This window comes from Camelus bactrianus, chromosome 4 (assembly GCF_048773025.1).
Source record: "Camelus bactrianus isolate YW-2024 breed Bactrian camel chromosome 4, ASM4877302v1, whole genome shotgun sequence".
In the NCBI taxonomy this organism is placed as follows: Eukaryota; Metazoa; Chordata; class Mammalia; order Artiodactyla; family Camelidae; genus Camelus; species Camelus bactrianus.
In genome coordinates this window covers 85,084,662-85,147,245 of record NC_133542.1, presented here as the reverse complement: position 1 = coordinate 85,147,245, position 62,584 = coordinate 85,084,662, and the positions used below count along the sequence as shown (strand labels likewise).

The 62,584-nt window shown below is 37.5% G+C and overlaps 1 protein-coding gene across 1 annotated transcript; it reads right to left on the bottom strand.

Moving 5' to 3' along the window:
* Positions 1 to 1,853: 1,853 nt before the first annotated feature.
* On the bottom strand, positions 1,854 to 39,043 carry ZNF782 (zinc finger protein 782). Its single transcript, XM_045504670.2, has 6 exons — positions 38,515 to 39,043; positions 37,623 to 37,797; positions 36,683 to 36,733; positions 33,922 to 34,048; positions 8,644 to 8,739; positions 1,854 to 6,550 (listed from the first exon to the last, which is right to left on the bottom strand). Exons 3-6 carry the CDS (start codon positions 36,695 to 36,697, stop codon positions 4,677 to 4,679), a joined length of 2,112 nt encoding a protein of 703 aa, XP_045360626.1. The 5' UTR covers positions 36,698 to 36,733; positions 37,623 to 37,797; positions 38,515 to 39,043; the 3' UTR covers positions 1,854 to 4,676.
* Between the last annotated feature and the right edge of the window lie 23,541 nt (positions 39,044 to 62,584).

The window sequence follows — 62,584 nt, the reverse complement described above, 5'->3', positions numbered from 1 at the left end:
TCTGTCTTGGCTACTGTCAATAGTACTGCTATGAACATTGGAGAGCATGTGACTTTTTAAATTAGAGGTTTTTTCAGATATATGGCCAGGGGTGGGATTGCTGGATCATAGGTAAGTCTATTTTTAGTTTTTTAAGGAATCTCCAACTATCCTCCATAGTGGCTCAGGCTGGAATCTGTGAACAGATGCTGCAGGCTGTGCCCCACTGTTGACCAGCTGCTGGCTGGGCTCCTTCATCTGGCGGGGCTTTCAACTGTACCCTGCAGGTAGGTGGGGTTGGGACTGTGCTCCACAGTTGGGAAGGGTTGCTACTTGGGCTTTCTGGTCAGGAGGGGGCCACAGGCTATGGTCTGCGATTTTGTGGGGTCACTGGCTGAGCAAGGTTGCAGACATTATGGGTCACATCTGAAATCACCTCCAGTATAGCGGGGAAACAGAAATAAGAAAAACAGTGGCCATTAAAGGATGTGTGTATGTGTGTGTGTGTGTGTGTGTACACTACCTTGAAGTGTGGCTGCTGTCTAGAATATTTATGTAACTGGTGTGTAACTTCTACCCAGGATGGAAGAACCTACAACAGAGAACTCAAGTGACAATACTCCAGCTTAGTTCAGACTTCAAAAAGCTTCTCTCAGAGAGAAGCTCTAGGGGGAGGAAGGGGAGGGAAAGTCATGGCAGGTGCTTTCCCTGCCTTTGTGGAAAAACGATTTCCTGGTAACTGGACACTTAAAAATGTTTTGGGCTGAGGCATGTCAACCAGTTCACACGCCTGAAGCTTTCGAAGTTTCAGAAATGGTATAATCAGATAGAGAAAAGTTAAAAGCCCCCAGAGTGTGGGGAACTCCCACCTACCCATCACATCAAGGCTGAATCTCCTCTAGGCCTACATTATTATGTTGTTTTAGTATCAGCTATAATCTTGCTTCAAGCTCTTTTAAGGAACACAGATCTTTTTCCTGATTTTTAACAGTAGTGAAACTGATAACGGTTAGTTATTACTTACTGCTCATTGACTCCACGCCAGGCAGTTTTAAGTGACAGACATAGATTAACTCAGAAAATGCCTCCAAAAAGAATTGTAGGTAACTATCAACATTCTGCACCTCTCACAAATGAGGAAACTGTGGGACATAAAGGAGAACTGACTTGCCCAAGGTCACACCGCCATACGGGAGGGGGAAAGGAATAAATACCCAAGAGGTAAAGCCAATGAGCCACTTGGCAAATTCAGAATGTGGGTCTCATAATATACGGGGGATCCAAAATTTACTTTTATAATTATTAAAATCAATTGTATCGAAGTGTTATTTATATAAATATATGCATTTTTGGTACATTTTGATGAGTTTTGAAAATTTATACATTTTTGTAAACACCACAATCTACGTAGAACACTAAAACGTTAGAGTCATACAGCTCTACTTTGTTGTGCCTGGCTTCTTTTGCATAGCCTAACCTTATTATTAATGTTATTCCATGCATTAGTAGTTCCTTCCTTTTCATTACTGAGTGATATTCCATTGTCAGGCAACATTATTCTTTATACATTTATCTGTTGATGGACATTTTGGTTCTTTCTAACTTGGGGCTATTATGAATAAAGATTCTATGAACATTTTTATACAATTCTCTTTTAAAACTTTCATTTATTTTTGATTTTTGTTTTTGTACAATTCTTTACATTTTCCTGGGGATAAATACCTAGAGCTGAAATTGTTGGTTTTAGGTAAAGTAAAGTACAAGAAACCATCAAATGGACTTGTAATGATCCCACATTAGAGTTTTAATTTGCACTTCCCTGATGACTAAATCTTTGGACATGTTTTCTAGTACTTACTGGCTATCCATATATCTTCTTTTGTGAAATGCCTGTTTTATTCTTTTCCTTTTTTTTTTCCTAATTTTAACTGTATTGTTTGTATTCTTATTGCATTATGAACATTCTTTACATATCATGGATGCAAGTCTTTTGACAGATACATCTATTAGAGACATTTTCTCCCAATGCGTGTGTTTTTCTTCTTTGCTTTCATAATAAAATTTTGAAAAGCAGACACTTTAACTTTTAATAAACTCAAATTTATCTTTTTTTATGTCTCACACTTTTTTGTAATATATCTCAAAAATCTCTGTGTGCTTCACAGTACAACTAGTTTGTTTCCTAACAGAAATTTTGTACTTTGCTATTTTGCTTAGGTTTATTATTTATTTTTAATAAATCTTTAATTACGGTATGAAAATCAAGGTGTATTAAAAATATACATATCTGGTTATTTTATCACCATTTTTGAAAAAGTCATCTTTTTCCCATCAAATTACCCTGGAACATATGTCAAAAATCAACCGGCAACTTTCAGTTACAGTTCAGATCATTAGCAAGCAGGAAAAAGCATTGCTCCTATTCTTAAAACAAGAAAACAGCTGGGAAGACTTTCCTGAATATGTAAGCTATCTGACATTGCAGGGCAAAAAACTAGCCCAAAAAATGAGCCCCAAGTCTGGAAAGCTTGGTGACTGCAAGGAGAAATAAGAACCTAAGCAGTGGCTTAACTGAGACAGAGAATGCCAAATGCCATATAAAATAATTGTAATGGAAAAGGTAAACAACATGCAAGATCAGATAGGTTATTTTAGCAGAGAGATGGAAACTATAATACAATTTAAATGCTATTAATAAAAAAAAAACACATACAATAAATGAAGAATGTCTTCAAAGGGCTCATCAGCGTACTTAAAACCACTGAGGAAAGAATCAGTGGCGTTGAAGAGATAGATAGAACACACACACACACACACACACACACATTTGTATGTGTGTATGCCTCAATACAATATTTGTGTTAGTGACCCTGAGATGATACAAAAGTATCCAGAAAACACTGTTTGGTTTCTTTGAAAAAAGACAGCTTAGTAACAATGGCCTTTCCTATAAGTACGTGTCAGGAGGCAGAAAGAGAAAGGGAATGTGTTATGGGATTCTGAATTTTCAGATTCTTCCTATGAAAAGTTTATTTGTTATTAATATACATGTGGCAACTCATAGTTGATATCAGAATAGTTACTAAGTATGGGGTACATAATTCTATTACGATGCAGCTGAGTTCCAATACACATATAAAACAAACACCTAAGTGGCACACATACAAATTCACAGACAAACAACAGCAAACTCAGAACACATTCACAGACATCCAACACTGTGCATTTTATGCAATTTATTTCTTGTTTTTTAGTTTCTCATTCTAATGACTGTGCATGAATCAATATTTTTATATTTCATCAACTGTTTTAACATGTAATATTAAATTAAATCAAATATGTAAAACTATGTATGAAAAAATAGTTTTGATATAACATAAAGGCTATTATTTACCTCTCAAACGGATAAATTTCCCTTTATAACAAACTCTGAAGGATATTAAAGTTTGATGACTTGTTGAAAGCTTTCACACATTCACAACTCAATTATCAGATACTTAACGAGATATCATTTTGAGGGGTAAAGGATTACCTATATATGTTGAAATGTTAGGTATCTTCCCCTGATATTTACCTAAAGAAGAGTTGTGGATAAAAACTGGTCATTCAGCTTGTTGTCAGTGGTTTCTCCTGTGTGATGTTTCTGATATACACTGAGTTCACATGTTCACAGAAATCATATTCATAGACTTTGATAACTGAGGGTTCGTGAGTATATGCCAGCATTAAGTATACCCAAACCTACAGAAGTTCAGTAGAGCACAAATTTATTCATCATGGCAAAGAGTCTGTGAACATCAGGAGAAGATTCCATTCAACAGTCACTCTTTGGCCCTGTTTCCTTCTATCTCGTACCCTCTCATCTTCCGTGCAAGAGCCCCGTGGATTTGCTGGGGGCAACCGCCACTCCATTCTGACAAAGGACAGGAGAAAACATTAAGAATTTGAGAAATGTACTTAATAAGACCTCTCATTGAACCCCCTATATTTCACTATCCAGAGGTTAATAATATGATCTCATTTGGATGACAGAGCAGTTGAGAAATTCAGACTAGGTGTGGCATGAAGAGAAGAGAAAATGGTTATTGGCGAACAATTAATAGTCACTATATGTCATATAGTTGTTACCCTTGTGTAAGTCAAATTGAGGGTTGACTTATAGTAGAAAGACTCCCCATATCCATTACCTTGATTTCTTGTCTGTTCTGAATACGAGGTCTCCACTCTATGTATTTTCTGCTTTACTGAGAAAGCTGGCTTTTGGCTAAAGGTTGTCATACATTCATTAAATTCTCAGTTTTCTGACTGTTTAATTTCTCTGATGATGAATGAATTGTGATGGCCGGCACAAAGTTTTCACATTTTCAGTACATTCCCAGAGTTGCTCCGCAGTGAGTTTTCTGAGGATTGAGGGCACAGAGTATTTCTAGCACTGATTATCTTTGTAGAGCTTCTTTGCTGCGTGAGTTCTCTGATCTACAATGAGGACCAGGCTCAGGATGAGACTGTCCATATAAAATATAGCCCAAGAATTTCTCTCCCGTGTGCATTCTCTGATGTTTAGTGCAAGCCAGGATCTTGCAGAGAAGCTTCCAAGTGTTCATTATATCATAGGGGTTTTCTCCAATAGCTTTATTTTGTATTGTGAGACTTGATTTCCAGCTCAGAGATTTTCTACATTCATTACACTTACACGTTTAATTCCCTGTGCGGGCTTTCTGATGTTCTCTAAGGCTGGATTTCTGGCTAAAAGTTTTCCCACATTTATCACATTTATAGGGTTTCTCCCCAGTGTGAGTTCTCTGATGTACTCTGAGGTTTGATTTCTGGCTGAAAGCTTCTCCACAGTGATTACAATTATAGGGTTTCTCTCCTGTGTGAGTTCTCTCGTGTTTTCTTAGGACTGACTTCTCACTGAAAGCTTTGCCACATTCGTTACATTCATAGGGTTTCTCCCCAGTGTGAGTTCTCTGATGTCCTCTGAGATTTGATTTCTGCCTGAATGTTTTGCCACACTCTTCACATTTATAGGGCTTCTCCCCAGTGTGAGTTCTGTGATGTACTCTGAGGTTTGATTTCTGGCTAAAAGCTTCCCCACAATGATTACACTGGTAGGGTTTCTCCCCTGTGTGAATTCTATGATGTCCTCTGAGTTGTGACTTCTGACCGAAAGCTTTCCCACATTGGTTACATTTATAGGGCTTTTCCCCTGTATGAGTCCTATGATGTTTTCTTAGACCTGACTTCAGTTTGAAAGCTTTCCCACATTCATCACACATATATGGCCTTTCTCCTGTGTGAGTTCTCCGATGATTCCTCAGGCCTGACATATGGCTAAAAGATTTCCCACATTCGTTACATTCAAAGGGTTTCTCCCCTGTATGAGTTCTCTGATGCACTATGAGAATTGATTTATAGTTGAAAGCTTTCCCACATTCATTACATTCAAAGGGTTTCTCTCCTGTGTGAGTTCTCTGATGTATTCTTAGGCCTGACTTTGCACTGAAAGCTTTCCCACATTCATTACATTCAAAGGGTTTCTCTCCTGTGTGAGTTCTCTGATGTTTTCTTAGGCGTGACTTCTCACTGAAAGCTTTCCCACATTCATGACATTCATAGGGTTTCTTCTCTGTGTGACTCTTCTGAGGCTGAGTCAGGCATGAAGTCATACTGCAGGATTTTCCACACTTGTTACACTCACAGGGTTTCACTGCAATTTGAGATCTCTGATGTACGCTGAAAGCTGACTGGTAATCCAATGTCTCTGTATATGTGCCATTGTCGGAGGATTGCTCTAGTGCGTGAATCCTCTGATGCACTGGGAGGGCTGAATTATGGCCGAAATTCCTTCCATATTCAAAGGTTTTCATTCCTGTATGAGCTTTTTGCTGTTCTCTACAGCGTAATTTTTGGCTGAAAGAGTTCCCTTCTGTGTCAGGTCTTTGAGTCATCCGACTGAAATTACTGTCATCTTTAGTACATTTGCATTTATCAAACTCATACTGACTCTTCTCCGCTGGATGACTGTTCTGGGAGACTATCAAGGTTGACTTATCACATTGGCTTTCTCCACATTTAATGAATTTATAAGATTTCACTTTTGGCTGGGTACTCTGAGATGTAACAAGGGTAGTCTTCTCAAGAAGATCTTTTCTACGTTCATTACATTCAAAATCTTGCTGCAAAGTCTGAATTGTCTGATGCTGAATTACTTTGTCTTTATGTCCAAAGGCGTTCATACGTCTCCTATAAACAAAAGATTTCTCTCCAGTATTGGTTCTACTATCCTTAATACTGAGGAGCCATTTCTCACATACATTAAGGTCATGAGTCTTCTTTCTTGAATACTGACAGTGCGGGGCCAATGAGCTGAGAAGCAAGTAACTAGATCCTGCAGTGTTAAATTTACAGGGCACTGTTTTTGCAGGAAGAATGTTTATGTCCAGATTATATGGTTTTCTTGGAATTTCTTGCTTTGTAGTCAATGATTTGTGGGTGAATAAAACTTGCCTCAAATGTTTGCCTTGGTTTTCCAGGCTCTCCTCTAAGACTTTATCAGGCTGGGGTTCTTCTAAAAATAAGAAAATTAAAAATAGTTTATGATATTTAACATACTTATTATGGAATCTGATTTATATACATATACCCTATTACGTATTTGACTCCTTGGTTTCTGGCTCAGTTTCCCCAAAATAAAGTGATTTCAAGTGTATAGTTTCTCTTTTTTTGTTGTGAAAAACACTTTTTGTAGTGGAAAAAGATAGAGGAATCTAGAAATGAAAATACATATACACTTGGTATGTTAAAGTATAATTTTCAAAACTGGGTAGAAAAGAGGATATAAAGGAAAGGAACAATTAAGAGAAAAGAATATATTTAAGAGAACTGGATCCTGGGAAAAGAAAACAGCAGAGATCAGAATGAATTCAACGAGGATTTTGCACTAAGTAGATAACAAAAAGTATCAATGGAGAATGGCTTTCAGTGGATTTACCTGAGACAGAGTTTTCATTAAGGGAAGAACACTGGAGTCTACATTCATAGTCAAATATAGATTACAATAAGATAACCATTAGTCTATATGACTCCAATTGGAGCTCCAGTTTTTCCAATACACACGTCAATACTAAAATAAATTTATAATGGCACCAACTTTCCCATGTTGAAAGAAACAATCAGAGACAGAAACATAAATGTACTGGTGGAAGTGAAAAAAACTGATGAGAGTTAAAGCAATTTCCCACCTATATTGCAGTCACCTCTCTTTCCTGGTTCTGGTGCCCTGGTATTGTATTAGGGCTGTACAATTGTGAATCCCTCTTAATCATCAGATTGTAACTTTTCTCTTTTCAATTTGCTCACTCATTTCCCCCAAACCAGTCTTGCCCCTGCCTACTCTTTAATTCTATTTTCCACCTATTTTTCCACATATCTAGTTTTTATTCTCTGCAAGAACCCTAAGGATCATATGTTTCAAACTGGCCCTAGAAATTTTACAAGTAGCCTTTATATTTATCATAAATTTCTTGTGCATATTTGACTGCAACCCCTACACCACGCAAAAATATCAGGCCCATGCTAAAAATATTTGCAGGTTTTGGATCTATTGCCTTAGGTACCAACAGATGAAAGATAAAACTGAAATAATTCAGGAAAAGGAAGTTTTACACTAACTATATGCTCATTATGTGTTCTAGCCACCAATCCATTAGTACAGAGTATTCTCTGCTCTAATCTTGACAGGGTATCAGTCCTTATTAAATGGTTCATTTCCAACAATAACTTTATACTCATATTATTCCCCTAAATTATCCTCCATTCTAGCCTTCAAACTATTTAGAATCCAAATGTCCTTCAGGCAGGGCAAAATTATTTCCCCAAAGCTTAACAATAGAAAACTTTTCCACCAATTTCAAGATGCGTCCTGATTTTGGTGATGGTAATTTACTTTAAAAATTGTGAGTCACAGATACGGGTGCTCTCCATGTAGCCTTGTTAAAATGAATGATACAGGCAGTAACTTCTTCCAGATTTTAACATAAATGTTGCTTAAATTTGTGAGAGAATATTACAAACTGAGTCCTCCAGGTGAATTAATGAATCTGATGGTGATCATGGGAAACCTTGATAGAGTTTTTTAAGAAACTTTCCTAGTAACAGATCTGTTTTCTTTGCCTGTGAAATGTACTTAACTTTTAACAATTAGGAAGGTTGCAGTTTACTCCAGTCGTCTTTCCTAACTACATTATATAATTCATTAATCATCTATTCATTTAAATTCTATCTAATTTATTACACAATGACAAGGTTAATGGTTTATTTCTCTCTTCTCATCTGTTTACTCCCAATTTTAGTTGTTTTATTAACTTTTCTTAGCTTTTATCTTTTTATTGTTAAACATACATCCATTATTTAATTTTTCAGCTTCGAAGGGTTTTCCTTACTCCCATCTTTTAGTGATGTGAGAATATCAACTTGCTTACATTTCATTTCTTTTGTTAGTTGTCCCTCGTCCACATTTTATTATATCTATTATTTCTAAAATTTCGAATGTAAAGGCCTCTCAAAGGAGAAGGCTGAAAAGCATTTCAAACTGCTCACTTCTAGCTGATCATTTTGGATCTAATTTTCTTGGAAGCCTTCTGCTGGTATTCAGTAACTCACCTGGGGAACTTCCGCTTACAAATTCTTTCTCTAACAACCATGGATCTTCTCCTTGTTCCAACATGAAGATCAGTTCTGGTTTTGTAAAGCAGTACCCTGCAAACAGGAAATACTTTAGCACTTGACTTACCTGTGTAGGTTTTGTTGTTTCCAAATGTGAAGAAAGGTATGGCTTCAGAATTAGCACACTGAGGGTGCTTGCTAGAATTTTTTTTGGGGGGGGAGGGAAATGATAACAAGAAACATTTTCTTACACTCCTAACGGATTAACCTTCTTAAATCCTAGAATCACAATCCTAGATAACATTAAATTCTAAAATGGTCAGTGCCTGTGTTTCAAACAAGATTTCTTAAGGACAGATTTGAAATCTGGCCATAATGGAGTAAAAGGAACTGATTTATCCTTCCATATCAGACATCTAAAAAACCGTATAGATTATATGAAATGAGTTTTAGACTTTAATCAACAGGAGTGCAGACAGGGACACTTGAGAACAGAGAAACAAATGAGGTGAGCCCTGTGATTATTACAGTTTACTGCTGAGAGAGCTTCCAACCCACAGCACAAAAGGAGACCACCAAAACAGAGCCTGGCTAACTCAGTAAATTAAGGCAACAGAACTGGATTTTAAGAAAGCCATGACAACTAGGATTTGTAAGGTAAAATACCAGAGAAGAAAGAGCTATGCTGATACACAGCCTTGGAGATCTGCAAAAGGGTCTCTTGAATACTAACTTTTGAAAGCATGTAAGGAAAACACTTGAGGTTGGGGAAAGACCAGGAGAAAGTGTAGGCTGAAGTACCACCATAGCACACAGAGAGGTAGAAAGCTTCTGCTTCTACTAGCCAGGGTAGAAACACTTCCTAATTCAAGGCCAGTTAGTAGAATAACCAGAAGGGCATTTATTGCCTTAGTAGAGGAGCCAAACCAGTCCTAGACTAAAGTGAGCTCTGAGTCCAATATAACAAAGCTTAAAGCAAACTTTGAAAGGATCAAATTAATTCCAAGTAATTTAACTACAAACCAGAAAAGATCCCAAAAGATTTAAAATAATACAACAAAATTAGCATCTAACAATATAAAATTTGTAACATCTAGCCCCTAATAAAAAATTACCAGGTATGAGTAAAAGGGATATATGACTCTTATTCAAGGAGAAAAAAATCAATCAGTAACCACAGAGCAAGAAATGGCAAAAATAAAACTAATAGAGTCATTAAAACAGTAAATATACTCCACACACTCAAAAAATGAACATGAATATGATGAGAAGAGACAGGGAGTTTATTAAAAATTTCCAAATTGAAATTCTAAATATGAAAAATGTCTGAAATGAGAAAATCAACCAACCAAACAACAAACAAAAAAACTCCACTGGATAAGATTAATAATAACACAGATACCACATAAGGAAAGATAAATGACATAAGGGAGATAGATAACTTTAAGGTATAACAATGAAAACTATGAAATAAGAAACAATAAATAAAGACTGGAAGATAATAAACAGCATTATCTGTGACCAGTGGGATAATATAAACTTATCTAACATGTGAAATTAGCATTTCAGAAGGGGAAAAGGAGGATGGAAAAAATGAGCAAAGGGTGAAATTTTAAAGCAGTGTATAAAACTGTGGATCCAAGAAGCTAAATGAGTATCAAAGAGAAGAAGAAAATCACACCAGGGTACATTATAATTAAATTCTTAAAAACCACTGATAATGAGAAAATGTTGCATAGACAGAGAAAGACATAATTTATACAGAGAAACAAAAATAAGAAGGAATGTCTACTTGTCAGAATTTATACAAGCCAGAAGACTAGATGAAGTGACAATTTTAAAGTACTGAAAGAAAAAAAAGCCAACCTAGGATTTTATACTTGGCAAATATACGACATTTTCAAGCAAAAACTGAAAGAATTTATCACCAACTGACAATTACAGGAAAGTTAAAAGAAATTTTTCACACAGAAGAAAAATGCTATCAGGGGAAATTTATATTTATACATAGAAATAAACAGCACCATAATCTGGAAACATGAGGATAAAAATAAAACTTTTCTCATTTTCGGAACTCTTTTAAAAAATAGTAAATTGTCTTTTAAAACAACGACAATGTACTGTGACAATATGATGACAATAACACCACAAAAGATAGAAGGCAAAAAAATGGAAAATTGTTGTAAGATTTTAAAAATATATTCAGTACAATAAATTACTACTTGAAGGAAGACTGTGATAAGTTAAAGATTTATGCTGTAACTGCTAAAGGAACCTCATACCCTCAGAAAATAGCATGTCTAATAAATCATAATGTAGATGTAATGGAATCATTAAATATACAGTTAATCTGAAAAAAGCAGCAAAGTAGAAAAAAAGAACATTGGAAAAACAGTTTGCAAATAACAATATAGTACATTTAAACCCAACCATATTAATAATAACATTAAACATAAATGGTCTAATCTTTGCAATTAAGAGGCAAAGATCAACAGATTGGATATAAAAACAAGCCTCTAATATATTACGTCTGCAAGAAATTCAGTTTAGCTATAGAGACACAGGTAAGTTATAAGTAAAAAAAACCAAAAAAGATACCATGCAAACATAATAGAAAGAAAGTCACAGTGACTATATTAATATCAAAGCAAAATTCAAAAGAAAGGAATATTATCTGGGATAAAGAGAAATGCTCCACGATGATAAAGGAAATAATTCATCAGGAGAACAAAACTTTTTTCTAACTTTATGACATTTGTTTTTCTATCTTTATAACATTTCTTCAGTATATACAGAGCAAATCAGTCTTGATAAAACTGAAAGAGTAACCAAATCCACAATTATAGCTGGACTGTAATACCTTCTCAATAATTGATAGAACAAATAGATGAAAAAGAAATGAGGATACACAAGACCTGAACAATAATATTAACCAATATGACCTAATTTCCATCTATAGATCACTGATCCATGGTTTAAAATGACCCAAGTATATTATGTCTATAATCAAACTCACTCCATAAATATATTCAGATTGGTTTTCTCTTACAAGTAAGGTATTGTTTTCCTCTTGTTGCTTTTAACATTTTTCTTCAGTTTCCAGATGTTTGAAAGTCATGGAGTTCATGGCATGGATTCCTTTGGGTTTATCTTATATGGAGGTTGCCCAGCTTCTTGAATCTGTAGGCTTATGTCTGGCAAATTTGGGAAATTTTGGCCATTGCTTCTTTGTATTTTTTTTAAAGCCTTTCTTTCTGAGACTCCAAAGACATGAATGAGAGAGATTTTGTTGTAGACCCATAGTCCCCGATGTTTTGTTCAGTTTTATTCTATTTTTTCCTTTGCAATGATTGAGCCATTTCTGTTGTTTTGTCATAAAATTCAGTGATCTTTTCCCTCTATCCTCTCCAGTATGCTTGTGCATATCCATTGAGTTTTTTTTAAAATGTTTTTAGAATAGCTTTAAATTCACAGAAAAGGTGCAGAGAGAAAAGAGAAGTCCTGTATAACCTGCATCCAATTTAGCCTACTGTTAACATCTTATATTACTAGCAGATTTGTCATGCCTATTAATATAATATTGGTATATTATTATTAAATAGAATCTATACTTTATTCCGATTTCCTTTTTTGAACGTAAACATTTTTTCCTTTGTTCCACAACTGCATCCAGGATACCACATTACACTTAGTTACCATGTCTCTTTAGCCTCTTTTAGCCTGTAAGTGATAACCTTTTTTGATAATCCTGACAGTTTAGAGGACATTGCAAAAAGGTTCTTCAGTTTGGGCTTCTTTTTCAATTGTTAAAAATGGGGCTGTATTTTTGGGGAGAAAGACCACAGGGGTAAAATGATTGCCATTCTTACCCCATCTTATCAAGGGTACATGCTATCAATACGACTTATCACTGATGATTACCTGGCTGAGGTGGTGTGTGCCAGGGTTCTCTACAGTAAAGTTACTCCCCAGCCCTCACCCCATGCACAGTGTACCCTTTAGAGAGAAGTCACTAGGCACAGCCTAGGAAAGAAGTGGGGAATTATGCTCCTCTTCCTTGAAGGTGGAGTAACTACATAAATTATTAGTAATTCTTCTGTGTCAGAGATTTTACTGTTCTCTTCCATTTATTTAGTTACTATATTATAGCAGTATGGACTCATAAGTAATTTACACTTTGGGTTATACACCAACACTATATTAATTTATTGCTCAAATTGTCGCAGCTTTGGCTATAGGGAGCTCTTTTAGTTTCGCTCCTCTGTTCTTTGACACACCCCCATTATTCTGGGGTTTTTTTTTTTTTTTGAGTATTTCTTTATGTTCCTCCACACTTATCTTGTATGTTCCATGCCTCAGCCCTAGAACCAGCCACTTCTCCAAGGAACTTTGCTCCTTTTATTGGAGAATTGTACTAGAAACTACTTATAGATCTTTTTAGATTTTTCTATTTTTTAATAATTTTGTTTTGGTGGAGAATGGGTTTCTAGAAATTTGACCATTTCACCTAGGTTGTCCAATCAGTTGGCATACAGTTACTTATAGTATTCTCATAATTCTTTTATTTCTTTGGAATTAGTAGTACTGCCTCACTTTCATTTCTGATTTTAGTAATTTGAGTCTCCTCTTTTTTATTTGATTTAGCTAAGGTTTATAAATTTTGTTATTTTGTCAATAACCAACTTTTGGTTTCATTAATTTTCTCTATTTTTTATTTATTCTCTATTTTTCATCTCTTTTCTAATCTCTGTTATCTCCTTCCTTCCATTAGCTTTAGGTTTAGTTTGCTCTTCTCTCTCTAGTTCCTTAAGGAGTAATGTTAGGTTATGGATTTGAGATCTTTTTTCTTGTTCAATATGATTACAGCTACAAATTCCCATCTTAGTTTTACTTCCACCACATCCCGTAAGTTTGGCGTATTGTGTTAATATTTTCACTCTCTCAAGGTATTTTCCAATTTCCCTTGTGATTTCTTCTTTGAACCAATCACGTTGGTTGTTTAAGAGCATTTTATTTTCTGTATATTCATGACACTTCATTTTCCTTCTCTTATTGATTTCTAGTTTCATTGTGATTGGAACAGATACTACATATGATTTCAGACATTTAAAATGTATTAAAACTTGTTTTGTGTTCTATTCTGAAGAATAATCCATGTGCACATAAGAAAAAAATGTGTAGTCTGCCAAACTTAGGCAGAGTCTTCTATGTCTGTTAGGTCCAATTGGTTTATGGTATTGTTCAAATCCTCGGTTTTATTTTTGTTTGGTTGTTTATTCCATTATTGACAGTGGAATACTGAAGGTTTTTTTTTTTTTTTATTGTAGAACCGTATGCTTCTCCCTTCAATTCTGTCAATGTTTGCTTCATATATAGTCTGTTATTTGGTTCATGTATGCTTATGCACCCTTTTTGGTGAATTGACCCTTTTATCAATTATGATGTCCTTTTTTGTCTCTTGAAACAGTTTCAGATTTATTTATGGCTATTGTAGTCCTTTGATTTTCCACATAAATCTTAGAATCAGTTTGCTGATAAAAACTTCCTGGGCTCATGATTGAGACTGCTTGAATCTATACATAAAGTTTGGGAAAACTGACATCTTAAGTTGTCCAATTCATAAAAACAAAACATCTCTCTATTATTTAGATGTTCTTTGTTTTCTTTTGTCAGTGTTTTGTAGCTTTCTGAAAACACATCTTATATTTTATAGATTTATCCTTAAGTACTTCCTTTTTTTTGTGCAATTGTTACTGGGCTGAAAAAAAACCCTTAAGTTCCAATTGTTCATTTCTGATATACAGGAAAGCAGTAACTTTTGCAAATTGACCTTGGATCCTGCAGAGTTAGTATATTCCCTTATTATTTCCAGGAATGTTTTGGAACATTTTGGGGAAGATTCTATATAGAAAATGTTACCTGTTAATATATAGAGATTTATTTCTTCCTCTTCAATCTGTATGCCTTCCCCCCCTTTTCTTACCTTACTGTATTAGTTAGGAGTTCCAGTAAGACACTGAGTAAAAGTGATGAGAAGTTAATCCTATTCCCTAACTTAGAGGGAAAGTGTTTTGTCTCCCACAATAGATAGGACATTAGTGTTAGATCTTTCATATATACATTTTATTAGGTTGTATCCTCATACTGCTAATTTTTTGAGAGTGGCTTTTTCTTCCCACGAAAGGTGTCTTAGTATGATCAGGCTGCTATAACAAAAACACAATAGACTGAGTGGCTTACAAACAACAAGCATTTATTTCTCATAGTTCTGGAGGCCAGGAAGCCCAAGGGTGCCAGCAGGTCCCCTGTGATGAGTGCCCAATTTCTGGTTCATAGGTGGCTGTCTTCTGGAGGTGTGCTCACATAGGGGAAGGGTGAATGAGTTCTCTGGGGTCTCTTTTATAAGACCACTAACCCCATAACCTCCTAGAGGCTCTACCTTCAAATTCCATCATATTGGAGGATAGGATGTAACATGGATTTTGGGGGGACACAGACATTCAGTCTATAGCAAATGCATTGTAAATTTACTGAAATGCTTTTCATTTTCCCACTGATACAATCATACGGTATTTCTTACTGTCTGTTACCATGATTTACATTTATTGACTTATAAATGTAGAAACAGGCTTGCATTTCTGAAATGAAACCCATTTGGATATATCAACCTTTTATATATTGCTGGATTTGGTTTCCTAATATTTAGAAAGATTTTTAGATCTAACTTCACGAGAAATGTTAGTCTGTAGTTTTCTTTTAAGTTTTCTCATTGCATATTAGAATTAATACTGGACTCATGAAATGGTGGGGAATTGTTCCCTCCTCTTTACTTTCTTCAAAGAGTTTGTATAGAATTGATATTATTTCTATTTGTTTGGTAGACTTCACTGGTGAGATCATCTGGATCTGTGTTTTTTTGGGGGGGGGGCGGTTTTAAACACTAAATTTAAAAAGTTCTTGAGGTTACAAAAGTTAAGTGAGGATTTATTAAGGGACAGACAGGACACTCTAAAGGGGAGTGCAGGCAGGCTCAGGTGAGCAGCTGCACTAAATTAACTTTCTTTTACAGATACAGAACTACTCAGGTTAGATATTTCATTAGGAGTACATTTGGAAGTTTGTGTTGCAAGAAATAGGTCTATTTCAGCCAAATAATCAATTCTATGGGCACAGAAGTGCGTGTAGTGTTCTCTTACTATACATTTAGTGTGTAAGGGATCACTAGTGCTGACTGCTCTTTCATAACTGACCCTGGTAACTTGTGTCTTCTTTCTCTCTGTTAGCCTAGCTAGCGATTAATCAATTTATTAATCTTTTCAAAGAACGTATCTTATTTTTCTTCGTTCTTTCCTATTTTCAATTTCACTAATTTCTGCTCTAATTTTTAAATTATTTTCTTTTTCTGCTTCCTTTAGGTTTAATTTCCCTTTTTCTAGTTCCCTAGAGTGGATACTTTTGGTTACTGATTTTAGATCTTCTTTCCTATTATGTGCACTTAAGAGTTATAAACTAACCTCTGACCATTGCTTTAGTTTTTAATTTTTAAAAACAGGTTAAGCACGTTATTTAGCACAGTGCCTGGCATATCACAGTGGCTGTTACAATCACATCACCTTATATTTAGCACATTTCTGGAGCTTCCTATTTGATAGCATGACTCAAGAACCCTACTTCAATGGGTCAATTTTTCCACTGCTGCCATATTAACTTACTAAAGCAATACTATGACTGTGGTACCCCCTTGTGCAAAAACCGTCAGTAGCTGGCTCTTATCAATCCAGTAAATTGAAAATGTAAAGTCACCCACAATCCAGCCTCAACCTAACTTTTCAGCCTCAGCTCCCAGTTAAGAGATAGACTGGGATTTCAAAATTGTAGGATAAACAAGATTATACTGTATAGCACAGGGAAATATATACAAGATCTTATGGTAGCTCACAGAGAAAGGAATGTGACAGTGAATATATATACGTTCATGTATAATTGAAAAATTGTGCTCTACACTGGAATTTGGCACAACACTGTAAATGATTATAAATCAATAAAAAAAAATGTTAAAAAAAAAAACCCACTGGGACACTCTATAGTCTGCACCTGATGTGTTGTAGTGAGCTACCCTTTCACATGACCACTGCTTTAGTTCCATCTCACAAATATTTTTCATTTATAAAAAAATTCTCAAAATCTCTCTCATGATTTCTTAGTTGACCCTTGCATTATTCAGATGTGTGTTAGTTAATTTCCAAATATTTAGGAGCACTCCAGCTATCTTTCTGTACTTGCTTTCTTATTTACTTCTGGTATGGTCTCAGAAAATCTTTTTAAATTCTACACATTTAAATTTGTTAAAGTGTGCTTTATGGAGTAGAATGTGTTCTGTTTTGGTTGTACGTTTCCTGTATACTTGCAAATAATGTGTATTTCCTTGTTGTTGAAATAGTGTCTCTCTCTCTCTCTCTTCACACACACTCACACATACCAGTAGATCCAAACTGGTTGACAGTGCTCTTCAGATCATCAATACCTATACCCTTACTAATTTTTTGCCTTCTTGATCTACCAGTGCAGACAGAGCAGAGTTTAAGGCTCCAACACTTATAGTGGATTTGTCTACTTCTCTTTCCAGTTCTGTTTTTAACCTGTGTATTTTGAAGTTCTGTTGTTAGGTGCATAGACATTTAGGATTGTTATGTCTTCTTAGAGAGCTGACCTCTTTATTGGTATGCAATGTTTCTCTGTCCTTGGTAATCTTCCATGTTTTGAAGTATAGTAAAATTAATACATTTAGTTCAGTATTCTTTTGGTTAGTGTTAGCATGGCATATTTTTCTATCTCTCCTTACTCTTAAGCTACCTGAGTCTTTGTGTTTATGGCACATTCTTGTAGCCATTTATTTTATATGAACCCATTTTATTTCTTCCCTTAGCGCGTCATTTATACTTCTTTTAAACTCTTTTTAGTGGTTGCCTAGTGTTTATAACAGACATTTTAAAGTAATCTATGTCTACCTTAAAATAACATAATAACAGTATCACTTCACATGTGGTAAAGGCACCTTATAACAGGGTATTCCCTGTAGTCTTTGCCATCCCTTGTGGTACTGCAGTCATTAATTTATCCATATGCTATAATAACATTATACCTTCTTACTGTTACTATTTTCAATTGCATCCTGAACATTCTAAGCATTATATGACTCTGGATCTTCTTTATGTTCTGTCACAGTAGGCTTCCTCTGACCTTGTGGCAGCTGAAGAGAGAAATACTGTTTCTTACTGCCAGTTGAGGTTTGAAGTCCAGGTTCTCCATTTGGCCTCTATGGACACCACAGGGTAGGGACTGGGACCACTTTTTGCAGCTAGTCAGTGCTGAACATCTTGGCTCTCCATTAGGCCTTCACCCTAATGGAAAGGTGGAGTGGTTCTTTGCTACTGTTTCTCTCCACTGTCCAAAGTCTTATGATTGTTTTCTACGTAATGTCTAGGGTTTTAGCTGTATTTAAGGGGAGGAACAGGGTGAAGTATGTCTAATTAATTTTATATGAAAACGTCAGTCTCCAAAATTTTTACTAAAACTGCTTTAAAATTTTTGTGTAACTTTTAAATATGTAAAATATTTATGTAGTTCAAAAATCCATATTGTATAAAAAGGTATATTCAAAGTTTCACTTCCATTCCTGTCCCCTCCACTCATTCTCCTCCTTCCCATTTTTATTACTTTCTGATTTTCTTCCAGTATTTCATTTTTGCAACTATAAGCAATGATATATATTCTTGTGTCTCTTCCTTTCTTACTCAAAAGGTAACTTTCTATACACACTGTTCTGCTTCTTTTTGATTTAATATATACTGAATATTACCCTTTATCTGTGTATAAACTCTTCCTATAGTTGCATCGTATTCATTTGTGGGTAGATGTAACCCAAATTGAAGTCAATTTATCAGTGATGAACATTTGGGTTAATGATATTTTACTGCTATTATCAACTATGCTATGACGAATGACCTTGTGCACGTATCATATTGTATTGTGCAGGTACAGCTTTAAGATATATTCCTAGAAATGTGACTGCTGGGTAAAATCTAATACATCTGGATTTTTTTTTTAGTACCGAAAATGTACATTTATTAAAGGCAGATCTGATTGTGTTACTACTTTACTTAAAACCGTTAATGGCTAGCCATTGCTTAAAAACTTCAGAATAGGGCCTCAGTATAGTCTCTTGGTCCATATGTCTTCTGGCTTTCCTTGTTCCAGCCTTATTAATCTATTTTTTAAGACCCTGTGCTCCCTATCTTCTCTTCTACCAAGAATCTTGGTACTTGTTCTTTTCTCTGCTCGGGATGCTTATATTTCCTTATTTCCTTTCTTCCTACACTTTCTTTAGAGTTTTGCTCAAGTATCACTTTATCTTAACATTTCTTCCTGAGTTTGAAAAACTTCATAAAATAGTAAATAGGCAAGTGAACCCCTCCTCTGAGGTATCCTTTACTAAGTATCAACAAATATCACACATTGTTTATGGAGAGATTTCATTGTACTCCCTAAAGTCAAGTAGTGCTATTAGAGAAACTGTATTGCACACTTTTGCTTTCTGATGCTTATCAAATTTAGTTACTTTTTAATGTAATTTAATTAAGTCCCCCCCCAAAAAAAACTTCAGCTCCCTGAAAGCAGAGATGGTCTGTATTTTTTTCATAATTACTTTTCCAGTACTTAGTCCAATGCTTGAATTGGGTATTCAAAGCGCCCTATGAAAACTGAGGCTGTGCTATTATATATCATCAAGACTGTTGTACAGGGGTCTACCAAGTAGTAGGTGTTGGGTAAATAGTTGTGAGATTTTAATTGCATTTCTTAAAGATCACATACTTGGTAAGTCATGGTTATTTTTCAGATTTGTTTCATTACAGGTTATTTTGTAATAATATAGAATATAGTTCCTTGTGCTATACAGCAGGTCATGGTGGTTTATCTATTTCATATATAGTAGTGTGTATCTGTTAATCCCAAACTTCTAATTTATCCCTGTCCCTGCTTTCCCTTTGGTAACCGTAAGTTTGTTTTCTATGTCTGTGAGGCTGCTTCTGTTCTGTAAATAAGTTCATTGGTTTCCCCCTTTTTTAAGATTCCACACATAAGTGATATCACATGATATTTGTCTTTCTCTGAATTACTTATATAATCTCTAGGTCCATCCATGTTGCTGCCAAAGGCATTATTTCATTCTTTTTTATGGTTGAGTAATATTCCACTGTGTGTGTATATATATAATATATACACACATACATATACACATACACACACCACATCTTTATCCATTCATCTTTTGATGGACATTTAGGTTGCTTCCATGTCCTGGCTATTATAAATAGTCCTGCTATGAACATTAAGGTGCATGTATCTTTTCAAATTGGAGTTTTCTCCAGATACATGCCCAGGAGTGGGATTGCTGGATCATATGGTAAGCCTATTTTTAGTTTTTTTAAGGAGCCTCCATACTGTTCTCCACAGTGACTGCACTGATTTACATTCCCAACAGTGTAGGAGGATTTCTTTTTCTCCATACTCTCTCTCTAGCATTTATTATTTGTAGACTTTTAAATGATGACCATTGTGACTGGTGTGAAGGGATACCTCACTGTAGTTTTGATTTGCATTTCTCTAATAATTAGTGATAGTGAGCATCTTTTCATGAGCCTGTTGCCCATCTGTATGTCTTCTTTGGAGAAATGTCTATTTAGGTCTTCTGGCCATTTTTTGACTGGGTTGTTTATTTTTTTTTTAATATTAAGCTGTATGAGCTGTTTGTATATTTTGACATTATTTTTTCTGTATTTTTTTTTCCTTTTGTGGTATCTTTGTCTAGTTTTGTATCAGAGTGATGTGGCTTCATACAATGAGTTCTGAAGTGTTCCTTCCTCTGCAATTAACCGGAATAGTTTCAGAAGGGTAGGTGTTAACTCTTCCCTAAATGTTTGGTAGAATTCACCTGTGAAGCCATCTGGTCTTGAAATTTGGGGGGGGAGGGGTTAAAACTACTTATTCAATTTCAGTACTAGGAATTAGTCTGTTCATATTTTCTAGAAATTAAGCTTTTATCAGCTGCATCATCTGCAAATATTTCCTCCCATTCCACAGGTTGTCTTTTCATTTTGTTTATAGTTCCCTTTGTTGTGCAAAAGCTTGTAAATTTAATGAGGTCCCATTTGTTTATTCTTGCTTTTTATTTCTATTGCCTTGGCAGACTGCCCTAGGAGAATATTACTATGATTTACATCAGAGAATGCTTTGTCTATCTTCTTTTCTAGGAGGTTTATGGTGTCTTGTCTTATGTTTAAATCTTTATGTCATTTTGAGTTTATTTTTGTGTCTGATGTGATACAGTGTTCTAACTTCATTAATCTACATGTGGCTGTCCAGCTTTCCTGACACCACTTGTAGAAGGGATAGTCTTTTCTCTATCATATGTTCTTGCCTCCTTTGTTGAACATTAATTGACAGTGGGTGTGTGGGTTTATTTCTGTGCTCTCAATTCTGTTCCATTGGTTCGTATGTTTGTTTTTGTGCCAATACCATGCTGTTTTGTTTACTGTAGCTCTGTAGTATTGTCTGAAGTCTGGGAGGGTCATGCCTTCAAATTTGTTCTTTTCTTCAGTATTGTTTCGGCAATTCTGGGTCTTTTGATTTCATATAAATTTTAGTATTATTTGTTCTAGTTCTGTGAAAAATGTCCTGGGTAATTTGATAGGGACTGCATTAAATATGTAGATTGCTTTTGGTAGTATGGCCATTTTAACAATGTTAATTCTTCTAATCCAAGAGCATGCGTATATTTCCATTTCCTTAAATCACCTTTGATTTCTTTAATCACCTTTAATTTCTTTAATCAATATTTTATAGTTCTCCATGTATAAGTCTTTCACCTCCTTTGTCAGGTTTGTATTTTCTTTTTAACTTTCCTTTTCTGATATTTCACGGTTAGTGTAAAGAAATGCAACATTCCTTTCTGTATGTTAATCTTGTATCCTGCTACTTTGCTGAACTGGTTTACCAGCTGTAATAGTTTTTATGTGGAGTCTTTAGGGTTTTCTAGATATAGTATCATGTCATCCACGTATAGTGACAATTTTACCTCTTCTCTTCCAATTTAGATCCCTTTTATTTCTTTTTCTCATCTGATTCCTATGGATAGGACTTCAATATTATGTTGAATAGAAGTGGTGGGAGTGGGCATCCTTGTCCTGTTCCAGATTTTAGCAGGAAGGGTTTCAGCTTTTCACCATTGAGCATGTGGTTTTGTCATAAATTAGCTTTTATTATGTTTCCTCTACCTCCATTTTGGTTAGAGTTTTTATCATGAATGGATGTTTAATTTTATCAAATGCTTGTTCTGCATCTACTGAGATGATCATGTGGTTTTTGTCCTTTATTTGTTGACACGGTGTATCACACTGATTGATTTATGTATGCCGAACCACCCTTGTGACCCTGGGATGAACCCAACTTAATCGTAGTATATGAACTTTTTATGTGTTGTTGGATTTGGGTTGCTAATATTTTGTTGAGAATTTTTGCATCTATATTCATCAAAGATATTGGCCTGCAATTTTCTTTTTTGGTAGTGTCTTTACTTTTGGTATCAGCATGATGGTGGCTTCGCAGAATGAGTATGGGAGTGTTCCCTCCTCTTCAGTCTTTTGGAGTGTTTGAGAAGGATTGGTATAAGTTCTTCTTTGTATGTCTGACAGAACTCCCCAGTGAAGGCATCTGGTCCTGGACTTCTGTTTGCAGGGAGGTTATTACTATTATTTTTTAAACACTGCTGACTCTATTCCACTTCTAGTGATTGGTCTGTTCAAATTATCTATTTCTTCTTGATTCAGTTTTGGTGAACTGTATGGTTCTAGAAATTTGTCCATTTCTTCTAGGTTGTCCAGTTTGTTGCCATATAATTTGTTCATAGTATTCTCTTATGGTTTTTTATATTTCTGTAGTGTTGGTTATAATTTCTCCTCTTTCATTTCTTCTTTTGTTTATTTGAGTCCTCTCTCTTTTCTTCTTGGTGAGCCTGGCCAGAGGTTTGTCAGTATTTTTAACTCATTCAAAAAACCAGCTCTTGATTTTATTGTTTTTTTCTAAAGTTTTAAAAATATCTTTTTAATTTCCTCCCTGAACTTTATTATTTCTTTCCCTCTGCTAACTTTAGGTTCTGTTTGTTCTTCTTTTTCTAATTATTTTAGGTGGTAGGTTAGGTTGTTTATTTGAGATTTTTCTTGTTTTTCTGAGGAAGGTCTGTAGTGCTATGACCTTTCCTCTTAGCACTGCTTTTGTTGCATCATTTAGATTTAGTGTGGTTGTGTTTTCATTGACATTTGTCTCAAGGTATCTTTTAATTTCCTCTTCAGCTTCATTATTGACCCACTGTTTTGTTGTTGTTATTGGTGGTGGTGGTGGTTTTGTTTTTAATAGCATATTGTTTAGTGGTTGTATTTTCTACTTCTTCCTGGTGCAGTCCTAGGAGATTGTATCTTTCTAAGAATTTGTCCATTTCTTCTAAGGTTGTCCATTTTATTGGTGTATAGTTGCTGGTAGAAGTCACTTATGATCCTTTGTATTTCTCTGGTGTTCACTGTAACTTTCCTTTTTCATTTCTTATTTTATTGACTTGGGTCCTCTCCCTTCTTTTCTTAATGAGTCTAGTTAAAGGTTTATCAATTTTATCTTTAAAAAAAACCAGCTTTTAGTTTTATTGATCTTTCCTATTGTTTTTAGTCTATACTTCATTTACTTCTGCTCAGATTTCTTTCCTCCTAACTTTGGGTTTTGTTTGTTCTTTTTCTAGATGCTTTAGCTGGAAGGTTAGTTTTAGTGACTTGATACACAATTTGTATAATGCAGTTAATGCAGTGCTGAGAGAGAAATGCAGCATGAAATAAATATATTAAAGAGGAAAGGTCTCAAATCTATGATCTCACATTAAGAAACCATAAGAACTAAGCCATGGAAAAGAAATTGAAAACATATATATGTATGTATATATATGTTTAACTGAATCACCTTTCTGTACACCTGAAAGTAGCATTGTAAATCTACACTTCAAAAAAAAAAATAAAATTAAAAAAAGAAACTATAAGAGAGCACAAGAAATCCAAATCAAGCAGTAGGTAAAAAATAAAGGGCAGAAGTCAATGAAGTTGAAAACAGAAAACAAGAGAGAAAACTCAATGACAGAAGAAGCTGGTTGAAAAGAATAATGAAATAGACAAATTTCATTTGAGATAAAACAAATTATCAATACAATGAATAAGATGGGGATATAAATACAGATCCCAGATACATTAAAATGACAAAAAGAAAATAGTATGAACAACTCTAGACACATAAATCTGACAAGTTAGATACAATGGGCTAATTGCTGGAAAGCAAAGCAAAAATACCATAGTTTGCCCAGTGGAGATAATTTAAATAGTCCTATAACTATTACAGAAAGTGAATTTGTAAGTTTAAACACCCCAAAAAAGAAACCTCCAGGCCCAGATGCTTTTGCTAGAGAATTCTACCAAACATTAACGAAGAATAAACACCACTTCTACACAATCTCTTCCAGAAAACAGAAGAGGAGGAAACCATTTCCAACTAGTTGAATGAGGCCAGCATTATCCTGATAGAAACAGGAGACAAAGACAGTACAAAACTACAGACCGTCTCATGAAGAGATGCAAAACCACTTTTAAAATGTCAGCAAATATAACTGAGCAATAAGTAAAAAGAATTATATGCCAAGACCAAGTAGGGTTTATTCCAAGTATGCAAGACTGGTTTAGTATTTGAAAATCAGCCAGTGTAGTCCACCATGTTAATGGCATAAATAAGAAAAAACCACATAATCACAGCAGTAGACACAACAAAAGCATTTTTTAAAAATTCAATATCTCATTCATGATAAATACTCTCTGAAAACTAGGAATAGAGAGGAATTTCCTCAAGTTGATGAAGAATATCTGTAGAAAATCTCCTGCTAACATCATCTGCTGAAAGCTGGATGCTTTCCCTCTAAGGCTGGAAACAAGGCAAATGTATCTACTCTCACCACTCAGCAAACTCTCACCAGTTCAGCAAAGTGTCAGCACAAAAGAACAATGTATAAAAATATTTCTATAAACCAGCAACTGATAAGGAGACAGAAATTTAAAATACAATGACATTTACAATCAATCAAAGTGAAATATTGAGGTATAAATCGAATGAAACATGTATAGGACTTTTATGCTGAAAACTAAAAAACACAGATGAAAAAAATCAAAGATCTAAATAAATACATATACTGTGAATTTTGAATTACAGAACAGCAAAGATGGCAAAAAATTGATAACATACATTTAACATAATTCCTATCAAACATTAAGCAAGATTTTTAAAAACATAATGACATTATTCCAAAATTTATACATGAAGTCAAAGTAACGGGAAGAGCTAAAACAATACTGACAAATAAGTATAATGTGAGAAGCAGCACTCTCCCTCATTTAGAGAACCCAGAAATAGATTCACCCAAGTATACCAAAATCATTTTTGATACAGCTGAAAAAGCAACTCAATGAAAGAAGAGCAAATGAATAACCACAGGTAAAAAAAATTATCTCAACTTACACTTCACTCCTTATTTAAAAATTAACTCAAAATGATTTAAAGAAAAATGATAGATTTAAATATAATTGTAAAATGACCCAACTTTTAAAATTTGGAGAACACCTTTAGACCAAGGACTCGGTGAGGTGCCCTTAGATACGCATAAATACACAACCCTGATAAAGTGGACTTCATCAAAATTAAAAATTTAGGATCTGCAAAAGACTTTATTAAGGGGATGAAAAGCCAAGCTACCCCTTCACAGGCTTTGCCAGCAAGGACCCCAAAAGCCCTCACTGTTGCAATAGACACTTGCAAGTTTCTTCACTGAGGACACCCAGTCTTTGCCTATGATATTCCCTCAGCTGATGGGGCCCCCTAGAGTCCATGCTGCTACAGTGCTCCAGAGCAGGAGATGCCTCTGTGCTCCCTTTGGGGCTGGAGCCACTGCACCCCTCCTCCCCACACTAGCAACACCATGCACATGCTTGAGCTCTAGACTCTAGTGCTGCCACTGTGTATGCCTGTACCCTCATACCAAAAGGGATGCCATTTGCAGAGACATCCCCCATAAAAAAAAAAAAGAGAGAGAGTGGGAGAAATCAAGCAACTTTTGCCACCAAGGACCCCAGCAGCCTTCGCCCTTCCTGCAGACATTTACAGCATTTGCTGTCAAGAACCCTCACAGTCTTTGTGAATGCTGACCTCAGTTGAGAGATCTTCCTGAAGTCCACAACTGGCACCCAACCCAGCTGCCCCCATGTACCACCCACAGGTGAAGGTATTTCCCTACTGAATCCAGTCCATAAAGTGTGGAAGAGGTTACTATTTCTTCACATGCAAAGACATCAATGTAAACCTATTAGGAACGTGAGAAATACAGGAAACATGACACCACCAAAGGGAAATGTATTTCAAGTAGCCAACTCCAAAGGTACAGGAATCTACACTGTCTGACAAAGAAATAAAAATGTTTTAAGGAAGAGTAGCAAGCTAGCAGAGAATACAAATAGACAACGCAATGAAATCAGGGAAACATTACATGAACAAAATGAGAAGTTAAAGAAAGAGACAGAAATCATAAAAAGAGAACCAAGTAGAAGGCTATTTCTAGAAACATACAACCTACCAAGACTGAATCAAGGAGAAATAGAAAATGTGAACTGATCAATAGATGAGTAAAGAGACTGAATGAGTAATCAAAATCCTCCCAACACAGAAAGCCCCAGGACTAGCTTCATTGACAAATTCTTCAAAAACATTAAAAAAAGAATTAATACCAATTCTTCTCAAACTCTTCCAAAAAACTGGGGAAAAGAGAATACTTCCAAACTCATTCTATGAAGCCAGCATTACCTTGATAACAAAGCCAGATAAGGACACAAGAAAACTATACACCAATATACCCAATGAATACAGATGTAAAAATGCTCAACAAAATATTAACAAATCAAATTCAAGAGCACATAAGAAGGATTATACACCATGATCAAGTGGGATTTATCCCTGGGATGCAAGGATGGTTCTACATACACATATCAATAAATCTAGTATATTACATTAATAAAATAAAAGATAAAAACCTTATGATTCTCTCCATAGATGCTGAAAAAGAATTTGACAAAATACCACATCCTTTCATGATAAAAACCGTCAGCAGACTGTGTATAGAAGGAACATATCTCAACATAACAAAGACCACATATGGCAAATTAAAAAGCTATTCATCTAATATCAGGAGCAAGACAAGGATGCCCACTCTTACTCAATAAAGTACTAGAAGTCCTAGCTAGAGTGACTAGGTAAGGCAAAGAAATGAAAGGCATCCAAGTTAGGAAGGAAGAAGCAAAACTGCTGCTATTTGCAGATGATATTATTTCCTATTTAGAAAATCTCAGACTCAACCAAAAAACTGTTGGAGCTAATTAACAATTCCAGTAAAGTTTCAGGGTACAAAACCAACATACAGAATTCAGTTGCATTTCTACACACTAAGAATGAAACCTCTGAAAAAGAAATAAAACTATCCCATTCACCATAGCATCAAAAACAACAAAACACTTAGGAATAAATTTAACCAAAGGAAGTGAGAAATCTCTAAAATGAAAACTACTAGACTTTCCTGATAGAAACTGAAGAAGATAATACAAATAGATCCGTGTTCCTCGATCATTAGGAATTAATATAATTAAAATGCTCATACCCAAAGGCATCTATCTATTCAATGCAATCCTATAATACTGATGGCATTCTTCAAAAAAATAGAAAAAAAAATCCTAAAATTTGTATAGAACCACAAAAGACCCCCAAATAGCCAAAGCAATCCTGAGGAAAAAGAACAAAGCTGGAGGTATTACAATTACTGACTTCAAACTATACTACAAAGCTACAGTAATAAAGACAGTATGGTACTGGCACAAAAATTGACAGACCAATGGAACAGAATAGAGATCCTAGATTAAACCCCTGCTTCTACTGTCAACTACTATTTGACAAGGGAGCCAACAGCACCCAATGGAGGATAGTCTCTTCAATAAACGGTGTTAGGAAAACTGGATAAACACATACAAAGCAATATAACTAGACCCCTAACTGACACCGCTCACAAAAATTAATTTGAAGAGGACTTAAACTCAAAGACTTAAACATGAGACCAGATACTATAAAATTCCTAAAAGAAAACACAAAGAAGAAGGTCCTCAACATTGGTGTTGGCAATGATTTTTTAGATAAGACATTAGAAGTACAAACAACAAAAGTAAAAACAGGACTAGACTAAACTTAAAAGCTTTTGCACAGCAAAAGAAACAACAAAATGAAAAGGCAACATACAGAACATGAGAAAAATTTTGCAAACCATACATCTGATAAATATATAAGAACTCATACAACTCAAAAACAAAAAAAGCCGATTAAAAATGGGCAGAAGATCTGAATGGACATTTTTTAAATAAGACATATAGATGACTAACAGGTGCATGAAAAGATGTCTACATCATTAATCATCAGGCAAATGCAGATGAAAACAATGAGGTATCACCTCATACCTGTTAGAATAGTTATTACCAAAGACAAGAAATAACAAGTATTGATGAGGATGTGGAGAAAATGGAACCCTTGGTGCACTGTTGGTGGGAATGTAAACTGATGCAGCCATTATGGAGAAGGCTATGGAGGCTCCTCTAAAAATTAAAAAATAGAACTACCTATGAGATTGATCCAGCAATTCCACCTCTGGGCATTTATTTGAAGGAAACAAAAACACTAACTCAAAAAGATACATGCACCCCCATATTCACTGCTGCATTATCTACAACAGCCAAGATATGGAAACAACCTACATGTCCGTTGATAGGTGAAGGGATAAAGATAGTGTGCTACATATATACAATGGAATATTCAGCCATGAGGAAGGAATACATCCTGCCATTTGATTTATAACAACATGGATGGACCTTGAGCACATTATGCATTATGCTAAGCAAGATAAGTCAGAAGGAGAAAGACAAATATTATATGATTATCACTTACATGTGGAATTTTAAAATGCCAAACTTTAAAAAACAGAGACTAAAGCTGTAGTTTCCAGGGAATGGGAGGTAGGGAACGGGACAGATGATGTTTAAGGGCACAAATTTGTATTGAGTATTAAATAAGCCCTAGAGATATAATGCAAAGTAGAGTAAATACAGACAACAATATTGAATTGTAATCATCAAACTTGCTAAGAGACTATAACTTAACTATTTCAACTACTAAAAAGAAAGGGTAATTATGTAGTATGATAGAGGTGCTAATTACTACAACAGCAAACATATTATCATATATAAATGTATCAAATTAACAAGTTGCACACCTTAAATTTACATAATGTTATATTTCAAACATATTTCAATAAAAAATTAAAAAGAAAAAAAAGGTATTGTGGCTAAAAAGTTCTCCAATCTTGAAAGGGAAATGAACATCCAGATTCATGAAACTCAAAGGACCCCAAATAAGATTAATCTAAAGTAAAGTATATTGGAACACATTATCAAATTGTCAAAAGTCACAGAGAGAATTTCGAAAGCAGCAAGAGAAAAGTGACTCATCACATAGAAGGGAATTCCCATAAGATTATTAGATTTCTCAGCAGGAAACTTGCAGAGTACGAGAGAGTAGGGGTGATACATTCAAAAGAAAAAACCAGCCAACCTAGAATACTATACCTGGTAGAACTATCTTTTACAAATGAAGATGAAATAAAGTCTTTTTCTAGATAAAGAAAAACCAGTGGAGTTTGTAACCACTAGACCTGCCTTATAAGAAATGCTTAATTAAGGGAGTTCATCAAAATGAAATGAAATTACATTAAACAGCAACACAAAATAATCTCACTAATGAAGGGAAATAAATAAATATACCCCATGTTTCAAACTGAAGAATTAATGTTAAAATGTCCCTATGATCCAAAGTGATCTATAGAGGCAATGCAATTCCTATCAAAATCCCAATGGCAATCTTTACAGAAATAGGAAAAAACTATCCTAAAATTCATATGAAACACAAAAGACCTTGGATAGCCAAAACAATCTTGAGAAAGAACAATGCTGGAGGCACTTCAAAATATATTATAAGGTTATAGTAACTTTCTGACTTCAAAATATATTATAAGGTATAGTAACAAAAACAGTATGGTAAAGGCATGCAGACAGAGTTATAAACCAATGGAGTAATAAAGGAGCCCAGAAATATACCCACACATCTACAGTCAACTGGTCTTCAACAGGGTGCTAAGAACACAAAATGAGGAAAGGACAGTCTCTTCAATAAATGGTGCTGTGAGAACTGGACATCCACATGTAGAAGTTGAAATTGGATTCTTGTCTCACACTCTATACCAAAATCAACTCAAAATTGATTAACAACTTAAATGTAAGACCTGAAACCATAAAACTCCTCAAAGAAAACATGGGGGAAAAAGCTCCTTGACATCAGTCTTGGCAATGGTTGTTATATGACACCAAAAACATGGGCAACAAAGGCAAAAACAGACAAGTGAGACTGCATCAAAATAAAACCTTCTGAACAGCAAAGGAAATAATCAACAGAGTGAAAAAAGTAGGATGGGAGAAAATATTTGCAAATCATCATAATAACTATTGGGGGCAAATATCCAAAATATATAAGGGAGTCATACAACTCAACAGCAAATAAGCAAAGAAACAGATAAAAAATCAGCAAAGGATTGAAGTTGACTTTTCTCAAAAGAAGCCATACAAATGGCCAATGGATATATGAAAATGTGCTCAACATCACTAATCATCAGAGGAATGTGAATCAAAACCACAATGAGGTATTACTTCACACCTGCAGAGGATGACTGCCAAAGAGACAAAAGATAAGTGTTGGTAAGGATGTGGAGAAAAAGGAACCCTTGTACACTGTTGGTGGGAATGTAAATTGGTACTCCCATGACACAAAACTACAGAGTTTCCTCAAAACACTAAAAATGGAACTACCTTATGGGCCCATAATCCCGCTTCTGGGTGTAAGTCCAAAGGCAGTGCAATCAGGATCTCAAAGAGATATCTGCACTCCATGCTCACCGTAGCCTTAGTCAGAATAACCAGGATATGGAAACAATCTAAAATGTCTGTTGGCAGATGAATGATTAAAGATGTGGTATGTCTATACACAGTAGACTACTATTCAGACACAAACAGGAAGGAAATCCTGACATTTGTCCCAACATGGATAGAACTAGAGGACATTATGCCAAGTGAAATAGGCCAGACACAGAGAGACAAATACTGCGTGATCTCAGTGGAATTCAAAACAGTCAAACTCATAGAAACAGAGAGTAGGATATTGGTTTACAGAGGCTGGGAGATAGGGAACAGGGAGATGTTGGTCAAGGGGTACAAAGTTCAATCACCCAAGATGAACAAGCTATGAAGATCCAATATACAAATGTGACCATAGTTAACAATACTGTTATTGTATACTTGAAATTTGCCAAGAGGGTAGATCTTAAGGCTTCTCACCCTCTCCCAGCTGCCCCCCCCAAAAAAAGGGCAGCTATGTCAGGTGACGAATATGTTAATTAGCTTGATTGTGGCAATTATTTTATAATGTATACGTATATAAAAAATCAAGTCTTATACCTTAGATAGATAGTTTTATTTGTCATTGCACCCCAGTAGAGATAGAAAAAAATGCACAAAAGCCATGAACAGACATCTATTATCTACGGATATACAGATAGCATATGAACACATGAGAAAATATTTAACATCACTAGCCATTAAAGATACAAAATGAGATAGTACTATAGACCTACTGCAACCACTGATACAAAAAAGAGTGACAACACCAAGGACTAGGAAGGATAGAAAGTAACTGGATTTCTCACACACTGTTGGAAGAAATGCAAAATTACACAGCCACTCTGGAAAACAGTTTGGCAGTTTCTATTTTTTAAATTGAGGTATAGTTGATTTACAATGTTATATAAGTTTCAAGTGTACAATATAGGGATTCACAATTTTTAAAGGTTTTTACTCCACTTATAGTTATTACAACATATTGGCTATATTCCCTTTGCTGTACAATATATCCTTTTAGCTTTTTATTTTATACATCGTAGTTTGTAGCTCTTAATCCTCTACCCCTATCTTGCTCCTCCCCTTTTCCCTCTCCCCATTGGTAACCATTAGTTTGTTTTATCTGTGAGTCTGTTTCTTTTTTTGTTATATTTACTAGTTTGTCTTATTTTTTAGATTCCACATATAAGTGGTATCATACAGTATTTGTCTTTCTCTGTCTGATTTATTTCACTAAGCATAATACCCTCCAAGGCCATCCATGTTGCTGCAGATGGCAAAATTTCACTCTTAACAGCTGAGTAGTATTCCATTGTATCTATTCATCTGCTGATGGACACGTAGGTTGCTTCCATATCTTGGCTGTTGTAAATAATACTGCTGTGAACACTGGGGTACACATATCTTTTCAAATTAGTGTTTTCATTTTCTTTGGATAAATACACAGGAGTGGAACTGCTAGATAATATGGTGGTTCTATTTTTAGTTTTTTGAGGAACCTCCATACTGTTTTCCACAGTGGTTGCACCAACTTACATTTCCACCAACAGTGTACAAAGGGTCCCTTTTCTCCACATCCTCACCAATATTGTGGTCTTTTTGATTATTAGATTTTGGCAGTTTCTTAAAGAACAAAACATATGCTTACCACACAACTCCAATTACACTCCTGGGCATTTATCCCAGAGAAATAATAATCTATGTTCACATAAAAATCTGAACATGAATGTTTGTAGCATCTTTATTTATAATAGCCCCAAATTATAAACAACCAAAATGTCCTTTAATAGGTGAATAGCTAAACAAACTATGATACGTTCACAGAGTGGAATGCCATGTAGTAAAAAAAGAAATAAACTATCGATACACACCACAACTTGGATGGATCTCAACCTCAACACCTTAGATACTCTATGATTCCATTTATACAACATCCTGTAAATGGCAAAATTAAAAACAAAACCAAAAACAATCTGAAAACATTTTCTTCTTAAAAAGGCAAGCCAGAGATGGAGGAAAAAATGTTTGTAAAACATATTCTGATAAATCTGAACTCCTTCAACTCAATAATAAAACCAAAACAAAAAACCTAAACTAAACAAAAAAAATGGACAAAAGATTTGATGAGGCACTTGATTAAAGGAGATTATGAATGGGTAAAAAGCACATGAAAAGAGGTTCAGCACTGTTAGTTACCAGAGAAATGCAAATAAAAACCCAGTAAGATATAACTCGACGTTAACTAAAATGGTTAAAAATTCTAAGTCTTACCAAACCAAACGCTGGTTAATAAAGAGCAATGAAAACTCTCAGACATTGTTTATAGGCATGAAAAACAGTAGACCCAACTTGGAAACACCTGGCAGCTGCTTTTAAAGTTACACTTAAACTTATCAAAGGACCCAGCAAGCCCACTCCTAGGTATTTACACAAGAAACGAAAACATGGTGACACAAAGACTTATATGTGAATGTTCGTAGTGGCTTTATTCATAATAGCCGCAAACTAGAAAAACATCCGTGTGTCTGTCAACCGAAAGGATAACAGACTGTGGTACATGCACACAAAGGAATACTGCTCAGGATAAAAAGAATAAACTAGTGATACACAGACAGACAGACAGACAGACAGACACACACACACACACACACACACACACACACACACGAGTCTCAAAAGCAGTATGCTAAATGAAAGAAGCCAGACAGAAGACAGTATACACTTTATGATTCCATTTATATGAAGTTTGAGAAAATGAAAAACTATTGAAACAGAAAGCAGGTCAGTGATTACTAGGGGTCTGAGAAGTAGGGATGAGAAGAGGGGACTCATTGCAAAGGGGTACAAGGAATTTTGGGCGGATGATGAAAATATTCCAAATCAGGATTTTAATGATGGTAATCTACCGTGTAATTTTTTTAAAGTCATTAACTTATACACTAAAAAGTGCTGAATTTTATTTCCCATTTAATATATACCAACAAAAAATGATAAACGCTTTAAAAAAGAAAAAACAGAACTGCATTCTCGAGGGAGTCACATGGGAAGGCCTGCTCACCCACTGAGACGAGGTGGCTGTAGTTCTCCAGCATCACGTCTCTGTACAGGGTCCTCTGAGCAGGGTCCATCTGCCGCCACTCCTCCTGGGTGAACTCCACGGTCACATCCCTAAATGACACTGATGCCTGGAATGGCATATTTCTAATCAATGTGAGGGTTTAGATTCAGACATGGAAAATAATTTTGAACACTAACTCTTACTATGTTTACTGTTAAAGCTTAAGAAAAGTGCTATAAAGGATGACTAACTATAAAAATTCTGAAGATAGAGGGTAAGACAGTATTAGATTAAAAAAAAAGCAGGGCGATATTGCTCACAATCTAATATAAACACAGAAGTGAGTAGGAAGAGCAGGGCACTGGTGAGAGCCCAGAAAGATGTCCAAGCTTAAACTGAACAAGACTGAAAAAAAGTGGGTAGTAGGAATAATGATAAACAGAGTCAATTTCCTATCTGAATACAAGCGACATAGTTTAAACGAGTGAGGAAAGGCTAGACACAAATGTCATTGGGATAACTAGATGGCCCTCTAGGAAAAGACAGATCTATATCTCACACCACAGAGCGGGAAAAACTTAAAATGTTTGAGATCTAAATGTAAAAAATAAAATCGCATTCTAGAAGACTAAAGGGAACAATTTTGGCGGGTAGAAAATCCCTAATGATGACTGTTAATCCAGGAATCACAAAAGAAAAAACTGCTCAACATAAAAGTCAAATGCCTTTATGGCAAAAAAAAAAAAAAAAGAAAAGAAAAGAAAAAAAGGTCACAAGCAAGGCAAAAATACAAAAAACTTGGAAAACTGTGCAATTTATACTGCTAAAAAAGGGCTATAAAGACATACTGGATATAGTAATTAAAATCAGCACACCAATAGGAAATGACTAAGGGATAAACAGATCAACAAGAAAGAAATATAGATCGATTACAAACAAAAAAAGATGTTCCACCTCACTCATGAGAAGAGGAAAACTTGTAAAACTAAATATATCATTTTTCAATCACACTGGTAAAAAACTCAAAAGTGTGATGGCACACTCTTATTTGTAAGGTTGTGGAAAAAACACACTCTCAAGACTGTTGGCTCTACTTTAAATTACATCCAGAATCTGATCACTTCAAAGGAACAAACACCGTCATGACCATCACTTCTTGCTAGGATTGCAGAAACAGCCTCCTGTATTGTTCCTGCTTTCACTCCTACCCCATTAGAGTCTCTCTTCAAAACGTAGAAGAGTTATTCTTTTAAACTGTAAGTCAAAACTATACTTTTGACTCCAAAGAATAAAAATAAAAACTCTCAAAACCCCCCAGAGAAATAATGTGTTTATGAATTAGAAGACTCATTGTGATCAAGATGTTAATTCTCCCCAAATTGATCTATATTACAGAGTCAGTGCAATCAAAATCAAAATTTCAGCTGGCTTTCCTGACATACATAAGCTGATTGTTAAAACTTTCTATAGAGAATCAAAGGACCTAGAATATCCAAAACACTTTAAAAAAAAAAAAAGAACCAAGTTGGGAGACACATATTATCTGATTTCCAGAGTTACTGTAAAGAGGTGCTTATCAAGAAAACGTGGTTTTAGAAAAAGGATTAAGACCATCAAAAGTGAACAGAGTCCAGAAACAGACCCGTACATAGGTTACTAGTTAATTTCCGTCCGAGGTGCCAAAGCCATTCAGTGGAGAACGCACATTCTTGTCAGCAAACGGTGCTGACAGTGGGGTATGCAGAGGCAGAGCGCACACACATGGCAAGTATATGCTCCTCTATGCCCAATGTTTAGGTTCCACCGCCAGCACAAAATACTAAGACCCTCAGACACAGAAATTCTCAGTTTGAGACTGGGCCAACCTTTGTCCTTCTCTGACTGGCAGCCTCTATACTAAAATGAAATTTTAAAGCTGATCAAAAAAGGAAAATATTGATATAACAGATAAAGACTTTGAAATCCTAAGAGAATATCATCAACAAGTTCATAAAAACACATTTAAAACATAAATAAAAATGAACAATTTCCTATGAAAATGTAATAACAAAACTTATACTCAGAAAAAAAAAATTCAGCACAGACTTATGACCAATAAATTAAATAATCAAAGTCTTTATGCAAAAAGTCTTCAAAGGCCTAAATTTAAAAATGAGTTTCACAAAATCTATATGTAACACAATTTTCTCATCTAAATTATTATTAAAGAAAAGGAGCAGGAAGATGCTCCATTTCCATTTATGAGATTATGACCATGATACCATAATCGGACAGAGAAACAAGAAAATATAGTCGAATCCAACTTGTGGATACAGAAATAAAAATCATAAATACAGTATTAGCAAAAAGTCTTAACAAAGGTATGTAAGAGCAACTTACCACACTTACCAGCAGTTAGGGTCTACACAGGCATTTAAGTTAACATTAGAAAATCCATTTTACTGTTTACAGTATTTATAGATTAAAGGAAATAAGCTATAACTTTACTCCAACAGATATACAAGATGCAAACAATATAATTCAATGCATATTCATGACCAAGCGTGAAAACCGAGCAAACTGGTACCTGGAGGGAACCTACTTTCCCTGACAAAGGTTACCTACCAAAAGCTGACGGCAAACTAACAGTTAACAGTAAAGCCGGGTGTATTTCCCCTCAAGATTGACTTCATCTATTTCTCTTTTTCCATTTAATGCATAGATCCTGCTGAACCTTATAAATCCTTTACAGTATAAAGTAGGGGATGATTAAAGGGCTCACCTGAAGTATGTTCATTTTCTGCTCTTTGGAGAGTAGAGACCTGTGGTTCAGCTGAGGGGACAGAAAGACAGGTGTCATGAGATTTGGGCCTGCCTTACAGCTCCTAGATTCACCTCCCCAGATTTCAGCACCCCAGTTGGGGATCATTTTCCCTATAGGCATAGGGTCCTCTGGGCCTGGAAAAGGCACCAGAGGGATAACGTACAGGCGACGCCACCTGTCTTTGTGTGACTCTGAGATGACCGTGAAGCTTAAATCTGCAGTTTCTTACTGAGTGAATGTACATGTTTCTTGATTGTTTTAAAAGATAATGCGTGTGTCCCTCTGATTAACACAAAGGAAAACAACAGGAGATTGGTTGAATTAAATATACCAAAGGATAAAACACTGTTCTTTCATTAAAATTAACCTAGCAGAAAAATACTCATATGCATCATTTATCTACTTTTCTCAGTAACATCACTTACCCCCTGGTATAAACAATCCACAGAAAGCCTAGTAAATGAGATGGGATGCTTTAAGGCAGGGAATTTTAATTGTTTGTTTCAGCTGTGATGTATTTGTTGAAAGGCCCTCTTAATAAAATGCTTTTGGTGACTTACCTGTGAGAGAGTGAAGTGCACTGTTTCCCTCCTGATTTTGTCACAAACTGGGTTTCCCTGGACAAGTCACTGAACCTTTCAGGCCCAATATCTTTAAAGATTTTCAAAAGAGTTAGAAGTAGATGCCCTTGGAAAACCTTTTATGTATCATCATTCTGGGATCCTGTGAGGTCAGGATGTCACTACTGTCACATGTGGCAGTGGCATCTGTAACGAGTGGGGGCCATTTAAGGGGTGTCGAGACAGCATTTCCTCCCTCTGCCCGGTTATCCCTTATCCCTAGGCCTCACCCTCACAAGCTTTCCAACAAAGTGGCCTATTCTGAGCAGTCCACTCACCTTGCTCTTCTCAAGGCTGGCCCGAACCCCCGACTGTCATACAGGCTGGTGACTTCTGGAGGTGGCACCATCACAAAGACTGGCTCATTCTGGGCAAGGCGATTAAGAAATGCTTCTGATCGTTCAAACCTAGGATCTGCTCCTTTCTGGGCTCTTCTGTCTCTGCTCTGAAGCTCTGGAGAGAGATATAGGGTCATAGGATTGCTCTCTTCCAGGTAAGACTCCAGTTCACAGACTCCCTGCTTCCTACCTCTCAAGGGTCGCTTTATTTCAAGGCAATTGGGGCATGGATCCGAGAAACAAATTCATTTTAGCAGCGAAAGGCTGACTCTTGATATTCATTATAAATCAGACAAAGACAGACAGCCTGACAGTGCAGAAGGGACCAGGGACCTCTGTCTGACCCAAGGGACCTGAAGAGACAATGGAAATCCCAGAGCACACTTGACACATGGGAGGGTTGTGTACACATTCACTCTCCCTTGTATTTCTAGGAACTGGGGACAGGCCACTTTGCCAAGTGCTGTGAAGGCTACAATGACGGTTTTAGGCAGGTGTGATATTTAGACAAAGCCTGAGATTGGAAGTAAAGCATACCTGCCCTTGAATCCAAACTCACTCACCGCCAGCTAGTGAACCAAGCACATCGTTCCACCAACCTGAGCCTCGGTTTTCGTTAAAGTGATTATGAGGTTACATTAAGTCACCCAATGAGAAGAATAAAGTGCCTTCCAACTAGAATAGCAGTTGTCACTTACTCAGTGCTTAGGATCAGGCACTTGTCTGTACAAGTCCATTACTGTACAAGTAATGACTTAGATCTACGTTTCAAAACAACGCCACGCAACAGTCATTATTAATATCATTTTCAAATGAGAAACCAGACTCTTACCCAGATTCTTTTTGTCGCCCCTGCTTAAAGGTGACAGAGCTGGAATTTACCCGGGCCCTTCTGACTCCAGAGCTCGGGCCCTCACCGCAGATCCATGGCCACCGTCAGCGCTATAAATGCACTCCCCGCCCCTCCCGCTGCCGACCCGGGCTTTTTCCCCCGTCGGGCTGCAGGCGGGGCCGGGCATAAGGTCCCTACACACCGAGAACCGCACCGAGCACCTGCTCCTAACTAGACAGCCTGACCTGCACCCGGGGGCCCGAGGGCCGGGGTCCCCCCACCTGGCCTTCCCCAGAATGAGGGCCCGCCCGGGCGCTTACACCGGCATTGGTGGGAGGGAGTCCCAAAGACTTTCCGCTCCCATCTCTAGGCACAAATGCAACCTTCCCAGCTGGCTCCCCACACTCTCACCCCGGGTGCGCTCCCTTTATTTTCCGAGTAGACCCCTAGGTTGCCAAACCACTTCCCTTGAGTCCACAGGGGGACGAGTGAGGAGGCGGGGCTACGGCTGCACACGCGCAGAAGCAGCCCAGATGCCCCTTCCCAGGGTGCCGCGCGGTGAAACAAAAGGACTCGGGACTACAATTCCCACAGACCTCCGCGTCCTCTGTTAAGGTCATGCGTTGTTAAAAGTCTGTCCAGGCTTTCTCAGAGCCCGGCGAAAATAGGTTAAACTTGAACGTAACTGCCCAATGCAAAGGGTGGTTGGTCCTCTCTTCGCTCTACATTGAAATAGCTGCCTTTTCATAAGTCATTTGGAGACAAATGGGGAAACTTGAATATGAATTTGATATTGAAAATATTAAAATTACCATTACTTAGGTGAAGTGTGGAAAAATTTTGGAGTTATATAAAAAAATTGATTTTTTGGGAAAAAAAGAATGATTGAGGTATTTAGGATTAAAATTACATAGTTATAAAACTATAATTTTACAGTTTTTCAACCTGGGACCTCTACCCTGTTTCTGTACAGCCAACAATTCCATTAAACACTGAGCCCCGAATTGGCGCCCTGGAGCCCAGTGTGGGGATTCCACTGGGGGTGAAGAAAGGTACTGCAGGTGTGGATGCATATAGGGAAGCTGTTGGTATTTTTACAACAACATTGTTTCCTGCTGAATACTATTAATGTTTTAACAAGTTTTTGTTAATTAAATTACATTAATCTTGGATTTCTGTGCACGCTTTTGCTGACATTTATAATTCTTTGTGATTCTTTAAGGAATTACACATACAAGCACAAAAGTGCTGGTCAAACTATATTAAATCAATACTATATTAAATCTATCATAATGGAGTTTACCATAAAGATCACTAGTGGAGAGAAAGTGGTTGCTATGTATGTTCATTGAATAAATATTTACTGAAAACTTGCTGTGCAACAGACATCATTCTACATGCATCAACATCAAATAAAAGATATTAAGTTCCCTATCCCCAAGGAGTTTATGATCAGGATTGTCAGGGTCACCTCAAGAAACGGGCGTCAATTGTCAAGAAATAAAAGGACACCTGAGGAAAGTCTAAAAAGCAGGGCTCTGAAAACATGGGTAACCATTATCACCACCAGGCTTATACTGAGGGTAAGTAATATGACTGGAACTTGGCAGAAAAGGCCACACTTATGAGAGAAGAGAAACATTTAATGGCCATTACATGGCTCAGCACAGACAGCCAAAGGAATAAATACTCAAACTTCATTTGTTCTCTTCCCTCTAATGTCCTATTCTCTCTTAAGCATTTGTAAACCTCATTCAATACCTATTCCTAGAATTTCATCCACATTTGTCTCCTCCAGACATCTTATTCCAGTCTTATTCTTGTCTGGCCCCTTCCACCCCTCAACTCGTTGAGCTACTGGACATGAATCAGTATAAATCTAAACTCAGGAAGGCTCTGTTCTCCACGAAGTGAGCTACTAAATATACCTCTTTAAACTCGTCCCCCCAGGGAAGATTCCTTTTCACAACACATTTCAGAACCACTAAGTGAAACTGTAGTTGCAGCAGCCATAACTTCCAATGATGCTATGTATATTGAAGATTCAGTTTGAAGGCGATTCAACTAGTATATGGTCACAGGTCTCCCTTGGGGACTTTGGGGGAAGGATTAATTATAGAAATTTGTGACTGAGTTATGAGAAATTTTGTCAAGGGGACCCAGCCTTCCCTTCATTTGTAGCCTCCTGTCCATAAAAGTAGGATATATCAAGGACTGAGAGAGAGGATCTGAATTCCTCGTGTGATGACTTGTGTTTTTTGCCCATGGGACCCAGAATTTCATATATAATAGATATATGTATCTCAAGAGGTATCTTAGTATGGTGCCCATCTATTCTATTTCACAGACTTCATGATTGAAGAGCCGCCACTACAGATCCCTTCAGGTCACCACAAATGATGGCTGTACATTACAAAAACAAGCAAACAAACCCCCCCCCCAAATTATTGATTTGATAACTGTCTTCTTTTTTAATGTTTATAGTTACAACTAGAAATTTTCCTCAGTACGGCTTCCACCATACGTTTTGATAATGTTATGTTTTCACTTTCATTTCTCTCAAGGTATTTTCTCATTTCCCTTGTGACTTCTTTGACACACCGGTTCTTTTAAAGTGTGTTGTTTAACATATATATTAGTGAATTTTGCAGTTTTCTTCCTGTTTTCGTTTTCTAGCTTTATTACCAATCAGCAGATATTTTGAATGATTTCGGTCTTTTAAAATTTACTGTGACTTTTTTTGTGGTCTAACATATGGTCTTTCCTGGAGGATGTTCATATGCATCTGAGAAAAATGTGTACTCTGCCATTGTTTGGTGAATTCTGTGTATATCTATTTAATCTAATCGGTTTGTAGTTTGTTCAAATGACCTATATCCTTATTAATCTTCTGACTTATTGATAGTAGGGTATTGAAGTCTCCAACTACTATTGTAGGATTATTTGTTTCTCCTTTCAATTCTGCCAATTTTTTGGTCATATTTTAAAGTCTGATGTTTAGCATGTATGTTTGTAATTGTTATTTTTTTGGTGAATTGACCCTTTTATCAACAATATAATGTCCTTCTTTGTTTCTTGTAACAGTTTCTGGCCTAAAGTCTATTTTATCTGATATTAGTATAGCCACTCCAATTCTCTTTTGGTTACTATTTCCATGGAATATCTTTTTCTATCCCTTCACTTTCAAAAAAATGTGTGTCTCTAGATCTAAAATAAGTCTTTTGTAAACTGCATACAGTTGAATCATTTTAAAATTCATTCTGCTAATCACCCTTTGATTAGAGAATTTAATCCATTTACATTGAAAGTAATTACTGATAAGCAAGGACTTACCTCCGCTATCTTGCTGTGTTTTTTGTGTGTCATAGCTTTTTTGTTCCTCATTTTTCCCCAACACTTCCTTCATTTGTGTTTACTTTTGTAGTGACACATTTTGATTCCATTTGCATTTTATTTTATGTGCATTTATTTTATAGATATTTTTATTGTGGTTACCATGGGTATTACATATAATATCCTAAAGTTGGAACATTCTAATTTGAATTGATAACAACTCAACTTCAATCACATACAAAAATATTACTTTCAAACAGCTCCACCTCTCTCCTTTATGCTACTGGTGTTACATCTTTATAGATTGCATGTAGAAACACTCATAATTTTTTTATGCGTCTGTCTTTCAAAACTTGTTGGGAAAAAAGGTTACAAACTAAAATTACAATAACAATGGCTTGTATATTTGCCCACATACTCACTTTTACTGTAGATCTTATTTCTTCATGGCTTCCAGCTACTAACTGGCATTCTTTCATTTCCATCTGAAGGAGTTCCTTTAGCATTTCTTGTAGGGCATGTGTGGTAGTAATGAACTCCCTCAGTTTTTGTTTATCTGTGAATGTCTTAATTTCTCCCTTGTTATTGAATGAGCATTTTGCTGGGTATAAAATTCTAGGTTGACCATTTTTTCTTTTAGCAATTTAAATCATCCCAATGCCTTCTTGCCTCCAAGATTTCTGAATAGAAATCACCTGATAATTTCACTAAGGATTACTTATACATAGTTATAGTGTAAGTGCCAGACATTAAGCTTTGATTGCTGAGGCATCTATTTCAAAGATATCCATCTCAAATAAATATATTGCCACCTATATGACACAGCCACTAGCCAAACAACTAGACAAGGAGTCAGGCCTCCTTCATTCATGAAGTTCCCCTTTTAGAAACCTCTAGGTAACCTAGATAACTGATGACTTGAGTGACTCTTTTCCCCTCTTTTTGTGCCCAAATTCCCACTCTTATGTTTTAAATTCACCAATAAAAAGTGAACCTATGAAACTCTAGGCAACTCACCTTTGATCCCAATAAATTCAAAACCCCAGGTCCATTCTCTTGATCTGTGACCATGTTGGGTGGCTTTCAGGTGGGCTGTGTACGCTCCAGGACCTATGGGTGCTAAAGGTTGTTTTTTCTAAGTTCACCAATAGCTGTTGCGGAGGTGTGTCTTGAAATCATAATAAAACCCAAAAGAACTAGTCCCATGTCAACACTGGCTCTGGTCAGGGAAATGTCTGTGGGAGTTGCCACAATTAGTACAGGCCCAGGTGAGTGCCTCAGGGTTTCCTAGTTGATAACATCACTATTGATAGGCTAAGACTGACATGAAATAGTAGTGAACTGTTGCCCTTCTGCTGCTTTGAAGCTTCTCTTTTCCTTGTGATAGTTTCATTATAATGTGTCTCAGGGTGAGTTTCTTTGAGTTTATCCAACATGAAGTTTGTTCACCTTCTTGAATTTGTAGATTCATATATTTCAACAGATTTTGGAAAATTTAAGCCATTATTTTCTTAAAATAATCTTTCTGTACATTTGTCTCTCCTCTGGGCCTACCAGATCGTGCATGATTTTTCCTTTGATGGTGTCCCACAAGTCCCTTAGGCTCTATTCACTTTGCTTCTTTTTTTTTTTTTTCTTTTCTGCTCCTCAGAGTTGATGATTTCAATCATCCTATCTTCAGAGTCATGTATTCTTTCTTATGCCTGCTCAAAGTTGCTGTTGAATCTCTCTAGCGAATTTTTCATTTCAGTTATAGTACTTTACACCTCCATAATTTGTTTGGTTTCTTTTTAAAATTTCATTTTTGATTCTCCTTTGTTATTACGTAACTTTCCTGATTTCCTTAAGTTGTTTTTGTCCATGCTTTCCTTTAGATCTTTGAGAATATTTAAGATTGCTGCTTTAAAGACATTGTCCCTGGGCTTCCTCAAGGATGGTTTCTAACAATTTATTTAGTTCCTTTGAAGGGGGCCATGCTTCCCTGTTTCTCTGTGTTACTGTAATTTCTTCTTGTTGAAAACTGTTCATTTGACATAACACAGTAACTCTAGATTTCAAATTCTCCCCATTCATTAGGGCTTGATGTTTATTTTTTAATTGTTGAGGACTGTAGTACTCCATTTGTTTTGACACTGTTCCAACTATTTTTGCAAAAACTGTTCTTTGCTATATGTGGTCACTGAAATCTAATTCCCTTAGCTCATGTTTAGCTAATGTTTTAACACAGATCTTCTTGAATGCCAGGAGCCCTCCTAGCCAAATTTGCAAATTGGCTTTGTGCTGAAGCTGTCCTTAAATATTATTTAAGCTTGCTTTGAATCTAGAGATCAACACAAATTAAAGCTTAAAGTTTTAGATCATTCTGAGCATGCATCTTGCCCAGCATGCAAGTGGCTAAATTCCCTAGTATACATGGCTGGTTTTGAATGTCCTAATTTCTCAAATAGTCTCACCCCAGTGTCTCCTCCAGACCTTAAATGGCCCATTTATATGTTTCCACCTGTAATCTCTTGCCCCAGTCATCTGTGGGTCTTATAACGATTAATAGCAGTGCCCACCAATTCTCTACCTGAGTTCCCAGTTATATGAAACATACAAGTGTTTGTATGTATGTATGTATGTTTGTTTGTATGTATGTATGTTTCATATCCCCCAGGTTACAAAAGGTGTACACAATAACTTGAAAATAGGGTCTGCTCTGCTCCCTGGCTCAAGGGAGGGAACTGGGAACCAGGCTGCTGTTGCTTCATCACCAAAACTACCATCATGCCCCGGAGGACTTGGGGGAAGGGAGTGAGTAAAAATGCCACAAAACTGTTCTATTAGTTTTAAGGCTTTTCTTCATCAGATGTTGGCTTGATTGCTATAAAACTTTTTTTCCCCACATCTATGACAAAGTTGATTCAGAAATTTTCTGCATGTATTTCCCCCCCAACATTTCTATGGGGAAACAAGAGTTTGGAGCTTCCTATTCCACAATTTTGCTCATTTATTTGAACAAATAGACTTTTTAAAGTTTTTTAATTATCAAATTTTAGTTTTGTTCATAATATTTGCAATTTCTAGTTTTACTGAATTATGATATTTCTTCTCTGTGGAATTTACTGAGTTATTTGTGTGTGTGTTCTAATGCACTTTTTAAAAATTGGAGTATAGTCATTTTACCATGTTATGTTAATTTCTGGTGTACAGCATAGTGATTCATATATATATATATGTATATATTCCTTTTCATATTCTTTTTCATTGTAGGCCATTACAAGACATTGAATACAGTTCCCTGTGCTACACAGAAGGATCTTGTTGCTTACCTATTCTATATATAGTAGTTAGTGTCTAAAATCTCAAACTCCCAATTTATCCCTCCCTACCCCTTTGCCCCTGGTAACCATAAATTTGCTTTTCTATGTCTGTGAGTCTGTCTCTGTTTTGTAAATAAGTTCTTTGTGTCCTTTTCTTTTTTCTTTCTATATTTCTTTTCTTTTTCTTTCTTTCCTGTTTTTTAGATTCCACTTGTAAGTGATATCATATGGTATTTTTCTTTCTCTTTCTGGCTTACTTCACTTAGTATGATGAACTCCAGGTCCATCTTGCTGCAAATGGCATTATTTCATTCTTTTATATGGCTGAGTAATAGTCCACTGTGTGTGTGTGTGTGTGTGTGTACACATACACACACATATATATATATATATAGTTGCTTCCCTGTCTTGGCTATTGTGAATAGTGCTGCTATGAACATTGGGGTGCATGTGTTTTTTCAAGTTAGAGTTTCCTCTAGATATATGTTCAAGAGTGGGTTTGCTGGATCATAGGGTAAGTCTATGTCCAGTTCTTAAAGAAATCTCCATACTGAAAAATTATTTTTAGGTATAATTCTTTGGTACAATCTGATAGCATTTCATTGATAGGTTACTTAACTCCTTCAAGTTAGGTGAGTGGCAGATATATTCGTTTTACTTCCTGTTCAGTTATGCTACAAAAAAAAGTCTTTTTAGTAATAGTTCTGTATTCACTACTCCGTTAATTTTTCTTCTAATAATTAGGAAGATTGTGTTTTTTCTCTAGTAGGTACTTTTATAATTATACGCTTATGCATTTTGTTAATCTTCTACATAGACAGTATCTAATAATTCCGTATTACAGAACCAATGATGAAACTAATGTTTTTTGTCTCTCCCTAATCATCCTTTAATGCCCAGTTTTAGTGTTTTCCTCTAATATTTCTTTGCTTTTATCATTTTTATCATTAAATACAAATCTTATAACTTGATTTGTCAGTTGTAAATCATATCCTTGAGCTCCCCCCTTTTAAAGATCAGAAAATTATGCTCATACAGCATTAGTTATGTTACATCTTCATCTTCCATACTGTACTGAATTTATTCTTTGTAAACTACCAAAGATAAAGACCTCTAAAAAATTCCCACCTATAACTGATCAGTCTGGATTTACTTTTCCTTGGATACCTTCTCCTAGTACTCAATAACCCACCTGAGTAGCTCTTATTTAGAAATTCTTCCTCTAATAACCACAGATCTTCTTCCTCCAATTTGAAGGTCACATCTGCTTTTCTTTTCTTCTTTTTTTAAAAAAAGTTTACTTATTGATTTTTTTGGTGGGGGAGGTAATTAGGTTTATTTAGTATTCATTTATTCTTGGAGGAGGTAGTGGGGATTGAACCCAGGACCTCAAGCATGCTAAACATGCACTCTACCACTTGAGCTGTACTGTCCCCACCCACATCTGCTTTTCTGAAGCAATACTCTGTAAGTGGAAAATAATTTAGGATTTGGATCAACTGCATGGGCTTCAATACTTCTGAATATAAAGGAAGGAGCTTCACATTGAAGGTGCTCATTTGACTTTCTGAGGAGGGGACAAAAGGAATTAATCTTCTCAAATCGCTGAATGTTAGGACTAAATCATTAAATTCTAATGATAGTTCATGTATGTGGGGTTTTATAAAAGGGACTGCATGAAGACTATCACTTTACCTTCTCATGTCAAACAAATAGAAGGCCATACAAAATTGGACAATAGGGAGTGCAGGACAGGAATTCTTAAGAAAAAGGAAACAGATTAGGTGAGTCCCATTATTGCCACAGTCTGGAAAATTTCTAGGCCACAACACAGCAAGGGAAACCAAAGGGAGCCTGACAGGCTCAGTAAGTTGAAGAGGCAAGAGTTAGAAGTTTAGAAATGCCCAGGCAACTAGAATTTGGATGACAAAATCCTGGAGGGGAAGCACTGCAGTAAGGGAGAGCTGTGGAAATCTGCAGAAAGATCTCCCTGAGTCTTTGGCTGAGAACAGACTTGTGCACGCACGTAAGGTACCTGAGATTGGGGAAAGAATTACTGGAAGGAGTAGGATGGAAAATCACCAAAGCACATACAGAGATGGGAGGTTCGTTATCCCACCAGCCAGAGTAGAAAGATCTCTTTAATTCACAGAGGACTCAAGAGAAAAACCTGAAGGCTCCTACCTTGGTACAGGAGCAAAGTTAGCCCCAGACTATAAAGTGCTCTGAGTCCAACAGAACAAAGCTTTAGATCTTGAAAAGATCAAACTAATTCCAAAAAATTTTATTCCAGAAAAGCCTCCAAATAGTTAAAAATACCCCCAAAATACAGCACCCAACAATGTAAAATCCACAACTGGCATCCAACAAAAAGTTATGAAGTAGGAAAAGAGACACATATGACCCTTAACCGGAAGAATCAATAGAAACAAGAGGATCCCACATGTGATAAAAGAAGCAGTTAAGAACACGAGAACAAACAGGATCGTATTCTCAAGGGAGTCACGTGGGCAGGTCTGCTCACCCACCGAGACGAGGTGGCTGTAGTTCTCCAGCATCACGTCTCTGTACAGGGTCCTCTGAGCAGGGTCCATCTGCCGCCACTCCTCCTGGGTGAACTCCGCGGTCACATCCCTGAATGACACTGATGCCTGGAATGGCACATTTCTGATCAATCTGAAGGGTTTAGAAACAGGTAACATGGAAACTACCTTGGAAAACTCTTACAATAAGTTTACTGTTGAGAGTTTAAAACAAAATATTATAAAATAATAAAATAATAAATGATTACAGCCCTAATTTTGTCTTATACTTTGGGGGTGTCACACAATTAGTACAAATATCATTTTCATGCCCTAATTCACTTGTATTATTTCTAGAATATGTACATATAGTTTCAGTTAATATACTACTGATAAAGCTTAGTGCCTTTTTAAAAATAAAGTCATTATAAATAGGCTTCCTGTAATCATTTCCTATACACCAATGGCTTGTACACCTGAGCACTTTCTAGGGAGCACACTCTCACTCAAGAGTCCTCCGCTGGGGTAACTGGGAATCAATGAAGAGCTACATGTAAGCCCTAGAAGGAATGCTCAGAACCAGACTTGTTTTTCAGCAGCGCCTGTTTATACTCAATTGATTTCCAGCAGAGGTACCAAGGCAATCCAGTGAAGAAGGGATGTATTTCTCTACAAATGGTGTTATAACTTTCAGACATATATAAGGGGAAAAAAGGTGAAATGCTTGTGACCGTAATAGGCAAGTATTCCTTAGATAGCAGAAAAAAAAAAAAGCATAGATCATTGTTATGGACTGAATTGTGTCCCCCTAAATTCTTATGTTGAAGACCTAACCAGCAATATGACTGTATTTGAAGATACGGTCTTTAAGGAGGTAATTAAGGTTAAATGAAGTTTAAAAATGTGGAGCCCTAATTTGATCGGACCAGTGTCCTTATAAGAAGAGGAAGAGACACCAGAGAGCTCTCTCTTGCTGTGTGTGCACAGATAAAAAGCCATGTGAGAACACAGTGATAAGGTGGCCCTCTGTGAGCCTGGAAGAGAGGGCTCATCAGAAACCAACAGCGATGACATCTTGATCTCAGACTTCCAATCACCAGAGTTATAAAATAAAACATTTCTGTTGTTTAAGTCACCCCATCTGTGCTGTTCTGTTATAGCAGCCTGAGTATACTAATACATTCATAAAAGAACAATAAACTGAAAAAAATCATAACAAATGGATACATTAAAAAAAACCTCTGCTCTTTGAAAAATATTAAGAAAATGAAAAAAATTAGCTGAGAGAAAATATCTACAAATCATGTATCTGAGGAAAGATTTTTATAGAACATCTATGTCTCCAAATTGGTAAGAAACAATTTTTTTTTAAGTGGGAAAAAGCATGTTTTAAATGGGCACTTTACTGAAGAGGAATGGATGACAAACAAAAACATGCTTGTTATTAGACATTAGAAAAAGTCAAATTAAAACTGGGATGTAATACCAGTACAAACCTAAAACAATGGCTCAAATAAAAAAACCTGATATTGTTAAATGCTGGTGAAGATGCAGAGTAACTAGGACCCTCCCTCACACATTGCTGATAGGAATGCAAAATGGGACAGCCACTTTGAAAAAACACTGACAGTTTGACATTAGACATACAATTATTATGAGAGCCAGCAAGCCCACTCACTCCTTCATACTAACCCAAGAGACTGAAGATATATTCACACAAAGAAATCTGTATATGAGTGTTTATGGCCAGAAATAACCCAAATATACATCACCTAGTGAATGGATAAATAAACTGTGGAACAGATGACTAGTCCTTAATAAAAAAGAACAAACTACTGAAACATGGATCTGAGATAGAGTGAATGGCACTGTCTTTGACTCCTGGATCTGTCACAAATAATTGGGCAAATTCACAGACACTCTCGGGTCTAATTTCTTCAAAGTTTTAAATGAGTCAGAGACAGATGACCATGGAAACCCTTCAGGAACCATCACTGTGGGACTCTATGAAGTCAGGATAACATCACTTGTGCCACATGTATGGCACAGCATCTGTAAAGAACAAGGTCACTTAGGGAGAATGCAGGCAGAATTTCCTCCCTGAGCTTGGTTATCCCTTATCCCCAGATCTCACCCACACAAGCTCTCCAACAAAGTCGCCTTTCCTGAGTAGCCTACCTCTGGGCCACCCCAGCTCATCTTGCTCTTTTTAAGGCTGGCCCAAACTCCCAACTGTCACATCAACATCACGTGGTGGCTTCTGAATGTGGTGGCATAACCAAGTCTGGTTTATTCTTGGCAGAAGGATCGAGAACTGCTTCTTGATTCTGTGCAGCCCTGCTCCTTTCTGGGCTCTTCTGCCTCTCCTCTGTAGCTCTGGAGAGAGGTCTAAGGTCAGGGGTGCCCTCTTCTAGGTAAGATGCCTGATACTAGAGTTTCCCTGCTTCCTACTTTATAAGAGCTGCTTTGCTCTAAAACAAATTTCCCAAGAGCTGGGGTCTGGTTCTAGGCAACTAATTTTATGGCCACAGAACGGACCCCCTTGGAATTCACTATAATCTTAGACTGGAAACACAGCCTGCAGTGCATGAGGGGCTACGAGGCTCTGTCTGACTCAAGGGATCGAAGGACACACAGAAATCCTGAAATACATTTGACACATGGTAGGATTCTATCTACATTCACTCCTATTATATCCCTGGAGATTTGGGGACAGGTCTCTCTGTTAAGTGCTGTGAAGGCTGCAATGCTGATTTTTTACCAGGTCTGATATTTATACAATGCCTGAGATTGGATGTAAAGCACCCCTGCCCTTGAATCCAGCCTCCCTTACTGCTAGCTCGTGACCTGAGCCATCACTCCACTAACCTGAGTCTCAGTTGTTACAATGTAGATGGTTTTACTGACCGCAGAGAATGGTTATGAGGCTTATACATAAGCCATCCAATGAAAACAAAGAAGTGTCCTCTAAATATAATAGCAGTTGTCAGCTGTCCCGTACTCATGCAGTAGCCTGTATGACTTACAGGTGATGATTTGAGTTTAAAAACGACACCACGAAGCAGTCATTATCAGTATCCTCATTGACAGATGACAAACCTGCCTGTTACCCAGGTTCCTTCCGTCGCCCCTGCTTACAGTTGACACAGCAAGAATTTACCCGGCTCTTCCTGTCTCCACTGCAGACCCAACGCCTGCGCTTTCTGCCAAGCTCGCCGTACGCATTATGAACAAAAGAAGCACCCTTCTCCTCCCCACCCCTACCCCTTGGCCGGCGGCAGGGGATTTTCTCCGGTCGGGGTGCAGGTGGCGCCGGGCAAAGGATCCCCGCACACTCTGGCACACTCCGCACACGCTCCCTCCCCCTGAGTCCGACAAGGGGTATGAGCCTGGGGGTCTCCGGGACTTCCTACTCCCGCCCTCGGAGTCACAAGCCCACTCCTCTCAGGAAGTTCCCGGGCCATGTCGGGTCCCTGACCCCCACAACCCATCCTACATGCATACAGTCAAGAACCCAGCATCAACTGCAGGCCAGGGTCGAGAGCGCGGAAACAGGAAGGCGGGGCTGAGCCTGCACATGCGCAACAGTAGCCCAGACACTTCCCAGGGGACTCCTCGGTGAGCCAACCGGATTCAAGACTACATTTCCCATAAACCTCTGTGCCTGAACGTTACTTTGCAGCTTTTCCTCTTCATTAGCCAGTTGAAAAAGACGTGCTGCATGCTACCTTTTCCTCAGGGTCTCCCAGAGCCCCCAGGTGTCCCGGGTAAACTTAACCGCCAAATGCTACATTGCGTGGTCCTCCATCAGATGGGGAAAACATGTTTCCAAAGAGGTTGGGAACAATTTAGGAAATTTGAATGTGGACTGCCAATTAGGAATTGAACATATCAATAGTATCAATGTATATTAGTTACTCAGTTGTTACGTGGAATTATATTGGAATAGGTCTTGATTTTTTGAAGGCATGCATAGTGATTTGTTTAGCACCGAAGTAATCTTTATTAGTTCTCTTTACAAAATTTCAGCAAATACTTGTTAAAGCAAATAAGACAAAGGGTTAGGTTTCTTAAATCGAAGGCATGGCTATTTATGGATGTTCATTTTCTACTTTTCTATCGCCTAGGAAAAATTAATCAATGGGTGATCTAGAGGAGAGATTTTATTCAAGTCATCCTGCGGATTATAGACAGTCTTTCAGAAAACTCAGGACTATTCCACTCGTTAGAAGTGAAGGGCACTGTCATGTACATTTTTGAGACAGAGGATGATACATCAAAATGACTGACATTTTACATAAAATTCACCAAAGATAAATAGTCCAGATCTGCAGGTACAAGAGGAGCGGTAGGTCACACTGCCCCTTACAAGATTAAAGAAGGAAAAATTAATCCTCTAAAGAATTATGTTGCTGGTATCAGAAGCAGGGGGAAAAAAGCATTGATTTTTATATTGGAGCACGCATTCCCAACTTTGAGGAGGGCTGGTTAATGTATAATGCAGATGAACATTGCACCTTAGGGTGGGCCCAATGGAGGAAGGGAACATGTCATGGTTAAATTTTCTTGTCCTGCCTTAAAACATAAATTTTATTCCATCACTAGGAATGTTTTTCCAATTTTTGTAATACAAATAAGAAAAAAGTGTAGGCATTCTCTTTCCACCAGTGCCCTGTTAAAACTCAAAGTTGCCAAGAGAAGTTAAGACACAAACGTCTTTTGGAAATAAGGCAAATAAGACACTGGAATATGAAGCACACCAGTACCATAAAAGAAAATATCTGTAACCAGCAGAATTCATCTCAGGAAAAGGAAGTAGGCAAATTTCAAAAGTGCATAATATATGAAAATACACACGATGCAAAATAAGAAAATGATTATCAAGCAAATCACTTATTTCCCAGAGATGACCGTACTTAATCTTTAGTCAGCATCCTGTTTGTTCGTTTTTTTTTTTTTTCCACTTATTTCCCAGATATGACCCTGCTTAAACTTTGGTGAGCATCCTGTTTGTTCCTTTTTTTCATTAACCAAATTAGGTACATATGGGCATAATATTAAAGGAACATCTTTTAGCTAAATTACAAGTATTGAGCATGTATCTTGTTGACATTATTTCACATCAATCATTTATTTTATGACAATGATTTTGAAAGTTGGATCCTCTGCATACGGGGCAAAAAGGAACAGTCATCAAGAAGTTCGTGCGGTCTGTGTGAACACACGCGGACAGCCTTGCTCATCAGCTGTCTGACCGAACGCTGGTCCCCGCCCCTATCCAGGAACCCCGTCCTCACCCGAGACCCCCGCCTTAGGGCGCTCGCTCAGGCGCTCGGCCTCCTGCCAGCACGGCGCTGCGGCTGTGGACGCGGCTCTGGGTCAGCGGAGGGTCGGGGGGTGGGGACACTGCTCAGCGGGCGTTGACAAGCCCTCCCAGCCGTTCCTCAGCCCGGCCACCCCCGCGGCTCCCTCGGCGCGTCCCCTCGCCTCGCGCCGCCTGGTTTGGGGAATCCTCCTCAGTTCAGAGTTTGGCCGCGTCCTCCGTTCTCGCTTGGCTGGATCTGGGGGCGTCCTCCCGCCTGGCTCGGCCGGGCCCGCGGGCATGTTCCGCTGCCTGGCTCTTGGGGGGACAGGGTGGGTTTCCCCTTAGCCCGAGTCTAGACGCGTCTCCCCTGGAGGTGGGCTCCTGCCACTCCCCACCCCCCTACCCCGCTCCGTCCCGGGTCAATCTGGGTTAAGCCCAGCTGGGAAAGGAGTCTTCTCTGTTGGTCAGTTCCCGATGGTCATGGATATGTCCCCTTAATCCGACTGAATTTTCCATCTTTGCAAAAAAGGACCCTACTCGGTGTCATGTGGACTCTTTGAGAAGGACAAAAAACCAAACGATGCAATTGGTTTGATAACCATGAAACACCCTTCTTTTTCATTAAGTGCGGCTTTCTAGGTAAATATCCTTAAAATTGTAACGTGAAAGCTAAATGTGACAATATAGTAGATAGATGGTCAACCCAATTGCATTTATTCGTCTTGTAATAAGCTTTGCAACTTGATATTTTATCGTCCTTAAAAACTGTGCTGAGCAAGGCTATTAAATAAGCCTTATTTTTTAAACACTTGAGTTATTCCTGTTTATTTTTGAAGTGTTAGTATATTTAAACGTTTCTTTTAAAAGTATAAATACATGCTCAATTTGATGAAAGTGCAGCAGTGCATGATGGGATAGTGGAATTTCCCTCCTACTCTCGGTCCCATCTTCCAAGTAAAACCAATATTAACTGATGCTGAATTCTAGACTTTATGTTAGGGCTAACTGTACTTTTCCAAAAGCGTTGTTACTATTTATTTACAACTTGTTTTTACCAAGTTGTCTTCTCATCCAGTTATCTGGTCAGGATACTTAGAACTAAACCATTCTTTTCCTTAGCTGTCATTGTAGAGGTATATCCTATTTATTTGATCAGTCTCTTTGTGGTTGATGTTCAGTTTGTTTCCAGTTTTCACTTCTATAAATAATATATAGCAAACATCATTGCTCATACATCTTTTGTATAAATATGTGACTATTTCTTTGGCATAAAAATGCCAAAAATGATAAACTTGTCCAATTAAAATGTGTACACGTGTTACGGAAACGACAGGCCAGCCAAGAAACAAGCACCACTCGGAGGGTTGGTGTACTCAAATTTATTACGCTGGCGGGCTCAGAGGGGCTTCTGCTCCAAAGCTCTGAGCACATCCAAGATGTGCGCATGAGGTTTTACAGGGTTAAGTACAAGCTTGGGGTATTCAGCCAATAGGCGTGGAACAGCTTTAGCAGCATCATTATCACAGAAGTACAGGCAGGGAGGCAGCAAACCGACATTCCAAGGCCAGATATGTCTCTCTGAAAATCCAGCTGGATAGCAAAAAAAAAAAAAAAAAAAAAAAAAAAGAGCAGGGAAATCAGCAAACCGACACTTATTAACTTAGATTTACGAGTTAGCCCAGCAGAACTCAGATCAGTAATCTAACACTTGTTAAACTTAGATTTACGAGTTAGGCCTAGCCCGGCTTTTCCTTCACACACGTTAAATATTTTGTAGACGTTAACAAATAGTCCTGAGAAAGGCAGTACCAGTTTATGCTGTTTCCTCACATCCATCCCGCCAACACAAGACTGCTTGCATTTTTGATTACTAATTATTAGTGATGCTTAAGGAATTGCTCTTCATGTTCTAAAGGAGTGAAAGTGGACCATTCATAGATTCATTCAACAAACGATTTATTGAAAACATGCTGTGTGACAGACATCATTCTAGATGCTGGGATAATATAAAAATACGTTAAGAGCTACATATCCCTACTCCTGTGGAGTGTATGATCAGGATTGCTGTGGGCAATTGTTAAGAAACAATGGAACACTTAAGGAGATCTAATAAAACATGGGCAGGGTTGGTGAGACACACCCAGTGACTAGAGACCGTAGGGAGCCAACATCACCACAAGGCCTGGAATGTGGGCAGGGAGTTTTACTAGAATTTGGCAGGAAAGACTGCCCCAACCGGAGCTATGGTCTTAAAGAGAGGAGCATTAGAATGGACAACTCATGGCTCAGCACGGAGAGCCAAAGGAACAGACACCCAAATTCCACTTGTTTTTCACCCTCTCATGTTCCACCCCTTAGTGACTATTTATACCCTCTCACTCAGCCCCATTCCTAGAATTGCATCCACATGGTCTTCTCCAGGGTTCCATGTTAATTTTCCAGTTATATTCTTTCCCAGTCCTGGACTACCAGTGAACTCAGCGAGCCATTGGTCGTGAATCAGTATGATTCTAAACACATTTCCTTCTATTCAAAGTGGACAATCAAATATGCCTCCCCAAATTCTGCCCACTAGGAGGATTTCTCTCCACCACAGCCTTTCAGGGCCACCATGCTGCCACCATGCCTTGCAGACATATCTGTAACCCAACGAGTGTACTGTTTCATCCGCTGTTAAATGTTTACAATGGACTCACTCCCCTTGGGGCTCTAAGAAGCGCTGAGGGTCATGTATTGAGGCAGTAGGAGTAAGAACCATATGACTGTGAACCATTTAATTATACAGTTTGCTTGTACCTTCTGGTCCTGTTCTGGTCTGGTCTTGTATTTACCATCCCATTCAACAAAGGGATAGCCTTACTCACATCCAATATTCTGATTCAATGAAGCAGATTACGCAAATGTGTAATAGATATTTTGAGTCCCACAGTCATTTGCTTTTCCATGTTCAGGAGTTTAGTCTCTATCAGGATCCAATGGCAAATCGGAAGTTGCTTTTCCAATGGAGATGGTTATGGTGAGTTAAAGGCATACCTTACTCCAAAACCCCAGTAACTTGAGCTATAGCTCAAATATAGCTCATACTATTATTTACATTTGCTCCCCCAAAATTGTGATTTGGGGGGGACCAAACGTAAATAGTATGTTTTTTATTTCAGTTTCCTGTGTTCTTTGCTAATGTATAGAAATCTGATTGATATTTGTGTGTTAACCTTGTATTCTATGATCTTGCTAAACTCAGTAGTTTTGGGGATGTTTTGGTAAGTTCCTTGGGACTTTCTATGTAGACAATCATATAATCAGCAAACAAGAGTAGATTCTATTTTCCTTTCCAATTTGTATGCCTTGCCTTGCCCTGCCTTTTCTTTCACGAATTCTTTAATTAAAAAAAATTGAACTATTCTTCTCAATCTGTTACCTCATGCATGTTATTTTTTTTTAATTGAAATAATACAGCACAAAGAGAATGTGCCTCTTTTAAGCACCTCCAAGGAACAGACCTGGTTTATATCCTCAGAGAACTTTAAAAAATGCACAGGTAAGAATTTGTAAGTCTCTCAGTATTCAAAAAAATTGTATTAAATTATTCATATTGACCTCCAATTTGCTTTTTTGACTCAAAATTATATTTCATAGACACAACTGCATGTTTCTTCTGTCACAATTAGATGGATTGACTTTGAGAAAATGACTCACGTAACTCCCTCAGAGATCTATTTTTTTCCTTGGGTTTATTCTTTTCAAAGTCATGTGGAGTAATTCTAGTGTCTCAAGTAAAACTCTGGCTGTAAAATAACATGGTTGGCCAATGAAAACCACTTATGTACTCACAATTTTCCATCCACTGACTTCTGAACATTTTATAGGAGATTCCCCCTTCTCCTATGGCTGGTTTTGATGAGAGCTTAAGTAAGAAATCTATTGAGCCATTTCTTTATTGGGAGATGGGGAAAAAAAAGAATTAAAACACACAACAAAGCAAGGAAGAGACACTCTGAACTACCTTATCACACCAGATGTGGCAAATTCTAACTTGGGGAATTCAACTCAAATTTCATTACAAAATGGGAGACACTAAGACCATAATCCTGAGTTCTGTTGGGTGAAATTATGTAACATGAAATACTTTATGATTCTCCCTAAATGCTAGGTATTATATTTATTTAAGTTATTGTTATGGGAAGCAGTTTCAGGTTGGAGAAATAAACTCTAGATCGTGGAATGTTTGGCGACTAGGTGGCTTCTGTCCTGAAGACTGAAATCCTGAAGACATTTCCGGTTTAAAGTTATAGGGTGGGGATCAGTCCAGAAAAGGCATTTAAAAAAAAATACCTTCACCCAAAATGTATTAACTAGACAACAGCAAAAACTTACTGGGGCCATCTTGGAATGTTAGAAAAATGAAAAGAATAAAAACTATTTCGTGTGTGTGTGTGTGTGTGTGTGTGTGTGTGTGCTGAGGGCTGTAAGGTGGGGATAACATAAGAGAAGGACTAGGTGGGAAGGCGCAAAAGGGGTTATGGGGAACGTGGGAGGCATATGCATCAAGGAGAAAACCCCTGTGACGGTAAATATCATGTGTCAACTCGGCCACGCTACGGTGCTAAGTGGTTTGGTCAAACAACAGTCTAGATGTGGCTGTGAAGGTATTTTGTAGATATCATTAGCATCTATAATCAGCTGACTTTGAGTAAAGGAGAGTACCCTTCATCAAGTGAGTAGGCCTCATCTAATTAATCAAAGGCCTTAAGAACAAACCCTGACGTTTCCTGGAGAAGAAGGAATTCTGCCTCAAGACTATAACATAGAAATTATGCCTGAGTTTCCAGCCTGCCAGCCTGCCCTACAAATTTTGGACTTGCCATCCCCCACAACTACATAAGCCAATTCCTTACAATTCAAATTTCATTACTGACAGTGGTTCTGGAGGAAACAGAATTTTTTTTTAAAAAATTGAGGTATAGTCAGTTACCATGTGACAATTTCTGGTGTACAGCATAATGTTCCAGCCATGCAAATTTATACACATGTTCATTTTCATATTCTTTTTCATTAAAGGTTATTACAAGATATTGAATATAGTTCCCTGTGCTATACAGAAGAAACTTGTTTTTTAATCTATTTTAATATACAGTGGTTAACATTTGCAAATCTCAAGAATGAGTTTTCTGAATTAGTTTCTGAAATTTCTAATCTGATTAGATTTAAAGGCACTCATGACTTTATTTCTAGTGGTAAACAGAGCGCTGATAGCCCATGGCATGATGTGGCAATAGAGACACTCAAAATGTCACCACTGGATATTCCTAGTCAAATATTCGTAGGAGGCAAGTTTCTGGGTGACTGTGTATTTGATACGTTGGAACATTTTGGTCACACTAATGAGTGTGAGATTGGCTGTTTGCTTGTAACTGCACTGGACAAAGTGGCGACAGGAAAGGATGCACTCAGAACTTCGAACTCCTGACTCGGGTGCTGCATAAATGGCCTCAAAGTTTCCATATCTGTCCTGAAAGAAATTCTTGTCAGTGGTAGCCACAGAGCTAAGATTTCTGAGAACCAAACCCAAAGTGTCATCCTGCAAATGGCTGAATTACCATGCTAATTGGATTCTCAATCTCATAGGATACGAGCCGTTAAAGCGAGGGCATTGATGGGAAGGGATGTCCTGAAATTTGAAATGGGGGTATATGGACTGATGAAGCTGGGGATGCTGAAATCCTAAATTTTGCTGGTTTTCTCTGCCAGGAGAAGCAGCCTTCCCCCTCCCTGAGGATGTTAACCCTACTTTACCTGAACAATGCAGGCATTGGCTTCGCCTGTAATGGCCTTCCCTGAGATGGTTTCCTTGGTTTCCTTGCAAGACACTGATGATTCTCCTCAGGACCTGGCCCCACCAGCCCCCTTGGCTTCTAGACTTATAACCAGACTTAAGTCCAATCAAGCCCTGAAAAACGAGGTAAAAAGAGTGACCCATGTGGAGGTGCACTACATCCCAAGAGAAATGCACGATTTTTCCAATCCATACAGACATAAATCTGGGGAATATGAGTAGGAATGGATATTAAAGGCGTGGGATAATGATGAAAGAAACATAAAGTTAGATCAGACCAAGTTGACTGATATGGGCTCATTAAGCAGAAATTCTGGATTCAACATTGTAGCTTGAGGCATTAGAAAGGACATTATTAATTTGGTTTGTAGGCTGAAATTTGGACCAAAAGGTGGCCTGCACTAAATGAAGTTGAGATGGTGCAACTGCCTTTGGTATAATGTAGAAGACTGTATCCAAAGTCTTCAGGAGACTGGAATGTTAGAGCGGTTTTATCATGTAACACTTGCTCGCTCACGCCGGGAGGGTACAGAGAACACATCTTTCACTACGACTGTGAGAAATAAATTTTTAAGGGAGCCCCAGCATCCTTGAAGAGCTCTGTGGTCACTCTTCTACAGATTACAGTGGTAACTGCTGCCACAGAACTGGGAGTCTTAAATGCGATGGCGACATTAGATCCTGGATGGCAGGAGCCAAAGATAAGGTAGACGTGGTTACCATAAAGGACAATGCAGTCAGTGCAGTAATTAGAATAGTCTGACTTGCAGAGACTATGACATTGGCTAGCTGACCATGGTGTCACTAGAAGAGAAATAGGTGGGCAGTCAACTAAATTCTTACTTGATTTGTGTAAGTGGAAGAGTTCCAGGTCAAGTAAGCGAACAGAGGTCTAACTTGAGTAACAATAATGATAATAATAATAAACCAGAGTCACAGCCCCTCAATCAGTCCCCAGACTTGAGACATCTTATAGACCCCCAAGCCCTTGAATGGAGACTGGGGCCCCACACTATACTGCCAAAAATTTATACTCTTAATTTTTCTCCCAGCCTTTCTCAAAAGGATCAATAGCCTTTTACCAAAGTGACTGTGCATTGGAGAAAAGGTGATAATCAGACATTTGGGGGACTACTGGATACTGGATCTGAACTGACATTGATTTCGGGAGACCCAAAACATTGTGGTGTCCACGAGTCAGAGTAGGGGCTTGTGGAAGTCAAATGATCGATGGAGTTTTTGCTCTGGTCCATCTCACAGTGGTTCCGGTGTAGTTATCTCCCCAGTTCCAAAATGGATAATTGGAATAGACGTACTCAGCAACTGGCAGGATCCCCACGTTGGTTCCTTACATGTGGATTGAGGGCTATGACAGTAGGAAACACCAGATGGAAGCCAGTAGGACTGCCTCTGTCAAGCAAAAGAATAATCAAAAGCAATGACTCATTCCTTGAGGATTGTAGAGATTAGTGCCACCATCAATCACCTGAAGAATGGAATATGAAAATGAATATATGTGTGTACATATATGCCTGAAACAGTGTGCTGTACACCAGACATTCACACAACATTGTAAACTGACTACACCTAAAAAACAAAAACAAAAAACAACAAAACCCTGAAGGATGCAGAGGTTGTGATTTTTACCACATTCCCGTTCTAATTGCCTATTTGTCCTGTCAAGAAGACAGACGGATCCTGGGGAATGACAGTGAATTGTCATAAACATAACCAGGCGGTAATTCCCATTGTAGATGCTGTTCCAGATGTGGTTAAATAGCTTGAGCAAATGAACACACCCCCTCGCTCCTGGTATATAGTTACTGATCTGGCGAGTGCTTGTGTCTCCATTCCTGTTAGTAAAGAGCAATAGAAGCTGACTGTTTCCAGCTGGCAAGGCCAACAATACACCTTCATTGTCCTGTCTTGGGTGTATATCAACTCTTCAGCCCTATGTCATAATTTAGCCTGCATGGATCATGACTCTTTTCCTTCCACGAGACAACGCACTGATCCATTATATTGGTGACATTATGCTAAATGGAACTAGTGAGCCAGACGCAGCAAGACTAGACCTACCGGTCTTACTGGTAAGATACTCGTGTGTCAGAAGGTGGGAGACAAACCCTACAAAAACTCAGGAGCTTCCCATCTCAGTAAAATTTCTAGGTGTTCAGTGATGCAGAGCCCATCAAGATATCCCTTCTAGGATGAAGGATAAATGGTTGCATCTGGCCCCTCTGATAACCAGAAAAGAGGTACAATGCCTCGTGGGCCCCTGGATTTTGGAGGCAACATAGTCCTTATTTGGTTAGGCGACTCTGGTCCATTTACCGAGTAACCCAAGAAGCTTGGTTTTGAGTGGGGCTCAGAACAAGAGAAGGCTCTCCAACAAGTCCAGGCTGCCATGCAAGCTGCCCTGCCACTTGGGCCAAGTGATCCAGAAGATCTAATGGCGCTCGAAGTGTCACTTGGGCCAGATGATCCAGATCTAATGGTGCTCGAAGTGTCAGTGGCAAAGAGAGAAGCTGTGTGGAGCCATTGACAGGCTCCAACAGGCAAATCATAGTGCAGACCCCTTAGGCTTTTGGAGCAAAGTCATGGTATCCTCTGTGGATAACGACTCTTTTGAGAAACAGCTTTTAGTTTGCTACTGGGTCTCAGAAGAAAATGAATGCCTAAATGCGTGCCACCAAGTTCATGAGCAGCTCATTAGGAACTGGGTGTTACCTAACCCATCAAGCCACAAAACAGCGCTCCATCATCAAGTGGAAGTCATATGAGACTGCGCCTGAGCAGGCCCTCGGGGCAAAAGTAAATTTCATTACAAAGTGGCCCAAATGCCTGTAGCCCCCACCCCTGCCTCCTCTCTTCCAGCCTGCACTCACGGCCTCACGTGGAGTTCTCTACAATTAGGTGACCAGGAAAGAGAAAACTTGAGCCTGGTTTTCTGATGGTTTTGCGTGATTGGCAGGCATCAGGTGAAGTGGACAGCTGTAGCACTAAAGCCCCTTGCCGGGACATCCCTGAAGGACTGGGGTGAAGGGTAACTCTCCCTGGGAGCAGAATGTTGAGCACCTGGTTGTTGATTTCGCTTGGAAGGAAAAATGGCCAGGTGTGTTACTGTACACTAATGCATGGGCTGTGGCCATGGTTTGCCTAGATGGTCTGAGACTTGGAAGGAACACAATTGGAAAATTGCAGTCAAAGGCAACTGAGATTTAGGAAACAGCCAATTTCAAGTTTAAAAGGCAAAACATTTAACGTGGTCTTCTTAACGCTAACTTTTGTCAATCATAAACCATGAACAGAAATAGGCAGAAATAACCTTAATTGCTTAAGATTTTGTAAACATGCTGAGATGGTGATTGAAATCTGTGCTCTGAATGCAGGTTTCTTAATTACTGAGCCCTTTCCCTCCCCTAAAAAGGTGCCCAAGTGTCATAGCTACACACCCACATAAGCCAATTCCTTCCTCGTATTTGCTGAATTCTCTCTCACCTTTGCTTACTTCCTTTGCAATTCAACTATAACAAGAAACTATATAGATTTCTGGACTATAGGAAACACTGGTAGTAAGTCTGTACTTCAGGTTTTTGTGGTGATGAAATTTGTTCCCAGCTCTATTTACTTCAAGTCTATTGGCTCCTTCGAAAAATCCTGTTAGAAAATAGATACGGTTTGGAACTTTTTGCAGGCTCAATATATAGGCTTAATAATATACAGGCTTAATAACAGTCTTTGAAAGTTATAAAACATCAACTATCATAATTTA

Coding starts and splice junctions, on each gene's coding strand:
- ZNF782 (XM_045504670.2), bottom strand. Junction 8,740..33,921: donor CAGCCACCTCGTCTCAGTGG/GTGAGCAGGCCT, acceptor TCCTGTTTGCAG/GGTACTGCTTTACAAAACCA. Junction 6,551..8,643: donor TGTAAGCGGAAGTTCCCCAG/GTGAGTTACTGA, acceptor TCTTATTTTTAG/AAGAACCCCAGCCTGATAAA.